Source organism: Hemiscyllium ocellatum, chromosome 13 (assembly GCF_020745735.1).
Source record: "Hemiscyllium ocellatum isolate sHemOce1 chromosome 13, sHemOce1.pat.X.cur, whole genome shotgun sequence".
Classification (NCBI taxonomy): Eukaryota; Metazoa; Chordata; class Chondrichthyes; order Orectolobiformes; family Hemiscylliidae; genus Hemiscyllium; species Hemiscyllium ocellatum.
This window is the reverse complement of record NC_083413.1, coordinates 73,905,479-73,955,987: the sequence shown is the minus strand read 5'-3', so window position 1 is coordinate 73,955,987 and position 50,509 is coordinate 73,905,479. Positions and strand designations below refer to the sequence as shown.

At 41.5% G+C, this 50,509-nt stretch overlaps 1 protein-coding gene across 1 annotated transcript; it reads left to right on the top strand.

Annotated features, from left to right (window-relative positions):
• The first annotated feature begins 5,429 nt into the window (after positions 1 to 5,429).
• LOC132821362 (beta-arrestin-1-like) lies at positions 5,430 to 40,181 on the top strand. The gene is made up of 14 exons (XM_060833945.1): positions 5,430 to 5,546; positions 13,846 to 13,906; positions 16,250 to 16,294; positions 21,066 to 21,265; positions 22,469 to 22,528; positions 26,650 to 26,723; positions 27,532 to 27,667; positions 29,396 to 29,480; positions 29,924 to 29,996; positions 33,651 to 33,788; positions 34,046 to 34,123; positions 35,073 to 35,096; positions 37,406 to 37,458; positions 40,129 to 40,181. Exons 1-14 carry the CDS (start codon positions 5,430 to 5,432, stop codon positions 40,179 to 40,181), a joined length of 1,197 nt encoding a protein of 398 aa, XP_060689928.1.
• The last annotated feature ends 10,328 nt before the right edge of the window (positions 40,182 to 50,509 follow it).

Genomic DNA, 50,509 nt, shown 5'->3' with positions numbered 1-50,509 from the left:
AGTGCAGAAAATGCAATTTTACCATAATTTATATTCCAAAGTTAATCAAATCGGAAAAGAGGTCTAACCAACATTTTCAAGATTATTAAAGGAATTAAAAAACTTGATTTAGGAAAACTGTTCCCAGGAGCAAGGGGTTGAGATTCTAGGAAAAGTGAAGTTCAGATTATGCAGAAGATTCAAAGAAACATCATCACCCAAAAGGGTAATTGAATTATAAAATAAGTTTCCAGGGAAGAATATCAAAATAATTAGGTGGGATCAAAAGAGATATATTTGCATTCCTTTAGCAAGAGAAGACTGTACGAGTAGGTAAGAAGGTGAACTGGTGAGGCTACATAAACCGCAGAGAATGTAGGATTGATGGACCTGATGCAGTAGTAGGCTGAGGGTTGCAAAAATAATGGCATAGTGGCTCAGTGGTTAACACTGCTGCCTCACAGCACCAGGGACCTGGGTTCAATTCCAGCCTTGGGTGACTGTCTCTGCAGAGTTTGTACATTCTCCCTGTGTCTGTGTGGATTTCCTCCCACCGTCCAAGGATGTGCAGGCTAGGTGGTTTAGCCATGATAAATGTGGGCTAAGGGGTAGGAAGGTGAGTCTGAGTGAAATGCTGTTTGGAGACTTCATGTAGACTCGATGGGCTAAATGACCCGTTTCTACACTGTAGGGGTTCGAATGCATGCTAGCAATAAGGTTGGTTAATTAGGTGACCTATTTTAAAAATTGGTTTGCTAGATGCAATAAACTTACTCTTAAAATCTCCCGTGCTGTACAATGCTGTGCCAATTTTAGAATGCTTTGATTTGTAGTGTTGAATGCTATGCTACCTTCTAGAACTCTGTACCATGTTCTAGAGTGTTGTGATTCTGTGAATGAAGAGGTTTTACACAGTTATGAACATCTCAGGATTTGCCAGTCAGTCTGAGAAAGTGATTATAGTAGCTGAAGTTACACTATCGATATCTAAAAAAGATCCTGTTCAACATTAATATTATAATCATATCCTTGTGTAGGTGCAGCACCACATCATAACACTGCTACAACAGCATAATAATACCCCACCGTGAACACTAACACACTTTATTGAATCATTTTCCTATATCCTTTGAAATTCAAAACTGTGATATGTGGTTGTGGTTGTTGGAGGTCAGTCATCTCAGCCCAGGACATCTCTGCAGGAGTTCCTCAGGGTTGTGTACTCGGCCCAACAATCTTCAGCTGCTTCATCAGTGACCCTTTCTCCATCATAAAGTCAGAAGTGGGGATGTTCGTTAATGATTATAAATGTTCAGCACTACAAACAACTCTTCAGATACTGAAGCAGTCCATGTTCAAATGTAACAGTATCCATGTTTGGGCTGACAAATGGCGAGTAATATCAGAAATGCCAGGCAATGGCCATCTCCAATAACAGACAATCTAACAACCACCCCATGACCTTCAACAGCATTATCATCTATGAAATCCAACACTCTCCCATCAACATCCTGGGGGTTACCGCTGGACCAGAAATTAAAGTGGATTTGCCCTATAAATATAATAGTTACAAAGGCAAGTCAGAGGCTAGGAGTATTGCAACAATTAAATCAACTCTTGACTCCCCAAAGCCTGTCCACCAGCTACAAGGCACAAGTCAGGAAGGGAGTGAAATACTCCCCACTTCTCTGGATGGGTGCAGCACTAACAACACTCAAGAAGCTTGACACCATCTAGCCCTCTTGACAGGTACTACATTCACAAGCATCTATTCCCTCCACTACTGACATTCAGTAACAGCAATATGTATTATCAACAAGATGAATTGCAAACATTGGCAATTATCCTTAGCCAGAACTTTCTAAACCCATGACCACTTAGATCTAGAAGGAGAAAGGCAACAGAAACACTGGGGCAAGTTTCCATCCAAGACAATCACCATCTGCACAGTGGCTCAGTGGTCAGCACTGCTGCCTCACAGCACCAGGGTGCCAGGTTCAATTTCAGTCTCAGGTGACTGTCTGTGTGGAGTTTGCACATTCTCCCTGTGTCTGTGTGGGTTTCCTCCCACAGTCACAAAGATGTGCAGGGCAGGTGAATTGGCCATTCTAAATTGTCCATAGTGTTAGGTGCATCAGCCAGAAGGGAATGGGTCTGTGTGGGTTACTCTTCAGAGGGTCGGTATGGACTTGTTGGGCTGAAAGGCCTGTTTCCATACTGTAGGGAATCTAATCTCACTCAGAAATATATTGCTGTTGTGGTCAAAATCCTGAAATTCCCTCTGTAAGGTACTGTGGGTCTACCTATAGCGCATGGACTGCAACAGTTCAAGAAAGCAGCTCACCACCACCTTCTCAAGGATAGAAGGATCAGGCAATAAATACTGAATCTGCCAGTAAATCCAACATCCCATGAGGGAATAAAAAATTCAAATTCAACTAGTTAAAGCATGTTATTATTGATTTAATGTGACACCATGACTAGGTTCAGGATCTTAACCCCCCCATATCTCCAAGCATATTAGCTTTAGTTGAATACTTTTGCAAAGTCCCAACATTCCACAAGATCTCCCATTTAAAAATAAAATTTATTTGCAGATGTCTTTCATGTTTCATTCTGCTCAGGAATTGCAGAAATATGAGCATACACGTTAGAACATAGAACATAGAAGGATACAGCGCAGTACAGGCCCTTCGGCCCTCGATGTTGCGCCGACCGAATCCTACCTAACCTATACTAGCCCAATAACTTCCAAATGCCTATCCAATGCCCGCTTAAATGACCATAAAGAAGGAGAGTTCACCACTGATACGGGCAGGGCATTCCATGAACTCACAACCCGCTGTGTGAAGAATCTACCCCTAACATCTGTCCTATACCTACCACCCCTTAATTTAAAGCTATGTCCCCTAGTAACACCTGACTCCATTAGCGGTAAGAGGTTCTTAGTATCTACCCTATCTAAACCCCTAATCATCTTATACACTTCTATCAGATCTCCCCTAAACCTTCTCTTCTCCAATGAGAACAGCCCCAAGTGCCTCAGCCTTTCCTCATAAGATTTTCCTACCATTCCAGGCAACATCCTGGTAAACCTCCTCTGCACTCGTTCTAAAGCTTCCACATCCTTCCTATAGTATGGCGACCAAAACTGCACACAATACTCCAGATGAGGCCTCACCAGAGTCTTATACAACTGCAACATGACCTCAGGACTCCAGAACTCAATTCCTCTGCCAATAAAGCCCAGTACACCATATGCCTTCCTCACAGCACTATTTACCTGGGTGGCAACTTTCAGAGATAAAACGTTAGGAGCAGGAGTATGCAATTAAGCCTCCCACACCTGATCTGCCCTTCAATAAAATCACGGCTGATCTGATTATAGTCTCACTAGGGGTGGCATGGTGGCTCAGTGTTTAACGCTGCTGCCTCACAGCGCCTGGGACTCGGATTCGATTCCAGCCTCGGGCGACTGTTTGCGTGGAGTTTGTACATTCTCCCTGTGTCTGCGTGGGTTTCCTCTGGGTGCTCTGGTTTCCTCCCACAAACCAAAGATGTGCAGATCAGGTGAATTGGCCATGCTAAGTTGCCCATAGTGATAGGTGCATTAGTAGGGAATAGGGGAATGGGTATGGGTGATGGGCCGAAGGGCCTATTTCCGCACTGTAAGGAATCTAATCTAATCTACTTTCCCATCTACTCCTGATACTCTGTCACACCTTGGTCAAGAATGCAGGGTGAAACTTTTACAGGAGGATCTCAGTTCATTGTGAAATCCCCAAGGGTTAAAACTCCTGGAGATAATCACTGACTACAGTAACAATAGCTTTTATTCTATAGTCTGAGGTGCCTCACAAGAACATTAGCAAACAAAATTTGGCACTAACCTACAAAAGGCAATATTAGGTTAGGACCAAAATCTTGTTTGGAGAGGTAGGTTTTAAGGAATGCCTTAAAGAGGTATTTATTCCCAGAATTTTGTCAGACTGACTGAAGAATCCTACAGTGCTTTACAAGATAGCCAAATGGCTGCAATAAACAGAAACTGGACAGTAAGGTGAAGGTTATTTAGAGTGACAGTAGGAGGATCCTAGAAGGATCAGGACTAGGAGCACCACTGTTCACAGTTTATAGCATCAATTTAGACTCTGGAATCAAAATTATGATTTCTAAATTTGAAAATGATACCAAATTAGTGATTGGGAAGTCAGTGCTGGAAAGGACTGCAACAATTTGCAAGAAAATATAAATAAACTTGGATAATAGGCATGTATTTGGCAAATGAATTTCAGTACAGATGACTGTAATGTATAACATCTTGGCAAATAGTACATCACACAGAGTTTAGAAAATAGGGATGTCATTGGAGAGCGTGGCAGAGGGATCTGGGGGTGTGAAGGCACAAGCCTTTTAAAGGAGTGGCACTGGCTCGGTCATTAAATAAAAGTAAATCAGGAACTAGGATCTAGAACTAAAGGGATAGAATTGGAAAGTAGAGTAGTCATGTGAAACAGGTCAGGCAGCATCCAAGGAATAGGAAATTCAACGTTTCGGGCATAAGCCCTTCATCAGGATAAAGGGCTTATGCCCGAAACGTCGAATTTCCTATTCCTTGGATGCTGCCTGACCTGCTGTGCTTTAACCAGCAACACATTTTCAACTGTGATCTCCAGCATCTGCAGACCTCATTTTTCACCCCTAGTCATGTGAAACTTTTATTAAATGGATAACACTCGAAATATTGTGTTCAGTCTGGTCACCACATCAGAAAGATGATTGCACTGGAGTGAGTGTAAAAAAGATTCGCAAGCAAGAGACAACAAATAGATTGCATCTTCTCTTTCTTAAAAAGAGAAGGCTGATTAATCACCTAATGGAGATCTTTTGCAATATTTAAGAGGTAGAGTAGAACCATACAGAATGTTTTACACCAATGGATGTAATGGGCACTGTTGTGACTGATGCCAAACTTTAACCAGGGCAGTGATGGAGGCCAGAGAAGTGGGTTGGTGAGACAAGCTAATTGGATTAGTCAGCAATCAGGACACTGGCAGGTTAACTAAACCAGGCAAGTCCTTTCCATTGGGGAATGGGTTCCTTCATGGGTGCAGAGTGTCTGACCAACAGAAACATTTCCCTCTAAGACTGCTGTCTGGCTGCCAGGGTTTCCCATTGGTAGAGTACAAGTGGTGGCACAAGGAGGCCTTTCATTACCATTAACTAGCCACTTAAAAATCTCCAACCAACCAATGGCTTCAGTCATTTCCCAAATTACCTCTCCATCATTTCAGCAGCAGTTATATTTTGATGTGGGAATTAGCATTGCTACTAGCTCACCTTTAATCTGTTTAACAGGATTATATTATGTTGAGAAGATGCCACTATTTAATTACATTTACTTACTTGTTTGTTTCTCATCCTCATTGCATTATCACACACCTGAGAAGATGAGTGCTCCCCAGATTCAGAAGACACCTGCTCCCAGCGTCGTTGTTGCCAAGATGAACCCACCACCTCCAGCTCCCAAAAACATTGTCTTCAAAAAGACAACCTCTGATAAATCGGTATGTGAACCCTGTCTCCACTTAGCTTTCACGCTTCCTCTCTTACTTTCCCTGATTTCTACTGAAGATTCCAATGCCACAGTAGCAACTTTGAGATGTGGTGGCAATTCAGGCTGTGTGAGCAGGTTGATGTTAGGGAAAGGACACAGCCAGGAAAACGAAACCACAATCCTAACATTTAACCAACTGTGCCGAGTTATTTAATTAATTAATCAATAACTTAGAAACAAAAATCATTCTAGTGTAACCAATTCCTAAGTGTGGTATGAGATGCATGTAGATCATGATGCTGTAATTGATCATGTCTCGAACATCAATAGGAGAGAAGATTCCAGTCTAATGTGAGCTTATGAAGGCCTTAGACCATCCACTAGAATTCTGCACTTGATATTTGTTGTACAAATGTGAATAAAAGAGTGGTGGTATAATGGCTCAATGGTTAGCACTGCTCCCTCACAGAGTCAGAGACCCCTGTTCAATTCCAGCCTCGGCGACTGTCTGTGTGGAGTTTGCACATTCTCCCCGTGTCTGCGTAGGTTTCCTCCGACATTCCAAAGACGTGCAGGTCAGGTGAATTGACCATGCTAAATTGTCCATCATGCTCAGGGCTGTTTAGGCTAAGTGCATTGGTTAGGGGAAATGTACAGTATTAGGGTAGAGGAATGAGTCTGGGTGGGATACTGTTTGGAGGGTCAGTGTGGACTTGTTGGGCCAACTGGCCTGTTTCCACTCTGTAGGGATTCTATGATAAACCTCACTAAAGGATTTAAGTACATAGTCCAAATGGTCTCTTAAATGTAAAGCACCTTGGCCATGAATGAATTATGCAATATTAGACGTCCAGATTTGCATTTAAAAGATGATTCTTTTCAACTTTTTGAAGATGTTAAATATTTCATGATATCATTCAAAGAAGTGGAAAAGTGAGTTCTCCTAGCCAATGTCTTTCTCTTAATCAATGAGAAGTTAGTAATTTTGCTTTAGTGGAACTTTATTTTGGTGAAAATTGGTTGTCATTAAAACCACTTTTAAAAAAAACTTTATTGGCCGTGAAATACTTTGTGATATCTTGAAATTCTGTAAGCATTTTTTTATATATAATATATTTTTATTAAGAAAAAATAGATTTTTAAATATGACAACAAGTACAAAGATTGTACAAAAATAACCAAATAATTTTTACAAATTCCCCAACCCACCCTCCTATACGAATGTATAAACATATATAGAGAAATGTAAAATTTTAAAACGAGCTATTTAACTAAATAAATAAATACCCAACAACAAACAAATAAATAGTAATAACTCAGCCCAGCCAAACAAAACACTCATACATTCACAGTTCCTCCTCCCTGGATATTGGACTCATGAAACACAATCGTTACAGCTATATAAAAGCCCTTGTTAGTGTAGCAGATAAATCTGTGTCCAGGTATTTCAAAAAGAGTTGCAATGTCTTGTAAAAATTCTCAGTTTTGTGGTGTACCATATTTGTGAGAAAACCCAGGGGAATTTGCTCCATAACAATCTTTCACCAACCCGACAGGCCTGGGGGTTTTCTGATATCCAACCTAGCAAGATTCTTCCTTGCACAGAACGTAAGAATATTGAAAAGTTTTTTCTTATGCACGTCTGCAGGAAATACAATGGGTAGACCCAAAAGAAGCGAAATAGGGTCCTTCTCCGCCCCTACACCTAAAATCCTCTCCATTGCACCCACTACAGCGCTCTAATATGTTTGAAGCCTGTCAGAAAACCAAAGACTATGGGTGCCTGTGCAGAACTTGCACTTGCGACATGCTGAAGATACCCCTGGCTTAAATTTTGACAAACGGTCTGGGGCTAAATGGACCCTGTGGAGAATCTTCAACTGTAAAGCATGGGTCCTATTGCAAATTGATAGCTTCCTTGCATTCTCCCAAATATCCTCCCATGTCTCTGAAGAAACTTTAACACCCAGCTCTCTTTCCCAAATCTTGCAGAGTCGATCAGACTCACCTGGGTGGCACCCCCCAATTGGTGATGTAGAGTACTGACAGAGAGTGTACTCTTAGCCCTTGGTACCCCTCTTTCTATGTCAGATTTGTAGGGATCAGTCAAAAGTGTGGTCCTTTTTTGAATAAAATCCCTAACTTGAAAAAAACGAAAGAGGTCTCTATTAGGTAACTCATACTTCCGTACCAACTGATCGAAGGACATCATTACATCTCCCTCAAATAAATCACCCATCACCCATGCAAGATGTACCCCTAGCTCCCCAACGTTTAAATCCTGAATCTATCATACCTGGTTGAAAACCCGGCATACCCACTAAAAGATGTAAACAAAGATGTTTTGCCAATATTACCTTCCCTCTGCCGAATTGCCCTCCATGCATTAACAGTATTGATGACTATTGGGTTATGGTAATATTCCCTAACTGCCCTCACCTTGTCCAAAATCAGCAAACTGGTAAGGGGGCACTTTGCCTGGGAGGCTTCGATATCTAGCCATATTGAAAGAGGGTCCCCACTAACCCAATCACTCACGTAGGTCAAAAGCGAGCTTAATTGGTAATTTTTAATGCCCGGAAGGTTTACTCCACCCAATCTGAGAGGCAACTGCAGTTTGGCTAATTTAATGAGGGGCCGTTTACGGTGCCAGATAAAGGAGCTGAACCAACTGTTCAGTCTCCTGAGAGTTTGTTTATTGAAAATCAGGGGGAGCATCCGTATAGGGTATAGCAAACAAGGGAGAACATTCACCTTAATAAGTGCTATCCGACCCAACCATGAGACTGGAAGTGCCTCCCATCTTTGGAAATTTTGTTTAATTTTTTCAAATAATTGAGTAAAATTGGCTTTGAACAGCCAATCCAGAACTGGAGTAATAAATATGCCCAAATACACAAAACCCCCCTGTGATAACCTAAATGGGAATCTATAGTCACTCTCAAGAGCCAACGCTTTCTAAGACCATCCATAGGCATAGCCTCTGATTTAGCAAAATTAATTTTATACCCTGAAAAAGTGCCAAACGCGTGAATGTATTGTATCAGGCAAGGCACTGAGACTGCTGGATTTGTCAAGAAAATTAGAACATCGTCTGCATACAGTGAAATCTTACGTAATTTTGACCCCACTTCTGGAGCTGATATATTGAGATCCCCACGAATGGCCTCTGCCAACGGTTCAATGACCAACATAAAAAGTAATGGTGAAAGGGGACAGCCATATGCCGGCTGTCCCTAGAAATATTAAAATTGCTTGATCGTACCCCATTGGTAATGACCATCGCAAGAGGTACACTGTAGAGAACCTTTACCCATCTTATGAAAACTTCACCCAGACCAAACCGGTCTAGAGTATAGAAAAGATAAGGCCACTCAACTCGATCAAATGCCTTCTCTGCATCTAAAGAAATCACCAATCCCTGTATTGACTGCTGTTGGCATGCTTGAATTACGTTAAGGAGCCTCCTAACATTATTGGAGGATCTACAATCCTTTATGAAGCCCGTCTGATCCTCCTTAATAATAGAGGGTAACACAGTCTCCAGCCTTAACGAGAGAGCCTGAGAGAGGATTTTAAAGTCCACATTTCAGAGCGAGATGGGCCTGTATGAAGCACAGTCTTCCGGATCCTTCCCTTTTTTAAGGATAAGTGAAATATTGGCCTCTCTCAGAGATGGTGGTAGACAATCGTGACTGTATGAATCATTAAACATATTCAGCATTGGGCCTGACAGTATACTTATAAATTCCATATAGAATTCACTGGGAAGTCCATCAGGACCGGGCGCCTTTCCACTCTGAAGCTGCCTCACAGCTTCCTGCACTTCTTGCTCTGATAATGGGGCATTGAGAAAGGACTGTTGTTCGGGAGTCACACCCGGGAGCTTCAGATCTCTAGAAAAGGATTCCATTTTGGCCTGCCCCTCCTCACAATTCTCAGACTGATATAACTTAAGACCAAAAGACCATAAGACATAGGAGTGGAAGTAAGGCCATTCGACCGATCGAGTCCACTCCGCCATTCAATCATGGCTGATGGACATTTCAACTCCACTTACCCGCATTCTCCCCGTAGCCCTTAATTCCTGGAGACAACAAGAATCTATCAATCTCTGCCTTGAAGACATTTAGCATCCCGGCCTCCACTGCACTCCGTGGCAATGAATTCCACAGGCCCACCACCCTCTGGCTGAAGAAATGTCTCCGCATTTCTGTTCTGAATTGACCCGCTCTAATTCTAAGGCTGTGTCCACGGGTCCTAGTCTCCTCACCTAATGGAAACAATTTCCTAGCATCCACCCTTTCCAAGCCATGTATTATCTTGTACATCTCTATTAAGTCTCCCCTTAATCTTCTAAACTCCAATGAATACAATCCTTGGATCCTCAGCCGTTCCTCATATGTTAGACCTACCATTCCAGGGATCATCCACGTCAATCTACGCTGGACACGTTCTAGTGCCAGTATGTCCTTCCTGAGGTGTGGGGACCAAAACTGGACACAGTACTCCAAATGGGGCCTAACCAGAGCTTTATAATGTCTCAGTAGCACATTTTTGCTTTTATATTCCAACCCTCTTGAGATAAGTGACAACATTGCATTCACTTTCTTAATCACGGACTCAAACTGCATGTTTACCTTTAGAGAATCCTTGACTAGCACTCCCAAATCCCTTTGTACTTTGGCTTTACTAATTTTATCACCATTTAGAAAGTAGTCTATGCTTTTATTCTTTTTGCCAAAGTGCAAGACCTCGCATTTGCTCACGTTGAATTCCATCAGCCATTTCCTGGACCACTCTCCCAAACTGTCTAGATCCTTCTGTAGCCTCCCCACTTCCTCAGTACTACCTGCCTGTCCACCTAACTTCGTATCATCTGAACCTGCGGGACACCGCTCGTCACCGGCTGCCATTCCGAAAAAGAACCTTTGATCCCAACTCTCTGCCTTCTGTCAGACAGCCAATCCTCAATCCATCCCAGCAGCTCACCTCGAACACCATGGGCCCTCACCTTGCTCAGCAGCCTCCCGTGTGGCACCTTATCAAAGGCCTTTTGAAAATCTAGATAGACCACATCCACTGGGTTTCCCTGGTCTAACCTACTTGTCACCTCTTCAAAGAGCTTAGAGTAGAATCTCTGGAATACCACATTACTCTTTTTAGAATCACATGTTAGGTTCCCAGACCCTTCCCTAATCGCTGTAATGGTTTGTGGGGCACTTCTCTTTCTGGCAAGGTATGCTATGTATTTGCCTGGTTTGTCACCATGCTCGTATAACCTTTACTTTGCAAAAGCCAGCTCCTTCTTTGTCGCCTGCATGAGCACGGAGTTTAGTGCAGACTGCAGTGCTGTAATCCTCTGTAGTTTGACTAATGTGGGTCTGTCAAAATAGGCCTTCTCAGCTGCCTTCAACCGTGCTTCAATGAGATGTCGCTGCTCACCCTTCTGCCGCTTCCTACTGGTGGAATATGAAAGAACTAACCCTCTGGGCATAAGCTTTGGTAGTTTCCCAGAGAACAAATGAGCTATCAACCAAGCCTATGTTGATGTCTAGGAATGCCTGAAATTCCCTAGAGAAATACTCCACAAACTGACTGTCCATGAGAGTAAAGGGGTCCATTCGCCAGTACCTTGAATCCACTGTGACATCCTTAATCTCAACCATGTGGTACACTGGAGCATGATCAGACATGGCAATGTTACCATTCATACAGGATGCCACCAGATCCAGGGTTACCACAGGGGTCAGAAAAAAAAATCAATCCTCGTGTGACATCTGTGTGGATTGGAAAAAAACATGAAATCCCTACCTGTAGGGTGGAGACACCTCCAGACGTCCACCAACCCTAATTCCCCACACAAACCCAATAACTGTTTAGTTTGTGCAGAGGGTATCGAGGGACCTTTAGGTAACCTGTCTACTGTGGGGTCCATGAGGCAATTAAAACCTCCCTCTGTAATGATGTGCCGAGACTCGAGAATTATCAACTTAGAAAAAGCATCTACTAAGAATTTAAGAGGATGAGCTGGGGGACAATAAACATTTAAAATACCATATTCTTCCCCATTTATCAAGGCTTTTAAGAATTACAAACCTCCCGCATGTGTCTTTAACACATTCCAACAATTTAAATGAGAGATTTTTCCTAACCAATATAGCCATTCCCCTACTTCTGGTATTAAATGATGAAAAATAAACTCGGTCAAAGCCATTTTGCTGTAATTTCATATGCTCCTTGTCATCCAAATGTGTCTCCTGTAACAAAGCAATATCCACCTTTTCCTTTCTAAGACTCAATTCTTCTTAATTGGTGAGTGACTTCCCTTGATATTCCAGGTACACCATTTAATCAAATCATTAGCCATAATCTTCTGCAATTACATTTAAATTCCAGAGAAGAGGAACCCGAACCACAAATTGCTGAGCCTTAGTATCACATGGTCCACCAAATATAAAAACTACATAAACTAAAACCACTACATTTAACAAACATACAAAATTATTAAAAACAAAAAACAACACAAAACAGAAAACAAACCAACATGTAAAGCACCAATAGTGCTGAGTAGGGGAACTCACCCCCTGCCCAGAGGGGGCAACTACCCATCCTGAACTGCCCATAAATAGGCAACTAACCATCTCAACCATCTTCACTTCTCCCAGCTAAAGCCATATTGCAAGCACAAGCTAAAAAGAATAAACACCCCATAGAATATCAATATGAATAAAAAGAATTCTTTTATAAAAGAAAAGGGAATAAATACCCCACCCATCCTTTGGTATGTCCTAACTTAGAAATTTAAAATGTACATCTTAACCACCACCAGACATAGTTTGAACCAAATTATTATCAATAGAGGAAAAAAAAGGGGGAAAAGCAAAGGTCCAACCGGATTTCCTCCATTTCTTTTACAGAATGAGAAATGCATACCAAAGCAACAATACTTATGCATACTACAATTGTTTAACTTAGGTTAGTTTGTCCACAAAGTCTCTTGCCTTCTCCAGTGTGTCAAAGAGATGCATGGATCCATCAAAGGTGATCCAAAGCACTGCCGGATATCTCAGGGAGTACTGAATCCCAAGTCCTTCAATCTTATCTTGATACCATCATACAATTTTCGTTTCTGGATCACCGCTGCTGAAAAGTCCTGAAAAAACATGATTTTAGACCCCTCGTAAATTAGAGCCTTTGGATCCTTCCCCTGGAATCTGGAGGCCTCCATGACTGTCCTTATTCCCGTAATAATGGAACCGCACCAGGAAAGGACGAGGGCATTGACCCAGACCCGACCTCTGTGCTGCGACCCGGTGAGCCCTCTCTATCTTCAATCCTCTCATGCCAGTCTCCAAGTCAAGGAATTTCAGAAGTCAATCTTCAACAAATTCCGCACGCTGCTCACCTTCAGGCAGACCGATGATCCGAATGTTTTTTCTCCTGCCTCTGTTTTCAAAATCATCCACTTGGTCACACAAATTACAAACCTGCGTCTTCAGGGCTTGGATCTCATCCTTGAATGAACTGGCATCAGCTTCCACCACTGTGATCCTGTGCTCCACCTCATCTTCTCCAGGTCTCCCAGCTGCTGCTCATGTTTCTACAGCATGAGAGAGACTGGAGCCAGCTTCTCTTTAATCTATTTCCCCAACATCTTGCAAGATTTCTAGAGCTGGTTCACCAGGTCCTGGAGAGTAATCAGCTCCGAGGCTCATGCAGGCTGAGCTGCAGGCCCGGCCTCAGATGCTCCTCCTCCCTTTTTAGGCATTTCTGGACAGCTTAAAATACAGATAAGTCAATTTTTAAATGTTTCTTGAGGCTCCACAATCTTTCCAACGCTCCAAGAAATCCTGATGACCTGTGTTGGGTGGGTTAAAAGGACCATCCTGCTCCTGCTGCAATGCAAAGCTCTGCACTGTGATCTTCTCAGATCACCGCCACCTTAGATCCCCCATGTAAATATTATTTAATTGTTTTCTCTTTCTCTCTTTCTTTCGCTGTTCTGTCTTTCCCTTTTTATAAATTGCAAGGACATTATTCTCAAACGAAGTCTGTTTTAACCTTAAGTCATGATTCCTGAAGAAGGGCTCATGCCCAAAATGTCGATTCTCCTGCTCCTTGGATGCTGCCTGACCTGCTGCGCTTTTCCAGCAACACATTTTCGGCTTAAGTCATTAATAACCAACAAAAGCAAAGTTATGTTACATGGAAGCAGAGGTTATTGTTGTGACGGGCAGAGGATGTAATTCATAATGACCGTCTCAGTCTCAGATTGACCTAACACTGTTTTATCACTGCTTTCACAGATTGCTGTCTACTTGGGCAAGAGAGACTTTGTGGATCATGTCACCCACACTGATCCTGTTGGTAAGTATATGTTCTGAAAGAAAACTTGTTTTGCAAGACCAAGAGATTCTACACTTTGTATCCATTAAAATCGCAAGTCTTTTTGCCACTGTAAAGAAAATTGACCGGGCGCTTAACAGATAATTTATTCACATAAAATTGACAGGCCTGCATCGTATGTTTCCAGTTAAGTGTTTGTTAGCTGGCATTAGAAAGAACTTACGCCAACTTCTTCCATCTTGATCACTAAAGTAAACACTGTATGTAACGATATTTAGAAATGTCACTATAGCCATGAGAAGAAAAGCTGATAGGATCAGCATAGAGTGGACAGCAAAATGCAAAAAACTATGGTCTGTTTCAGAGTACAAACAGGGTATCTGGAGCATCAGTCAAATCAACATTGCTGTCAAATTCATCAGTTTTATTATGGAGATTCTACAGTGAAACAAAAGTTTGGGGGCAGAGCCACGAAGCGCTGCTGAGCCATGAGATTTACATTGTGAATGTTTGTGAGCTGAGTGTTACAAACAGAGCATTTACATCTGCTCAAAAAGTCAACCTGATGTTTCCACTAAAATAACAGACTTTCCTAAATGGACACTGAGAAAACAAAACGGTTGTGCAGTACACCTTCTAAACAAAGCTCAGGAAAAAGCTGCTGCTATTGACAGTTCAGCAATGCAATTTTATAAAAACAATGTACAACAACAGTAAATTCCAAATACAATATAATTCAATATATTTCTAATTATTACCATTCCTCAACACAATCCCCCACAATATTATTCTTCCTTAATATAATACATTCTTCCTTAATACAATATAACTCCTTTGCAGACTCTTTAATATAGCCTGAGAGACTTCCCAAGCCTAGTCACACATGAGGTGAACAGTATCCCCAGTAACTCTCTCCACAGCTAGATTTTCCTGGAACAGTCTGCTAGCCTATTGCCAGAAGCTCTAGCTTGAAGCAACCAATCCAAATCAAGCATGGCTGACCTGAATACTCCCCTACTCTTATTACTTGCCATGGGGGTATCAGGAGGATTTTGGTCATACAAAGAACAAAGAGCAAAGAAAATTACAGCACAGGAACAAGCCCTTTGGCCCTCCAAACCTGTGCTGATCCAGATCCTCTATCTAAACCTGTTGCCTATTTTCCAAGGATCTATATCCCTCTGCTCCCTGCCCATTCGTGTATCTGTCTCAATACATCTTAAATGACGCTATCACGCCTGCCTCTATCACCTCCGCTGACACCGCATTCCAGGCACCCACCACCCTCTGCACGAAGAGCCCTCCACACATGCTTCCCTTAAGCTTTTCTCCGCTCACCTTGGACTCGTGATCCCTAGTAATTGAGTTCCCTACTCTGGGAAAAGGCTTCTTATTATCCACCCTATCTATAATTTCTCATGATTTTATAAACCTCAATTAGGCCCCCTTCAACATCCATCTTTCTAATAGATGAAATGAATGTACCTTCTCTGAGCTCAAACCTGGAGCTCCTAGCTCTGAGCCTGTGATACTACTCATTGTGCCACAAGACTTCCCTCCCAATAAAACCCAACCTAAAAATATCAAAATACCATAATTCTAACACAATAGATCTATATAATGCAACCAATATCATGTGGTTCCTTTAGAATCCAATCCCAATGCAATTCAACTCCAAAGAAACCTCTCTCCAAAGTAATCAACGCATATTACAGATCTTTATTGCTATATTTCCCACATCTCCCAAATAAGACATCTATAAGATTAATCAGGGGAGAAACCTGTTTTATTTAGCCCTACTTTTACCAATACTCCGTAGACTTTGTTAATTCCTGATGGGTTTATGCCACTAACTGTGACCTCTGCCACCCAAACTGGGTTCTTCATTGATTTGATCAAGGAAACCTGAACAGGCTACTTAGGTAACAGCCTGTGCCTCAGCAAATCAATGAAGTCTTTACATTGCTGCCAGAAGCAACACTGCATGGACATCACACTCCCTAAAATACACCCCCCAAAAAAATCCAGCTCATGTAATCCAACTCCAATAATAGTGTACCCCTGATACCACACAACAACCAGGACAGTTTGTTGGCAGTATTGGCAGTTAGTACCATAACACATAACATTTCAAGATTGGTGAATGGGAAGGTTGGCGCTGATTCTGCCTAGAATCATAGAGCTAAAGAGAAGCCCCAGGGCTGGTGCAGAATGATCTACAGAGTATCTCTGATAGAGGATCTTGTACTGAACTGGATGAACCATAGTGTCCTGAGCTAGTTCATGGGAAAGCTGTTGTTGGAAGAACCAAACAGCATGATCAAGCCTGGTTGCAGTAACTGATCTTATCTGATTTATTTGCAGATGGTGTGCTTGTATTGGACACTGGTTACATTAAGGATAGAAAAGGTGAGAAATCCCACTGTAAATGTTGAAAAAAAATGATTGTCTTGACCATTTGCTCAGATTCTTGCTTTTCTGTAAAAGTTTTGTGTCCTGAGAAATAAGATCAACTGATGTTTATTACTTGAGGGGTTAACATAATATTTTTGATCAAAAATAAAACACCTTGCACTTTCAGGTACAGATTATGCTTCATAAACACAGGACCTCTCAGACACAAAACTTCACAAACGCTCAGAGTCCTGACACCAAAACCAAACTTAACGCAGAGAGTGGTAAGGGCGTGGAATGCCCTACCTGCTAATGTAGTCAACTCAGCCACATTAGGGAGATTTAAACAATCCTTAGATAAGCACATGGATGATTTTGGGATAGTGTAGGGGGACGAGCTGAGAATAGTTCACAGGACGGCACAACATCAAGGGCCGAAGGGCCTGTTCTGCGGTGTATTATTCTATGTTCTATGTTCTAAACCCTTATTACATTCACTGAAACCTGTACAAATTGGTCCTCATGTATACAGAATCCTCACACACACACACTGAACTTCACACACACTGTAACCTGACATTCACTGAATCCTCAAACACTGTACTTATATTGGTCGATTAAACATGATCAAGCTGTGTTTAAAATAAATTGCTGAAGAACTCTAGCTCATTTCATTTGACTTCCAATAACACATTGATAGCCTTTTGTAACCTGCTCAGATGTACACATAATGACCCATGCATGTGCATTTAAAGACCATATCTCCTGCATGTGCAAGTGAAAATGGACAGCATTGAATTGAATAAAACAAAGAACTACAGATGTTGAAGATCTGAAACAAAAACAGAAATAATTGGAGAAACTCTGAAGAAGGTTCACTGGACATGAAATGTTAACACTGTTTTTTACCCACAGATGTTCTGTTGAGTTTCTCTACCAATCTCTCTTTTTGTTTAACACCATTGAAGTGTTGGGACAGACACTAGCAGCTATATTGTGCAGTCATTTCAAAGTTTCAAAGCTTCAAAGTACCAACCATGTCAATTTTTCTATGGAACATTCTGCACCCTACTCTCACAATTATTTTTAACACAGCTAAATTCCTGAGGTCCAGTTTTTACAAACCAGGATGGATATTTTCAACAAGTTTAAGACTCCTGGAAAATATGAACTCAGGGCCTGTTGAAGAAGACATTGCAGAAAGCAGAATGGACGGACATTTCAGCAACTTGTAATACGTCAATGTTTAAAAAGTCATTCAGTGGAACTAGGAGGACCACGACACTTTCTAATCATATTTGTAATCATACTCTGCTCTATATAGTTTATTCTAAGCTTCTCCTGTGTTTCACTGTGGACCACTGCTTGTGTGGTGGTCATTCTGCTATAACGCAACAGTTGCGTTCCTCTGAAACCTCAAGCTATAGAAAGTCACGCGCTCTGGAAAATCGGACTGTAGATGATCGCTATACCCGTTCATTAGAAAGTTTGTGTTATCCAAGCGGCATCCACAGTTTGTCAATCACATTATAGCTAATTCACATTGACAAAACACACATTATACCAGAACAACCTGTAATTGTCTGCAAATTTCCATTTCTCATCAGATGAACTATCTGTCACAGTGAATGTCTGGCTCACCCTAGGTGTGTACATGAAACCTTGGCCAGGTTGTACTGATCCTTTGGGTATCTTCAATTGAGTGTGCACTGGCTAGGCCCGATCACAGAGCTGGTTGAGTTTAGACCCCTTGGGAATCTTCAGGCTTGGGCTAGCCTAGTTCTGATAGACTGAAGGAAGGTGTCCTGCATTCCAAACCACCAGCTCAACTGTTTGGCTGACAGTTTTTTGAAGCTTTTATCTGAGGCAAATCTTGTTCCATCCATAGCTGCAACCAGATAACTGACCATTTCCATTTCCAAAAGCTGCACATTCAAGCCACATCTGCTAAAGCCTTCACAGAACATATCCCCAGTAGGAGTGGATGAAGGGATAACCATACTATCATGACTCTTTTTTTATTACTCCTTCACAGGATGTGGGTATTTCTGGCAGGGTCAACATTTACTGCCATCCCTAATTGCCCTGAGAAGATGGCTCTGAGCTGCCTTCTTCAACCAATGTAGACTTTGGGGTATAGGATTAACTACTACAGGTCAGGTGAATTGGCCATGCTAAATTGCCCGTAGTGTTAGGTAAGGGGAAAATGTAGGGGTATGGGTGGGTTACGTTTCGGTGGGTCGGTGTGGACTTGTTGGGCCGAAGGGCCTGTTTCCATACTGTAATGTAATCTAATCTACTAGAAAGGAAGTTCTATGATTCTGAGCCAACGATAATGAAGGAATGCTGATATAGTTCCAAATCAGGATGGTGTGTAGCTTGGAGGGGAACTTACAGGTTGTGATGACCTCATATATCTTCTTGCTGGCAGTGTTCATGGAATTAATATTGCTATCTCAAGAGCACTGGTGAATTTTTAAAAATGCATCTTGTTGATGTTACACACTGCTGCTTCTGAGCAGCAGTGGTGAGGAGAGTGAATGTTTAAAGTGTTAGTTGGGGTACTAATCAAAAGACTGTTTTGTTCTAATGGTGTGAAGCGTCTCGAGCGTTATAGGGGCTAACCCTTTCGAGACTAATAGGGAGTGAGGACTGTCCGTAGTAATGTTCTGGGGCTGAGAAATTGGCCTTCAACAACCACAAGAATCTTCCTTTATGCTAGGAATAACTCCAACGGGTGAAGATGTTTCCTGTTGATTCTCATTGACCCATTTGCTGGGGCTTCTTGATGCCATACTTTGTTATATGTGGACACACACTGTAATGAGGTCAGGAGCTGAATGATCCTGTCAAAACACAAACTGAGCATCAGTGAGCAAGTTATTGTTGAGTAAGTTCTGCTAAATAACACTGTTAATGATCATTTCCATCACTTTACTTAGGGTCGAGAGTAGACTGATAGGGTTGTAATCGGCCAGGTTGGTTTGGGCAATTTACAGCATGGTTGGGTATATGCCAGTTATAGCTGTACCAGGGTCACAAGTCTTCAGTACTATTGCTTGAAAGTTGCCAGGTCCCATAGTCTTTGCAATGTACAGTGCTTCCAACTGTTTCTTGATATCACTTGGAGTGAATCTAATTGGCAGAATTATAACAATTCCATAATGGTGGGGATCTTTAGAGGAAGCCGAGATGGACCATTCACTCAGCACTTCTAGCTGAAGATAGGTGAAAATACTTCAGCCTTATGTTTTGCATGATGTTCTGTGCTCCCCCATCATTGAGGATGGGGTTTTTTGAGTGTCATCTGACGGTGAGTTTTCAATTGTCCATCACCATTCACAACTGAATGAGGCAGGACTGCGGCTCTTTAATGACTGTTGGATCGCTTAGCTCTATCTACTGTGTGCTGCTGTGCTGCTTTGCACACAAGTAGTCCTGTGTGACAGCTTCTCTAGGTTGACACCTCATATTTAGGTTTTCCTGATGCTGCTTGTAGTATGCCTACTTGTACTCCCTATTGAAGAAGGCCTGATCTCCCACCATAATGGTAATGGTAGTCAGAGGGGGATACAGTGCACTACAATTCTGCCGCTGATGGCCTATAGTGCATCATTGATATCCAGTTTTACCTTGCTAGATCTGTGCCAGGAATTGTTGAAAGATGTACAAGATGTTGATCCTCAAGCAGAAAGAATTAATGGGAGTGCTGAAATGAAGAAGTGGAAGCAATAGGTCTGAAACCGTGATCTATCTTCCATGAGCCAAATAACAAATAGTAACTAATTGAGCTGAATACATGTCTCCTGTGAGAAATCCTTCCAAAGAGTAGGGTTAATGAAATGTTATGTAAAACAAATTGCAGAACTATATGGAACATTATTCACTGCTGACCGTTAGTGACAATTATTTCATACAAACATATGAATTAGGAGCAGTGTAGGATATTTGGCCCTTTGGCTGTTCTGCCACTCAATAAGATTGTGACTGATCTGATTATTCCTCATTCCTGCATACTCTCAATACCCTTTATCTCCACTTGCTTATTAAAGAAAACTGATATTTTCTGCCTTAAAAATATTCAGAGCCTGCTCCTACCACAATTGAGGAAGAGAGTGCAAAAGATTCAAAACCCTCTGTGAGAAAAAGTTTCTCCTCATCTCTGTCTTAAATGGGTAACCCCTTAATGTGAAACAGTGATTCCTAGTTCTAGATTCTCCCAGTAGATAAAATATCCTTTCTATATTCACCTTATCAAGATGCCTATATCTTTTTCTCAATCAAATCCCTCCTACACTTCTATGCTCCAGCAGATGCTGGTCTAACCTGTATCTGTCCTCTCAGACAGTCCACCTAATTCATTCATATATAAAACGTCTCTGAACTGCTTCCAATTCATTTACATTCTTCCTTCAATAGGAAACTTAATATTTTACACAGTACTCCAGATATAGTATCTACAATGCCTGTATATTTCATTCTCCCTACAATAAAATAACAATGGTGTATTGGATTTCCAGCTTACTTGCTGCACCTGCATACTTATCTTTTGTGATTCATGTACTAGGGCACTCAGATCCCTCTGCACCTTAAGGCTCTGCAATTTCTCACCCTTTAGATAATATTCTTCATTTTTATCCATCAAGTCAAAATGAATCATTTCACTTTTTCCAACATTATGCTCCATTTGCCAACTTTGCCATTCAGTTGACCTATCTATGTTACTTTGTAATCCCCAAGTTCTTAAAATAACTTTACGATCTCTGTGTCATTTCTGGATATTCAGTGTTTTGCAGACTACTCTGTGCATTCCGCTATGGGCGTGAGGATATAGATGTTTGTGGATTGAAGTTCAGAAGAGATTTATATGAGTCCACTGTGCAAGTCTATCCACCTCCATCAGGAGAAAAAGCTAAAGCCCAAACCAAGTTGCAGGAGCGTTTGGAAAGAAAGTTTGGAGATAAAGCTTATCCATTCTACTTTCAGGTACTTACATTGAACCACTGCTGTATTTGTAACCGGGGAGGAGCTAGCAAGTTATCTGATTATTTGTGAAGCTCGTAATAATTTGATATCACTACTTTTCAATTACACAATCTTCAATGGCTCCTATGGTCATTCAAAGTTGTGATTTTGTTATAATGAATTGAGCTGTTGCTGGAGCCATATACAACTCCTGCCTGCCAATAAACTGGCGATATGGTGAGAGAATTATTTTGTTACTGGACTGACAATCCAGTGGCTTGATGTATGGTTAGACACGATTCAGTCCAAAGATGTGCAAGTTAGGTCGATTACCATAGGAAATGCAGGGTTACAGGGATAGCGTAGGGGGTGGGTCTATGTAGGATGCTGTATGGAGGGTTGGTGTGAACTCGATGGGCTAAATAGCCTACTTCCACTACTTGCAGTACAAGTTGAAATCATGACAACTGGGGAACTTATATTCAAGTGAACAAAGTCTCTGGCATAAATTGTTACCATCTGCAATGGTAACTATGATACAACCACAGTGTGATATAAATCTGTTTGATTCAGTAATTCCTTCAGGAAATGAAGACTTTACACAGTCTGTGCTACAGGTGACCTCCAATCCCTGGACTATGGTTTACTGTTGAACTCTGCTATGGCACAGACACAGTGTGCTGAATGGCCTTCTTCACCCTGCAAAATCTTGTTATATAAATCTTTCCACATTTAAAGAATTGCCGCTATGCACTGAAGGAAAATTAGCTAGTGTGGAATGGGATGATTACACCATGCCACTCACTTGAAGCAGGGCTATATCGACAGCAAGCATACATGAGTAAGACGATAGTAGTGGAAATGTTTCTTTACAGAGAGACTTTTGTATTTGAATCACCCATTTCATTGTCAGTTACAATCAACAGGAGATATAGGATTATTAATGGGGCTACCCTAGGCAATGTAAGATATTGAGATACTCCCTGAATTGTAAAGTAGGCAACAGACTTGTCCAGTGCGATCATGTGATCATTTATAATCCATGGGAGAGTTAAATTGGAGTGATATCCCCTTCTTCTTTATTATCCACGGAAAATCTGTGCCCCTATCCACTAAGGATAATGAGTAGTTGGTGTATTGCAGCTTATTTTTCTTAGGTTTGTGTTGAATCAAAATGAGGTCTCAACCCAAAAGTGTTCATGATTTCTATCTCTCCTTTGACAGTTCCCGGACTATCTACCCTGTTCCGTAACCTTGCAGCTGGGTGCCAATGAGATTGACAAGGTGAGAGCTTTCAGGTGCTGCGTGGGCTCAAGGGGTGTCTAACAAGAATGGATGTCTTAAGGATCTGGAACACTGGCTCAGTATATTAAGGCCAAGCCCAAACGTTGCTACCCTCTGCCCATAAGACTAACCTAGAAGATGTTGAAAAAGTTTATGGTTTTCAGACAGTGACAAATGACCACTTTGGCAGAACCTAAACCTATGTTTGCAGTCAAACTCAGCAACACTATTTTGGTAAGACAGTAAGTAAAATTGTAAAGTCTCTCTCAAGAAGAGCCATGAAAGGGTATACAGTAGTCAGATGAGGAGTCACCTTGAACTGCTTACCAGTGGGCATTATGGGCTGGTGTCAGGGCAGCCCTTGTTTTAGTAGAGGTTCTTCTGCTCCTCAGATAAGCTCATTGCCAAACCTCAGAATTTTCTTAAATAGTATTTATTCAAAACATTTGACATGTGTCCTGTATGATCAGCACCCAAGTAAGGGGATCTAATTTGTTATGGTACTGCATGGAATACCCCAAATCATTAAGTTCCTGCATGAGCAAGGTGAGAACTGGCTCCCCTTGCTTATTCACCCACTTCCCTAGTTGGTCACAACAATGTTCATTTAATAAGGATCCTTTCAATTCAGAATCACTTTCTCCCTGACCCAAGTGAATTTTGGGTTCAAAAGGAGCCAATTTAACCAGGTTTTCTTAAATTAACAAAAAGACAGTTCATTAATTCCCAATTTATTTTATTGACTCATGGGCATTATTATCTGGCCAGCATTTATTGCCTGTTCTGAGTTGCCCTTGAGAAGGTGGTGGTCAGCTGCCTACTTGAACCGTTATAGCTCATGTGCTGTGGACCCATACTGTCATTTAGGGTGGAAATTGCCGGATTTTGACCCAGTGACAGCGATGGAATACTGATGTATTTCAGGGTCAGGATGGAAAGGGAGTTGGGTGGAGAGGTTTGAGGTTGTAATTTTCCCTGTATCTGCTGCCTTTGCCCTTCTTGATGGAAGTGGTTGTAGGTTTGTAAGGTGCTGTCTAAGGTGTTTTGGTGAATTTCTGCAGCGCATCTTGTCAATGATACACATTGATGCTACTGAGCGTCAGTGGTGTTGAGATACAGGCAGAGAAAATAGCATTTCACACAAACAGTACATGTTATATACATTAGAAGACACTGTGTATATACAAAGTTCAAGTCCACAGTTTAAGTGAGACCTCTATTGAAGTTAACCTTATTCCATAAAGCTCACACACCACTGATCGCTAAATCCCCATATTTATCCAATTGACTGACATCCAATTAACTCTGAATTAATATATCCCATCATTTGTTTCCTGATTTTATTTGGCCACAGACATTCCTTCAGATCATGTTAGATTCTAATGATACACCCAGAGTATAAATAAAAGGTGAGGCTAAAATGATAAGGTATGTAAAAATGGCTCAGTTTCTGAATTGTTCATGAAGAGCAAAAAGAAGTTGTGGTCATTATTGAATGGTACTGGGAGGGTGATGTTGGCATTTGATTTGTTAGTTTTGACATTCTTCGTTTTGCAATTCTGACTACTATTGACAGTGATAAAATTGCAGCACTCAGAATGTCTTTTCTTTTACCTGCAACACAGTGTGTTTAAAATAGTTACTCTTAAATCTATGGCCCTAACAACATTTCAGTCCCCATACTGGAATATGCAGCTAAAGCTTACATGCAGAAGTTAGGCTTTCAGTCAGTTTTTAACAATTTTTGTATATTCCTGGAGGGTAAGGAGGTGACTTTCTGCTGAGAGGGGGAGTAGTCAGCCCCTTGTTATCTACTCTTATTAAGCCTCTCCCTATTTGAAGCTTCTCTGATTGTTTTACAGGTGCAACGTTTCATGAGCTTCATAAAGGATTTTGTCAGTCTGTCAATGAATTTATATCCACAGATTGGCTCTCTTTTTTGTAACTGTCCCCTTTTTAAAAATACCCCTTTTTGGAAATAAAAGTTAAAAATGTCTATAAATACTTTGAGTTCTAATATAGGATCATAACACTAGAGTTGCACTGGTTTCAACCTGCTAGCATATGTCTGCTGAGGTCAAAGTGCATTTCCAGAGATGATTCTGCATATTATTAGACCCCTAACTCCACAGCACTGATAAAGCTTGGAAGGAGGCTATGTTAATCCATGCTGCCATGTTGATGCATTGGGTCAGAAGCAGCCCATGTGCTATTCAGCTATCAGCATGTAATCATAACGTTGAAAAAGATTGGATGGTGCTAACTTATGAACAGCCTTGTATCTGAAACAGCTCCACCCAACATGACACTGAATATTCAAAACCAACTAAAGTGACTCACAACATCTCTTAAGGCAATCTCACTTTGCACCTCAACACTACACAATATAGAAATATTGTTGAACGTGTCTGTGCTGACTCAAGTGATTAATTGACAAACTAAACACTGTTGATCTCAAGATAATGAATCCTGGCAATTAGGACACTGATTTTCCCCAGTGATGTCATGAGAAAGAAGCACCACATAGAGTAAAACTAATCAGGGCAGGCAAAGATTAACCCCAGATATAGGTCATGATACCACTTGGGCTGTTGAAATTGGTCTCAATGTTAGAAGAAAGGAATAAATTGTCTAGCCCCCTTCCTCAGCAGTGACTTTGATGGAACATTCATTTTAGTGTTTACTGATGAGAAACTTTGCATAGTAACTCTCCCAGTTTGCACAGGGGAGTGACACTTGGTTAAAGTACTAAACGGAAGCTAGCAAGCCTCATTGTTTTATTTTTTTTAAAAATAGTGGCTTTAAAAATAAAAGTGGGATGAAATCAAAATTAATGGTAAATGGGTAAAGACTCTGATACAATTTCTTCAGTTGAAAGTTCTTTGTTTTATACTCAGGATTTTGTTACATCATATAATGTGGTCATCAGTATAAATGTATTTGTCTATTGACAACAACAAAAAAGTTTATGGCTACATTTAGGGGCCCAGTTTCCTTCTTTGCTAATGGGACTCCTATTGTTTCCAGGTAGAGGGGAAAGGTGATTGGAATTGGTGGTTGAGGCAGGTGGTGAATGTAAGACCCGTTACATCGGGGATTCCTCCCTTTTTGTAGCACATGGAGAAGTTGAGGGTAAGTGAGTAGACTATTTAAGTCTCAAAAAGATGGCACTAGTGTTGATAAAACATGGCACTAGAGAAAGCACGGTGGAGAGTGTGTTGCTGGAAAAGCACAGCAGGTCAGGCAGCATCCAAGGAGCAGGAGAATCGACGTTTCGGACCAGAGCTCTTCATCAGGAAGCCTTTCATCATTCGGGCTCTGGCCCAAAACATCGATTCTTCGGCTCTTTGGATACTGCCTGACCTGCTGTGCTTTTCCAGCAACACACTCAATTCTGATCTCCAGCATCTGCAGTCCTCACTTTCTCCCACTCCAGAAAGCACAGCAGGTCAGGCAGCATCCGAGGATCAACCAAGTTGATGTTTCGGGCAGGATCCTTCTTCAGGACTTAAGAAGGGTCCTGCCCAAAAAGTCAATTCTCTTACTCCTCAGATGTTGCCTAACCTGCTGTGCCTTCTCTAGTGCCAAGCTTTATCAACCAACTCTGACTCTACAACATTCACAGCCTTACTTTCTCCTAAAAGATCGCACTATGCAAACTAAATGGTGTAACCAGCCCCCTCTTTAAGTGTAGGACAGTTTGATTTGGCTTAATCTCCAACAGAAGTAGGTTGAAGCATTAGGCCATTATGCTCCATTCTCAGGTTTGTTCAGGAAATTAAAGTGTAGTCAGTCCTGGTCCAATACTGTGTATGCAGTACATGTTTAAAGGTCAGAACATTACCATCAATTGCTTGAATTTGCTCTAGCCACATGTAGGTGGAAATTACAGTTAGCTTGCTCTTGATTCTCCTCCACCCACCATATTTTTCCTTGTTCTTGGAGACTCATCTGTGTTGGGGAAACAAACAAGTCCTGCTTATACTCATTGGTTGAATTCAGTACCATTGCTCGGCTTCAGAATGAGTAGGTTTTGTCCTTTGGAAGTTTTAACAGTAGAATGTTACCTTTCAATCCTACTATATGTGTGACTTGGGAGAGTTTCTCTACTCTTTCCACAGTGTTGTGGAGTGGACTTTCAAATATTGGCATTCTGTGCAAAGACTCTCAGCATCGATGAGAAAATCTCTAAAAGGTAAGTGCACATTTGTCAGAACCTGGAAAGTAATTAACATTGCTGCCTTTCTTGACACATAATCAGGTGGAAAGTAACTGTTCTCCCATTAGTGAGCTGGTATCACTCGCACAGCCCTGTAATGTAACAGTGTGTGATGTGACTTCTTGGGTCAAACACCACTGTCAGTATGATATGGTCAGGATGCTGCCTTACATGTTAGCTGATGTAACATCTACCAAAAAAAAATGGATTCTTGGTGATACAGATGTCTTGAAGTTAATGAGCAACAAGAACTGTTTAAACTGCCACGAAGTCTGAGACTTACACATAGTCTGGCATGTGTACTTACTGATGTTACTGTACATTACATGAAAGCAACGTTGACACGGCTGACAGACTAACTGCAGACTGTACTGACTCTATTGCACTGTAATTAATGAAGGTGAAGTGAGAATCTTTATCTTGGAGCATCACATGTTGTGATGTCATCTAGCTGGCTTGAAGTTGGACCGTCTTTCTGGAATGTACTCTATAATACAACAGTGTGCACCCATTCAGTCTGCTAATGCACCCAGTTTGCTAATCCACTTGAACAGACAAGTAAGGCATAAGCACATGTGTGGGCACAATAAATCTCTACATTAGATCCATTTGCAAATGTATGCCATCTCATCCACTCATAGGGGTACTTCATTGGCTGATATCTGCATAACATGTTGCTTTAAAAGAACAACAGAGAATTGCATTCCAGTTCAAATACAATTACATTGCTCAAATACCTACCTGATCACAATTATTCATATCCTCAATGTTTTCCTTCCCCCAGGAGTTCCGTGTCAATGGTTATCCGTAAAGTACAGTATGGTCCTGATAAACCAATTTTTCAGCCGGTTGCTAAAACGACCCGACAATTCCTCATGTCAGATAAACCTCTCCACCTGGAAGCATCACTGAACAAAGAGGTGAGTGTTTGGCAAACCATGTTCTACCCTCAGAAATGGAGATGGCCAACAGAGATCTATAAATGAATGAGAGGACCTGCTTGACTAACTGACCAGCAGTTCAGAGATAGGCTTCATCTTCCTGCTCACGTAGATGCAAGAGATCACATGATAGTATTCAAAGGAGAACAGAGGGGGATTTTGGTATTCTGAACCCTACTTCTCTCTCAGCTGATTCTGCTGTTTGTGGGAGCCTGCTGTGTGTAATTTGGTTACCTCATTTGTGCACATAACACCAATTGAAAAGTAATGGCTTGCAAATTGCTTTGGAATGAATGTTAGGTGATGTTAGGTGATAGATATAGAGTCATACAGCATGGAAATGGACCCTTCAGCCCAACTCACACAGGCTGATCAAATTGCCTAGTCCCACTTGCCTGTGTTTAACCCATATCCCTCTAAACCTTTCCCATTCACGTACCTTTCCAAACGTTGTAACTGCATCTGCATCAACCACTTCGTACATCTACGAATATGAAAAAGTTTCCCCTCAGGGCTCTTTTAACTCTTTCTCCTCTCACCTTAAAAATACACCCCCTCATTTTGAACTCCCCCATCCAAGGGAAAAGACCTTTGCTATTCACATTATTTATGCTCCACGTGATTTTATAAACTTCTATAAGGTTACCCCTAAACATTTTACACTTCAGTGAATAAAGTCTTAGCCAATCCAGCTTCTCCTTATAACTCAACCCTCCAGTCCCTGCAATATATTTGCTCACTTTTTAAGCCGGTAGGGTCAGATCTATTTCTGGAATGAAATCCATGGCGTCTGCAAAATATTCAAGTTAGCAAGGACTTTATAAGATATTTGAAAGACTAGCTATTTGTTTTAGGTATAGCCAGTTCCTCTGCTTTAACTGCTCAGAAGTAGTTTATAGATCTGATAATGAAGAGGGACAGGATGCTAACAATACTGACTGAATCTAAAACATCTGGCTTAGCTCTCTGAAGCGGTCACCCTGCTTGGGAGCTGCCTGTTAGGGCTCATTCAGTGTTGTTGTTACTAAGATAATGTCCTATCACAAAAATGGTCACGCCTCCATCTGACACAATCAACTCCAAGTTCCCTGACAATTGAACATACAATGATTGTTGTTCATTAAAACCACATCCCAGCCCCTAACTCCTCAAAATGAAGGATTGAGTAACACAGTCACTTTCCGTGCTTCAACATTGGAAGAAGCAGAGGATGAAGCAAAGGAAATGAAAGGCCAATAAGACACCATTTAAAGAAGTGGTGAAGTTAATCCTGAGTTTGTCACTGAAAGTTTACTCATGATTGTAGTAGAAAAACATGCAAAAGTGAGGACTGAAGATGCTGGAGATTAGAGTCAAGAGTGTGGTGCTGGAAAAGCACAACAGGTCAAGCAGCATCCGAAGAGCAGGTGAAGGGCTTTTGCCCAAAACATCAACTCTCCTGCTGTGCTTTTTCAGCACCACGCTCTCAGCAGAAAAACGTGCAACTACAAGCTGGTAATATGTACAATCAGGGTGGATGTCAAGTTCTTCACAGGGAGAAGGATCAGTGGCTGGAATGCACCCTTTCTGAAATAATAGGAACAACATTCTAGCATTACTCATTCTAATGAAGGCAGGATTGCATATTGTGATGGAAGGATAAATTAAATGATCCAAAAAATAGTCTTTGAAAAATATTGTCTTCACTTGAAATGCACTGTTTTATAGATCTATTACCATGGTGAACCAGTTGAAGTCACTGTTGAGGTGATCAACCATTCCACCAAAACTGTGAAGAAGATGAAAATAACAGGTACGAAGATAGGACCAAGGGGTTTCTTTTTTAGGTCTTTCATGGGACATAGACATTGCTGGTAAATCAACAGTTTAAGAGAAGGTGATAGTGAGCCAACGTTTTGAACCAATGTAGTCCGTGCAGCAAAGTTACACCCACAGTGCTACTGGGGCTTTGACCAAGTGGCAATGTGAGAATGGTGATATGATTATGAGTTGGGATGGTGTGGGACTTGGATGGAAGCTTCCAAGTGCTGCTACCTTTATACTTCTAGAAGGTAGAAGTTGAGGGTTCAGGAACTGCTGCTGAAGAAGCGTTGACAAGTTGCTGGAGTACATCTTTTAGATGGTGCACACTATTGTTCATTCTTTCCTCATTGTGTGAAATGTTTTTGTTCCTGAGCAGCATGCTGTATCTTTGAATCATTCAGAGATTTCTAACTGTACTGTCTTTGCCTTCAGCGGATCAGGTTGCATCAGTGGTTCTGTACTCACATGACAAATACAGCCAGACGGTGGCTACTGAGGAAGTGGAGTAAGTCAGACATCCTGTTCATTTTGGAGCCCTGTTCTATTAGTTTCCTAGCAACCAGTACCAGCAAGATAAGCTTCAATTGCTCAGTATGTGACGTCACATTTCTTAGATAAAAGTAACTGGTGAAGATCCCAGTCCAGTTCCCAGCAGTTTAACTGACCAAACACAAAAATAAAAACACACATTACCAAGAGTGACAGAGTTACATTTTGATGAAACCTGCAGGTTTCTGGCCATCAATTGGTGAAGGGTGTTCGGTATAATTCTTAGTAATGACAGACTTGAAAATCTATAGACGATAATATGTCTGCCCATTAACTTCAATTATTCATGTTTCAAAAGTTCATATTAAGATCACATTCTGAGTAGAATACATGATGCTACTTTATTGTCGTTGAGTTTTAGCTTTGTCAGATGCTTTATGACATTTAGTTGTTGGACATATAATTGTGTTCTCATCAAAATCCTCTTCCTATGACATCTCAGTAATATTTGTCTTAGTGCAACTTTTCCCATGCTTATGCCTCTGGAGTCATTGTGATCAGAAAGTGAAAACCTGGAGTTTCCACTAGGGATGCTATTAGGAAAGCATAAATGGATTATTCTAGACATTATACCAGAGTACGGAGGTGAACTAATATCTATGTTTTCACTCCAAATTATTTGCATAAATCCTAAACTAAAATCTCTTCAAATCAGTGCAATTGGGCAGCCTTACCGGTCATAGAGGAAGTTGAGGATTCAAGATTACAAAATTAGACTAATTTAACTGATGATTGCATCAAGTAATTGCTGCAACAGACCTGTTTGTGATTTCAATTAATTGTTGATCACAAATTAATTCAAATTAAATGTGACATTGGTATAAAGAGCAGACCTAGTTATTGAGTCATACAGCACAGAAACAGGCCCTTCAGCCTCCAATGTCTATGCTTATCAATAAACATCAAACTACATTAATCCTATTTATCTGTTCTTTGTTCCATAGCCCACAATGTCCAGCCATTTTAAGCTCTCATCGATATTCTTCTTACATATAGTGAGAATATCTGCCTCAGCCACCCTCCCTCAGGCAGCATATTCCATATTTTTACCACTCTCTGGGTGAAAACAATTTTCTCAGATTTCCATTTACTCCCCACCTTAACCTTATGCCCAAAAGTTTTGGACATGTTCTGCCATGGGGAAGAGATTCTCACAATCTACTCTGTCTATTCTTCTTACAATTTTGTATGTCTCAAACAGATCCTCCTTCACCTTCCTCTGCTCCAGTAAAAACAAACCCAGTCTATATAATCTCTCTTCATAACTGAGACTTGCGTGCAATTCTGGTCTCCTTTCTACAAGATGCTGTGAAACTTGAAATGGTTCAGAAAAGATTTACAAGGATGTTGCCAGGGTTGGAGGATTTGAGCTATAGGGAGAGGCTGAACAAGCTGGTGCTGTTTTCACTGGAGTCTCGGAGGCTGAGGGGTGACCTTATAGAGGTTTACAAAATTATGAGGGGCATGGATAAGATAAATAGACAAAGTCTTTTCCCTGGGGTCAGGGAGTCCAGAACTAGAGGGCATAGGTTTAGTTTGAGAGAGGAAAGATATGAAAGAGACCTAAGGGGCAACTTTTTCATGCAGTAGGTGGTACTTGTATGGAATGAGCTGCAGAGGAAGTGGTGGAGGCTGGTACAATTGCATCATTTAAGAGGCATTTGGATGGGTATATAAATAGGAAGGGTTTGGAGGGAAATGGGCCGGGTGCTGGCAGGTGGGACTAGACTGGGTTGGGATATCTGGTTGGCATGAACAGGTTGGACCAAAGGGTCTGTTTCCATGCTGTACATCTCTGTACAACCATTCTATGATAACATCCTGGTGAATCTCCTCTGTACCTCTCCAGTGCAATCACGTCCTTCCGATATTGTGCCGACCAGAACTGCACACAGTATTCCACCTGTCACCTAACCAATGTTTTATAAAGCTGTAACAAGACTTCCTTACTCCTATATGCTCTGACCCAGCTGCTGAAGGCAAGCATTCCATATGCCTCCTTCACCATCTTGTCTACCTGGGCTGACACCTTCAGGGATCTATGGACTGGTACACCAAAGTCCTTTTGTTTCTCAGTATTGCTTTGGGATCTACCATTCATTGTGTATGTCCCTTTCTGATTAGACATCCCAAAATGCATCACCTTACACTGATCAGGTTTAAATTCAATCATCCAAAGTGCTGCCCAATTTACCAGCTGATCAATATCAGACTGTAGCCTGAGACCACCTTCCTCACTACCAACAATACCATCATTTCTTGTGACATTTGAAAACTTATCACTTATACCTTCTACATTCACATCCAATTTGTTAATGTGCATAACAAACAGCAAGGATCCCAACACCAATCCCTGTGGTACACCACTGATCACAGGCTTCCAATCACAAAATCAACCTTTCAAATCACTCTCTGCCTCCTATTTGTAAGCTAAGTTTGGACTGAGTTTGCCAACTTGCCTTGCATCCCATTCTCTATTATCTTTTGGACCAGCCTTCCATGTGGGACAAGGTCCCACAGTCAAAGGCCTTGTATGTAGATGTCATCAACTGCAAAACCTTCATCAGCTAAATTAGTCATCTGATCAAAAACCTCAGTTAAATTAGTCAGATAGGATCTTCTTTGAACAAGTCTGTGCTGACTAGCCCTGCCTTTCCAAGTGTTGATAATCCTGTCCCTCAGAAATATTCCCAATAACTTCCCTGTCACTGACACCAAGCTAATTGATAATGACTTGGCCTATCCCTGCTGCCCTTCTTGAACAAAGAAACCACATTAACTAGCCTCCTGTCATTTGGTACTTCACCCGTGGGCAGCGAAGTATTAAAAAGCTCCACCAGGGCCTCAGAAAGTTCCTCCCTTGTCTCCTTAATTGAGGTTTCAATTGATTGCTTTAATAAAAGCAAAATACTGTAGATGCTTGAGATCTAAATTAAAGCAGAAAATGTGTTGGAGAAACTCAGCCAATCTTTCAGTATCTAAGGAGAGACACAGAGGGTTGATGTTTACAATCTAATATGTTTCTTCCCTGGGTGATGTTGCTGAGTTTCTCTAGTACATTCTCTTTTTGTTTACATCAACTGCTGGTCACTGCAATTGTAGGTTAGCAACTCTAGATCAAAGTATCCGTGCATCTGGAATACTGTTGGCAATATGGGAAACTGCTGAATGAGAACTATCAGCAGAAACAAACCATACCAACCTGAGCCATGTGCAGTTAAGAGATTACTTTGAATTGACTTTTGAACCACTATAGATATTTTTCAAAACCTTAAAGGACTGATTTAAATTAAGCTTGAAATTTCGCAAGATGTTCCAAACTGATTGGAAGCTCCAGATTGGAATGTTTCACTGTTATTTGCTGATGTACTGCCTGTACTTGAGGTGCATCTGTGTCATATTCCATATGTGTTCATGTGTGTATTGATGATCGGGTTATATTTAGACTGTTCACTGAACACATACATACTGGAGTGCAGATAGAGTATATTTTGTTTGTGCCATGGGGTTGTGTACAGTGGATGGTAGCTCTAAGATTTGGTTGGGGAGGGATTCAGAAGTTTATGCTCATTTGTATTTCACTTTCGTTGATAAGTGTATTCTTACTCAGTGAACAGGTCACTCCAGGTTCCACTCTAAAGAAAATCTACACTCTCTATCCTGTCATTGCTAACAACCGTGAGAAACACGGTGTGGTGCTGGATGGAAAACTCAGACACGAGGACACCAACTTGGCTTCGTCCACAATGTAAGACAGGGCAAGTTTTCTCACATGTTGGATAACTCAAGGGGTGATTTTTTTTTAATAACATTTTCTTTTGAAGACCAATCTTTTACATGTGAAACATGTGTTAAGTTTCAGGCAGTGCACATCATAATTATTTTCCTATTTTAAAAAACAGTGAAAGCAGTTCGCATAAAGAGGCCTTTTTCCTGTTGCTGGAAATATTTGGTCTACCATCTGTCTTTCTCAGTGCGATTAACATTTCTATTCTGTGTTTTCAGCTTAAAAGAAGGAATCGATCGAGAAGTTTGGGGAATTCTTGTTTCGTACAAAGTAAGGGTGAAGTTGATTGTATCTGGGTAAGTATCACACACAGAATAAGCTCTCTTCTCCAATGACTGATCATTGCGGCTTTGGGAAATCCAGTCAGCTGAGTAATACAATTGCACTAACACTCAAACGTAGCTAAAAAGGGATTGAAATGTATACTAAGCTATGTACTCAAGTCAGCTGTGGTGGATGGAGCACTGAATGATGGCTTAGAATCACATGCTAGCACCATCAAAGGACATTTATAAAGAATAACTCTGTCTCAGAGCCTCACTGGGTACATGCAAAATGTTCTGAAGAAGAGTCACCAGACTCAAAAATGTTAACTTTGCTTTCTCTCTGCTGATGCTGCCAGACCTGTTGTGTTTCTCCAATAATTTCTGTTTCTATTCCAGATTTCCAGCATCTGAAGTATTCGGTTTTACTTTTATATGATTGATATGAAGTTTTACCTTAATGCATAATTTATGAAGATCAGAGTCACCAGCAAATCCAACGTTTGTTGCCCAATGTTTATTAACCTTGAACTGATGATTTGCTTGGCCATTTCAGGGGGCAGTTAGGAATCAACCCTATTCCTGTGATTCTGGAGTCGCATGTAGACCAGACCAGGGAATGGATGGTTGATTTCATCTCCTCAAGATCATTAGTGAACCAAACAGTTTCTAAGGACGATTATTCATCATTACTGAGATCAGCTGTCAATGCTACATTAGCTTTTTAAAAATTAATTGAACCGGAATTTCACCAGCTGCTGTGTTAGGATTTAAATACATGGCCCTGGAGAATTAGCTTGGGCCTCTGGGTTAGTACATTGCTGTCTCTCCCATTATTAAGGAGATGTTTTATCACAATGTTTACGTCGGGTTTGACTTCAAGCCCCTGAAATCAACCACTTGTCACTTTTAATTGTATATTTAGAAGTACAGTGATTGCCTTTTTTTTGTTGGTCAAATTGTCTCTTTATTTTCCCTTCAGTATGCTAGGAGATGTTTTGTTCAGGTAAGCTATTATGTTGACTCATCCAAATATGAGGTTGATCAATTTCTTCAATGCAGGATTTCTAAAGATTAGACTCATCAGAGTTTGATTCACTGTTGTCCACTGGAGTGCAATGCTGCTCATTATCGCGAGAGTCCTGTGGAACTAGAGGCACAACTCAGTGAAGCTGGGTCCAAACCATACAGACTAAATGGTTTGTCATCTGCGCTGAATTCACACAGCCCTCAGACCCCTCACTGATGACCAAAGCAAAGTGACTCCTGCTCATAACAGCATGTGTAGAAATCGGGGTGAACTATGTTACAATGTATTCGATCCACAGCTAAATAGCCTGTTGGTATTTATAACCTAAGCCCATTCGTAAAAAGTTCCGGGGGTGCTTTCACTGCATGTGGGGCAATATCTGAAAGTGAGTCATGGAGAATCTTCAGCTTTCACGATGGATTTTTGGGAAAAAAAAGGAAAATTATGCTTCCAGTGCACCATATTAGAACCGCACTGTAGAGCAATACTACTGTCCTGCCAGTGCCCAGATTGACCCACACTGGCACAGCATTGTAAAATATAACCTGAGATTTGAATGTACAGATGGCCCATAGAAGCAAGGATTCTTTATTCCACTGACAAACCTGAAAAGAACTTAAGGTTAAACCTGGGAGACACACTATTTAAATGGCATTAAGCCTATGGTTTATATCTGGTTGAGGAAACCCTTTGTCTGTCTGATTCTTTTTCCCTTGAAACCTCTTTTCCCCAAAGACATCCTTCTCTAACTCCCAGTGCCTAGTATCTTCCCTCACATCACCACCTGCTGCTGGATGTTCCATGAACAACGGCAACACCAGCCTCCTGCCGCTGCCACTCTGAGCCACACTGGCCTCTGGCTATTGGGTAGCACCAGTGTCCTACAGTGCCCAGAGACACTGTGCACCAACACAGTGTCCCTGACAGAGTGCACACTGAGCATGCTGACAAAATATTGAGGAGCAATATTGGCAAGAACTGCCTCACGGTACCACCCGCCATTGCATCTTAACAGGAAAGACAGGTTTCAGTGTGTTCAGGGGTTGACAGGAGGGGCTCATGCAGACCTGTGCCCAGTATACTATTACCAGCCATTACAATATCAAACTCTGTCAGTCCTCAGTATACCACTGTTCCATTCTGACCAATGAGTGCAGTTAGCTACTTGGATACAAGGGCTATTCCTGCATCACCTGGCTCATTACACCCACAACAGCTTCTGACAAAACAAATGGTCTCTTTAGTGCTTCAAATGGCCTAGGAATGAGAAAGTGAACTATGAACCCACTCCAACACTGATCCACCAGCAATGACCTGTGAACCAGTGGTTAGCACTGTGATTTGATGGTTAGCACTGCTGCCTCCCAGCGTCAGGAACCCGGGTTCGATTCCAGCCTCAGGCAACTGTCTGTTTCGAGTTTGCACATTCTCCCTGTGTCTGCACTGGTTTCCTCCAGATACATTGGTTTCCTCCTACAATCCAAAGATGTGCAGGTTGGGTGAATTGATTATGCTAAATTGCCCATAGTGTTCAGGGATGTATGGTTTAGGCATATTAGTCAGCGGTAAACGTAGAGTAATAAGGTAAGAGAGTGGGCCTGGGTGGGTTACTCTTCGGAGGGTCAGTGTGGACTTGTGGGGAATTAGTGGCCTGTTTCCATAATGTAGGGATTCTACAATCTATGAATCCATCCTTACTCTGTTCCCTGAGCAACCGCCTGTGAAACCATCTCTAAACTGTTCCCCAGGCAATGACCTGTGTACCTATTCCCACTCTGTTTCCTGACCAATGGCCTGTATACCCTTCCCCATTCTGTTCCTAAAGGAACAACCCGTGAATCCATCTTCATACTTTTCTCTTGCAATAGCCTGCCAACACATCCCCACTCTGTTCTCCTCGCAACAGCCTGTGACTTAGTTGAGGGAGCTGGGAAAGCAAAATGCTCTCACACCAAACCCCGTGCTCCAGCAATAGTTATCCAAGCCATCCAGCCCAACCCAAGGCGGCAAAAATATTCTCACCCTTCCTAAGGTTCACCTCAACCATTCTCACTGGTTGGTGTTGGGCACGTCCCTTTCATATAGGATCAGCGTTGTAGCTCTTCCGTACAAAATAAAGTTGGGCAATGTATTGGAGTGTGTAACCACTGTAGCTCACACAACAAGGGAAAAGGTCCGAGGGGAACTGAAAGATGAATTGAAGAAAATTGAAATGGCACCATTCAAGCGTGGAGCTGATGCATTACAAGCACTTGTCAGTTTCTTGTTTTTCTCTTCCTTTGCAGTGATGTTGCTGTGGAGTTACCATTCTTGCTCATGCACCCCAAACCCCAAACTGGTGAGTTCCAAATGCACTGTAAACTCGAGTGAAAAACACCTGCAAATGGGATTTAGTGGGGAAATGGTTATTCATTTAAATCCTACGTAATAGCTGCAGACTGGGAAGAGACTGGTCCACAGGAATGTTATGTAATGGTAGAGAGTGGAAAGGAACCCGGTCATTAGAATTGTCTCTGATGGAAGTAAATAACAAAATGCATTGGTCCGTTGTAATCCCATATAATGGGACTAATTAGGAAGTAATGTGATGCACTCATATTCAAATGAATAGGAGAGAGTAAAAAGAGTGGAGTTAAATATGATTTTAGATTGATTTTCATTGAACCTACATGTGCCTATGTATGTTAGTGTTTTATAATTAACTTTCAATGTTGAGTAGATACACCTTCAAATTTTCCTCTATTTCTTTTCCCTCAAATCCACAATTCACAGGAAGCCTGTAAGTACTTGTTTTATTTCTTGCACATTCATCTGATACCTAGTCCTGAAATCCAGAGCTTTCCAGCAATTATTTTATTCCAGCTAATTATTCTCCCCACAGTTCAAGCTTAACCTTAGAAGATTTCTTGCGTCTAGTTTCACGTGAGGCAGACAAAACATATACCCACTTCTATTTCCCTCAGCTTTTCTTTCTGGGAGACAGATTGCTAGCCTGAATCCAGATGTTGTATCTTGATGGATGACACTATGCAGCAAGTGTGACTGACCAGAAGCTTCTCTCCTATCTACTGACTACCATAAGTGTTTTGGAAGGATTTCCATGCTGATAATCAAGCTAATGGGCCGTGTTATGAATGCGTATTTCTTGGTCATCAAGTCCTGGGATGGGACTTGAACCAGGAGCATTTGGCAGCAAAAACTGCACCACAATTCCTAACACTGTTCAGGGTCCAATGAGTGAAAATTTGCAACCTATGCAGCTGTCAGATTAGATGGACACAGTAATGTCCCTTCAGTATTGGACCATTACACAAAGTCACTTCCCTGATTATATAGCATAGTGTAAGACTCCAAATTCCACTCCTTTCACTGGTCCAGCATTTACTGCAGTAGGAGATTGAATGCATTTGTCATCATTTAAACCGACCTTTGCACACTAAGGATCTTAGTGCCAGAAGTATTGATTGTGAGCAATTGACATTGTTAAAGGAGTACTTAGACTAGAAAGGCAAAGTTCAGTTTTCTGTGGTGTGTATAGTTTACATTGGTGCACGTGCCCAATCATTTGCATGTGCACCATTTGATCCATTCAATAAGACAGTGAGTTGCTGTATTCATGAAATGCAAGACAGTGAATGGTACAACTTTGACGTCAACTTTTTGACATTCACACTTATTTGTGAAACTCATAATGGGGACCACCATTAGCCCCACTATTATTTTGGCAGCAAACTCCAACTCATTTATAAGATGCTCCCATATGTACAACACATACTATTTTGTGGATTACCTCATTCAGTAACCAGTTATCCAGGTAATTATTAGATGACTGTCTATGATTTTGTATGTGCAGGCTGGGAGAGACTATGCTTTTGACAGACATTTCCTCCTCTTTGTTCTCAGTGTTGATCAAGATGACATTGAGTTTGAAGACTTTGATCGGGGTGGTCCTATGGCAGTGACAGAAGATCTCAAGGAAGGTGCTGAGACTGTCTATAGAACTTCAGTTGCCTCTTCATAGAATCCAGCTATTTGTGTGTAGGGAATTCAGCAAAAAAAATGCATTCTTAATTTACTGTGATTTTTATAGTTCCTGAGCTTTGAAGAGACTCCCAGGTTTGTTACAACATGGGTTTTAAGTTTTTGATTGTGGGATAGAGCCTTGTCCATATACATCCAAGTTATGCTCAAACATTGGCCAGAGCAGGATAAAGTTCCGGCATTGAGAGGCCAAGCAATGCAAAGTGGATTCCACTGGCTGGAACCATGTCTGCAACTCCTGCTCTCAAACTGTAGAAATGCACATTAACATAGAGCTGAAACAATTTGTAAAGAATAGTGAGTTTCATAATGGTGAGTGATTAGGAATTGCAGTGAACCAGCGGACCTAGGTGTCCATATTCGCAAAGCACGATAAAGCTAAGGCACGTGTACAAAATGCTATCAAAATGGCTAATGCACCTGTTCGTCATTATCTCAAAGAGATTGAATACAAAGATATCATTCATTTGTACAATTCCTTGATCAGACAGTGGCTGGAGTACTGTGTTCAGTTTGGACACAGGACCTGAAGAAGGAAATATGTTTTGGGGAAAAAAACAGTGTGGTGCAGATTGATACAAGGCCTTATTAGAATAATAGTTTGGTTATTTATGAATGAGATACAAACAATAAACATAAAACATAAAACATATTGGAAATCCAGATCTCTCTTCACCAAGGATTGTGCATTCTGGGATGGTTTCAAGATTGACGTCAATAGATTTAGGAGGTGAAGATTTCAAAAGATATGGAGCAATGGTAGGGGAGTGGAGTTAAGCTATACTTCTAACTGAGTAACAGAGCAAGTCAGAGAGTTTGAACAACCTATTTCTGTGAATAAGAGAAGCCTTCTTCATTCTAACTAAATGCATTTTTGTCACTTCATTGGCTATTCAGTTGGTTTTGGATGGCAAAGATCCCTCTAAACTCATTTCCCTTTCTTGATCTTGATTTTGCTTATTTGCAGGCTATGCCCCTGGAGGTTTGACTCCTTCTCCACAGAGTTACATTAGCCTGTAATCTTGTTTGCTAATTCCCTTCACAATCGTTACAACTTCGTCATTTCAACTCAAAGTGTCTTCCAAATTTGTCCCCTTTCTCCCCATAGTAAAAGCTTTGATATCCTATGCGCTTTGTGATGGAGCTAAGTATTTTTTTATTGATTGCGTTCTCTAAATTGTATTGCTTATTGGTGTAACGACAATCCGTGCACCCAGTCACTAATTTGGACTTTGTTGGTTGTTCTCTTCCAACCCTTTAATGTAGAAACTGCTGGCTCTCACTAACTAACTGAATATGTGCTAACAAAAAAAAATTGTTGTTTATTTCAGGTTCCTTTGGTAGAGATGTAAATGAAATAAAATCGATCAAATAATTAGCCTGTTCTGTGCAGTAGTTACTGTTTGTTATAATCGAACGTCCAGGCTTTAAAGGGAAGCCCATGAATAAATACAGAGGTTGGAAACTGCATAAAATGACTGTGTGTGCATCTTTTTCGGTACACCTCAAAGTGATGGAGTGATATTGAATAAGACATCACTGCTATGCAAAAGCAGTTCCAGGTACCAGAAATTCAAACCATGGAAGGGTAAAGCAGCTTTTGTTTAGAAAGATATCAAGAACAGGAGCTCATAATTATAAATAAAAATGCAACAACTTTATTCGTTTTTTACTGAGAAGTCTGGATGGGAATTCATAATCGAATCAAAAAACAAAATTCTGAATGGTTTTTGAAAGGCTGGATATGTTTCAAGAATTGTTGAACAGATAGAGCAGGAGTTTTCTAAAGAGATTTGCTTAAACGTTAGTTTTAAAATTTCTGAAACAAATCCTTGCAATGCGCCAATTAGAATGTGCGGCACAGTGGCACAGTGGTTAGCACTGCTGTCTCACAGCGCCAGAGACCCAGGTTCAATTCCCGCCTCAGGTGACTGACTGTGTGGAGTTTGCAGATTCTCCCCGTGTCTGCGTGGGTTTCCTCCGGGTGCTCTAGTTTCCTCCCACAGTCCAAAAATGTGCAAGTTAGGTGAATTGACCATGGTAAATTGCCTGTAATGTTAGGTGAAGGGCTAAATGTATGGGAATGGGTATGGGTGGGTTGCGCTTCCGCAGGTCGGTGTGGACTTGTTGGGCCGAAGGGCCTATTTCCACACTGTAAGTAATCTAATCTAGATTTTAATGTTAAAATTGTTCAAAAGTTCTTCAAGTCATTTAGACTCTCTTTTAAAACAAAAAGTGGAAGTCTGGATCTCTCCTCACCAAAGATGTTGAATGCTGGGTAGATTGACAGTTTCAAGATTGAGGTCAATAGATTTGTGTTTAGTGAGGATATCAGAAGAAATGCACATGGAGGAAGGTCGAGTCAAACTACAGGTCAGCCATGATCTACCTGAATAATGGAGAAAGCTAAAAGATTTGAACAACCTCTTTCTGCGAATCAGGAAAAGCCATTTTCATTCCAACTAAACACATGTTTTAGTAAATCGTAACTTTGTGAAAAAAGAACCAATGATCAATGAAGAAGGTGCAAAGTTTTGACTGCACACTATTCTGACTGCACACTATTTTGACTGCACACTATTTTGACTGCACACTATTTTGCTCTGGGATGTTTTGATCAGTTTACGGTGACATGGCTTCAGTTTCAGGAGAAGGGACCAATGTATAACTGGGCAATTGACACTCAGTTGCTCTTCGTTATTTTTGTCCACCTTAACCTCAGCAAAACCTTTGCAACACAAATTAGACTCATTGTGTTTGGCATCTACAGAGAATTGGGCATGTTCATTTAAAGTTGATTATAAAAATATAACCCCAAAAGTGCAAACAAATCTTAGAATGTATAATAATCCATTTAAACTGACTGTCTAGTGTTCACTTCAGTTTTAGGGGAACCGCACATAAGCCAGGCTGCACTACTGATTTATATGTTCATAAATCCCTACAGTCTGAAAAGAGGCGTTTTGGCCCACTGAGTCTTGCAGCAACCCTCTGAAGGGTATCCCACCCAGACCCTACCCTATCCCCATAACCCCAGATTTACTACGGTTAACCCACCTAGCCTACATATGGGATGGCTTATCAAGAGTGTGGTGCTGGAAAAGCACAGCAGGTCAGGCAGCATCTGAGGAACAGGAGAATCAACATTTCAGACAAAAGCCCTTCACCTGGGGTGGCACGTGGCTCAATGGCTAGCACTACTGCCTCACAGCTCCAGGGACCCAGGTTCAATTCCAGCCTCGGGTGGCTGTCTGTGTGGAGTTTGCACATTCTCCCTGTGTCTGCGTGGGTTTCTTCCAGGTGCTCCAGTTTCCTCCCACAGTTCAAAGATGTGCAGGTCAGGTGAATTGGCTATGCCAAATTGCCCTTAGTGTTAGGTGTATTAGTCAGAGGGAAATGGGTCTGGGTGGGTTACTCTTCAGAGGGTCAGTGTGGACTTGTTGGGCTGAAGGGCCTGGTTCCACACTGTAGGGAATCTAATCAGGAAATAGGCTTAGCATGGCCAGTCCACCTAACCTGCACATCTTTGGATTATGTGAAGAAATAGGAGCTCCCAGAGGAAACCCATGCAGACATTGGGATATTTGGATTCCGAGGATGGAATCAAAACCAGGTCCCTGGCACTGTGATGTAGCAGTGCAACTATTGTCCCACTGTGCTGCCCTTTGTCAGACAATAATTACTGAAATCTAAATTTACAGATGAACATAGATAAATTATTCATAAATGATTGGATTTAAATGCCTTATGAAAATGTTACCAATTTTCACATCCCAGCAGTACATATATACTTTAGTTGTAAATTCACAAGAATAGTGAATGAATTTATCTGGAAACTGCACAGAAAAAGTAAAGTGAATTATAAAATGCTTAAAGAGGTTTAGAGCTTGCAGCTGCTTAATAATAGATACTGATTGTCTTAGTTCAGATGGACATTTGTTTTTCAAATTGCTGTCTGCTCCACCCAGTGAATTCTCAAAGCTTGGTTTTGGTACTGGGATTTATCTATTTTTAAAAAATTGCATTGGCTTTGCAGTTTATCAGGTCCTACGCTGGTCCTCTAAATGTTATTCTCCAACCCCACACATCCCAATGTGCTTTAGGGTGTACTTTCCAAATGGCAGTTGTTGCAACTGTTAGCATTCACTTTTCATACAGCGACATCCAATAAATAACCAATATGATCACCACAATGTCACATCATTGCTACAGTGTAGAAGGAGGCCATTGGGATGATTGTGGCTATGCCATCTCTCCAAAATGAGCAATTCATTGAGAGCTACTCCCTTGCCTTCTCCCTGTAACTCAACACCCTTTTCCTTCTCAGATAAAAGGCTAACTCCCTTCTGAATGTTTCAACTGAACCTGTTCTCACCACAGACTCAGGCAGTGCAATCCAGACCCTAACCACACACTGTGTGAAAAAAAGATTTCTTTGTGTTCCTTTTGCTTCTTTAATCAATTACTTTAAATCTGTGCCCTCTCATTCTCGATCCCTTCGCAAGTGGAAACACTTTCTCCCATCTACTCTGTACGTGCCCTGCATGATTTTGAATAGCTGTATACCTCTCAGCCTTTACATTCTTTACAAGGAAAACTCTTAACATCTCCAAGCTATCTTCATAACTGAATTCTTCATCGCTGGATCTATTCTTGTAAATTTTCTCTGAAATCTCTCCAATGCTTTCATATCCTTCTCATAGTGTGGTCCAGAATTGGACACAGTGCTCTATCTGAGGCCAAACTAGTGTCCTATACAAATTTAATAAAACTTTCTTGCTCTATGCCCCTTGATAAAAACCAAGGATACCATTAGCTTTATTAACCATTATCCGAACTTGTCTTTCTATGTTCAATTACTTATGTACGTACAGCAACCAGCCCTGTGCTCCTGTGAAGAATGCCTTTAGAATTGTATCCTTGTGTTTTATATTGTCTATTTATTTTCTCATTACCAAAACATATCATTTCACATTTCTCCACACTGTACTTCATCTAATCCTTGTCAATGACCAACTACCCTGTTTTCCCCAAATTTGGTCAAAGGATAGATATTTACCAAGACATCAGGGAGTTGCGGCTGTACAGGACATTGGTTAGGCCACTGTTGGAATATTGTGTGCAATTCTGGTCTCCTTCCTATCAGAAAGGTGTTGTGAAACTTGAAATGGTTCAGAAAAGATTTACAAGGATGTTGCCGGGATTGGAGAATTTGAGCTATAAGGAGAGGCTGAACAGGCTGGGGCTGTTTTCCCTGGAGCGTTGGAGGCTGAGGGGTGACCTTATAGAGGTTTACAAAATGATGAGGGGCGTGGATAGGGTAAATAGGCAACGTCTTCTCCCTGGGGTCGGGGAGTCCAGAACTAGAGGGCATAGGTTTAGGGTGAGGGGGAAAGATATAAAAGAGACCTACGGGACAACTTTTTCACACAGAGGGTGGTGCAGGTATGGAATGAGCTGCCAGAGGAAGTGGAGGAATCTGGTACAATTGCAACATTTAAGAGGAATTTGGATAGGTGTATGAATAGGAAGGGTTTGGAGGGATATGGGCCGGGTGCTGGCAGGTGGGACTAGATTGGGTTGGGATATCTGGTTGGCACGGATAGGTTGGACCAAAGGGTCTGTTTCCATGCTGTACATCTCTATGACTCTATGACTAACACAACTGAACTTTGAAGTGATGTCATGGCATTGGTGTCCGTTTAAGATATGTCATCCAGAAAGCAGCCCCTGTAATAGCATAGCACAGCCTTCATACTCTACTAGAGTATTAGCATTCCATACTTAGGTCTCAGCCTGAAATAGGACTTGAACACACAAATAGCCCATTCCAGAGGCAATACTACTGCTTTAGAACAACAATCATCGACATACTACTAGAGATCACAAAGACAGAAAATAGCAATCATATGGAATGGGAATGGGAGCCTACATAGAATTAGAAACAGATTTCAAGTGGCGACTGTTATGTGAGAGCTTCAGGGCCCTGAAGCAACATTGTGCCGATGTTACTGTGCTGCACGTCACTGAGTATAAATACCACAGTGTGGGTGGAGTTAGAACATTCTAAAATGAGAGACTTGAGAATATATGGACATGAGCACATGAAGAATATAGCTTCACCCTTACCTAATGTAACCATAAGCCAGTACATAGTATTACCGTGCATAGTTGTGTTTAATATTAATATAATAATTGATGTTACTTTGACGTATGATCCCTCAGCCCCTTTACTGCGCTTCTGCCCTTCCCCTCCCTTCCAGAACAATTATAGCATTCTCCTTGGCCTCATTTTCCATGCTGCCAGCCTCTGCATTCAAAGAACCATTCTTCAGCTTTCCTGCTACATCCACCAGATGTCATCACCAAAGACATATTTCCTTGCCCTCTTCTGTCAGCATTCTACTGTGATTCTCTGGTCTGCTTTTTCATTATTCCCAGCAACTCTTAACTTCCCATTGGAACCTTCCAACTTTCTCCCTCTTTGTTGGCCAAGGCACCAAAAATAATTCTGAGGTGAAGCAGCAATTTACTTATCCTTCTGTCAATCTAGTCTGCTGTATGACTGCTTACAATGCAGTCATCTCTCCATTAGCAAGATAAAATGCAGACTGGGTGACCAGTTTTGCAGAACACCTCCACTCTGATTGCAAGAATGGCCCCCAACCTACCGGTTGCTTGCCAATTTAATAACCTCTCTTCTTCCCATGCTCACATTTCTGTTCTAGAACTGCTAAAATTTTCCAGGCAACATCAAAGGAAGCTGGAGCATCTCATTTTCCACTCAGGCACTTTACAGCCTTCAGGGCACAACATCGAGCTCAATAACACTAGAGCATAACTGTGTACAACATATTTATTGTCTCCAGTCCCCTCATACACTCTCTTCCAGTGCCTTGTGTGCATGGGTTAGCTCCTAATGGAGCTGATCCATTTTCTGTTATTAGCACCTACCATTAACACATTTAAATCAGTCTCTATGACCATTTGACGTTCCTTTGCCTGTTCACTCCAACCGTTTTTGTCATCTGCTCCATTTGCTCCTCCTACGCCCATTTCTACAATACTTTTTCATCATGTTTCCAGCTCCCCTTAAGCTCCAAAAACTGATAATGGACTCGAATCATTAATTTGGAGATGCCAGTGTTGGACTGGGGTGTACAAAGTTAAAGGTCACACAACACCAGGTCATAGTCCAACAGGTTTATTTGGAAGCACTAACTTTCGGACCACTGCTCCTTCATCAGGCGGTTGTGGAGTATAAGATCGTAGGACACAGAATCTACAGCAACAGGTTATAGTGTGATGTAACTGAAATTATATATTGACAAAGACCTGGATTGTTTGTTAAGTCTCTCATTTTTTAGAATGGGCATCTTGGTTTCAGTTCTTAAATTCCAGAATTTTCTTAAAGTTACATTTTCAAGTAAGCTTTAACAATAGTTGTCATGTTGGCCCAGATAATACAACAAAGCTGTGGGGTACCCTGTGTGAGGCTGTCTGTACCCCTATGTTCAGACTGATTCTAATGTAAAAGAGGGATTTACAGAATCTTACATGGATTCATGCAGGTTTTGAGCAAAATAAGATGTAATTCTGCAAGTACAAATTCACCCCACAAACTTATATGTGTGCGTGTGCAATTGGGTGTGGGTGTGCGGAGGGTATGAGTGTCTGTGAGACAGTAGGTGTATTTGAATGCATGGGAGTGTGAGTGTAAAGAGGTATAAGTCTGTGAGAGGGTGTGTGTGAGTGTATGAGAGAGGGTCTGCGTGGGTGTATGGGTCTGTAGAAGTGTGTGTGTGGTGCAGTGGGGTCACCTGTAGTGTGACATGAACCCAAGGTCCTAATTGAGGCCATCCCCATGGGTACCGAACTTGGCTATCAGCCTCTGCTCGGCCACGTTTCGTTGTTGCCTGTCCTGAAGTCCACCTTGGAGGGCGGTCACCTGAAGGTCTGAGGTTGAATGTCCCAGACCGCTGAAGTGTTCTCCAACCGGGAGGGAACATTCCTGTCTGTTAATTATTGTGCGGTGCCCATTCATCCGTTGTCATAGTCTCACCAATGTGCCATGCCTCAGGGCATCCTTGTTTGCAGTGTATGAGATACACAACATTGGCCAAGTCACGTGAGTACCTGCCATGTACATGGTGGAAGGAGCACCCACATGTAATGGTGGTATCCGTGTCAACACTATCATTCTATCTGTTTGAGGTTTGGTGGCTGTTTAAAGGTGAGAAGTAGAGGTGTGGGGAAGGTCTTGGTAAGGTGTTCATCCACATTGAGAATGTGTTGTGGGCTACGAAGAAGATGGCATAGCTTTTTGGCTCCTGAGAAGTACTGGGCAACGAAGGGCACCCTGTTGGTTGTAGCTCATGTCTATCTCCTGAGGAGGTCATTACAGTTTCTTGCTGTGGCACGTCAGAACATTGTTGAATCATTAACTTTGTTTGTCTCTCCACAGACTCTCAAAGTCTCGGCTGACAGGAGCCGGGACACCCCTCCCCCACACCCCCCCCCCCACCTCCCCTCCCCCCGGTGGCTATTTCTGGCCAGAAAGCAAGTTGATGCTGTCCCTTGCAGTTCACCCAAGTGATCATGGTTTGTGGAGAGTGACATCAAAGCAGAGCGGCAGTCCTATCCTCAATGCAGTTCACTGGGTTACTTATATTCTACATGGGGTGATGACTTACAGCATTCAAAAGGCTGGATGAGTATATGAATAGAAAGGATTTACAGGGGTATGAGCCAAGTGCTGACAAACTGACCATGCTAAATTGCCCATAGTGTTAGGTAAGGGGTAAATGTAGGGGTATGGGTGGGTTGCGCTTCGGCGGGTCGGTGTGGACTTGTTGGGCCGAAGGGCCTGTTTCCACACTGTAAGTAATCTAATCTAAAAATGGGACTAGATTAGGTTAGGATATCTGGTTGGCATGGACGAATTGGACCGAAGGATCTGTTTCTGTGCTGTACATCTCTATGACTGGCTCCTCCTCTATGCTGCCATTGCTGACTTGCTGTGTTCCTCCAGTACTTTTTGTTTTAAACTCAAAGGTGGCCTTAGCTGTAATTGACACATTCGTAACAAGGCCATAAGAGATATAGTGAAATATTTAGAAATAATTATGATCTGGTTGCCATTTTCTCATTGCACTCTTTAACATTGTCTTTAAAAACAGATTGTGTTGATGCATTTTCTTCTGATTTAGTTCAGGGGAAATTCAATTTGTCATACGCATTTTCATGGCAACAAATAAACTGTATAATTTATAGTGGGAAGGCTGATAAAGTCCCTGACTCTGTGTGTGTGGTACAGTACAAAATGCTTGGCAGATCCCTAGAGCTCATATAGTACAGTACACCTGGTTACCTAGAACTGATACAATAATCTCGCTTACTCGGAATATGGAAATGTAAATTACTTTAAACCATGAATATTCCATTTTATGCAAAAGGATTGCAATCGTTCCAAATATGTTACAATTCTGGAAAGAAGGAAACAAATGTTTTGAATGCATTTTTATTTCAAACTAATTGCCACAAATAAGTAAAATCACAACCAGATTATCCAAATGCTTCCTCACTCCTGCCAGAATGATCAGAGTGTCACCATCATATCTTGAGGATTAATTCGAGAGAGAGTAGCTGCACCTCCAAAAGAGGTAGTAACACATTTGATACAATTATTGTTTCAGAGGTAGAGTGTTGCATATCCAGTAACAAATGGCAGACTATATGTAGACACACTAACCATTATATGTATGTGTCTATATATAGAAGAAGAGATGTCTAGGAGTGAGTTCTAGATGGGAGCCTAATTAATGAGTCCAGAAGGTACAGAATAACAGATACCTGGGAACAAGCAGCCTGGATCTGATTGGGGGATTAGGATATTTTTATGAAGAATAGCAAATGTTCAACTCAAACCAAACAACATTAGAACCAGTGAAAATCAGATAACTCCCCATGCCTCTTAAAAGTTTACTCTTGTTATGTTTTCTTATTCAGAATAAATACATTGTAGTGTTTGTGGGAGTGATTGAATCATTTGCTTTCTCTGTGATGGATTTCAGCACTGATTATAATCTCAGCCCTCTTTGCCATTGTTATTTTGCTGTCATTTACATTGAAGAACGTATGATTGCCACTCAATCTATCAAGTGACACTTCAAAGTTAATTACCATTAAATAGTAACCTTGTATAATCTGCCATTCAAGTTACTAACCCAATTTTTAAAGATTGAATCAAACTTAGTGTAATCCTGATCTTTTTCTGAGATTCCATGATCTAACAACTCCACATTCAGATGCAGAATCTTTCCTGGCTTCTTCCAGAGATAGAGTGTCATAGAGATATACAGCATGGAAACAGATCCTTCGGTCCAACCCATCCATGCCAACCAGATATCCCAAGCTGAAAATGTGTTGCTGGTTAAAGCGCAGCAGGTCAGGCAGCATCCAAGGAACAGGAAATTCGACGTTTTGGGCACAAGCCCTTCTGTGCCCGAAACACCGAATTTCCTGTTCCTTGAATGCTGTCTGACCTGCTGTGCTTTAACCAGCTACACATTTTCAGCTCTGATCTCCAGCATCTGCAGACCTCACTTTTTACTCGAAGATACTAACCAGATATCCCAACCCAATCTAGTTCCACCTGCCAGCACCTGGCCCATATCCCTCCAAACCCTTCCTCTTCATATATCCATTCAAATGCCTCTTAAATGTTGCTATTGTACCAGCCTCCACCACTTCTTCTGGCAGTTCATTCCATACACGTACCACCCTCTGTGTGAAAAAGTTGCCTCTTTGGTCTCCTTTATATCTTTCCCCTCTCACCCTAAACCTATGCCCTCTAGTTCTGGACTCCCCAACCCCAGGAAAAAGACTTTGCCTATTTACCCTATCCACGCACCTCATAATTTTGTAAACCTCTACAAGGTCACCCCTCAGTCTCCGACGCTCCAGGGAAAACGGCCCCAGCCTGTTCAGCCTCTCCCTATAGCTCAAATGTGAAGGAATTGGAAGCCCTATCCCGCTAAACAATTAAACAGATTTCAGTCGTACATCATTGAGCTACAAACAAGTGAACTCTACATGGTCAGTAAGGTACGGCAGCTGTCATTCATCATCTTCATCATCGGCTGGTGAAACATCTCCATCGTCCTCGATTGCAATGTCTTCCTCCTCTGGATTTCTGAAGAGAATGTCAGCAGAGTTTCCAATTAGAAAAGTAACAAACACAAACTCGACCAATGTAACTACTAAACAGGTTATACAGCCTCTTCCAAATAAATAATGAATCCTGATCCATGCAGATTAAACCAACCCCACTGAAGAGTTAAAGCCAG

What these genes read in the sequence shown, in the direction of transcription:
- LOC132821362 (XM_060833945.1), top strand. Translation starts at nt 5,430, where the DNA reads ATGAGTGCTCCCCAGATTCAGAAGACACCTGCTCCCAGCGTCGTTGTT. An exon ending in CACCCACACTGATCCTGTTG is followed by an intron (nt 13,907 to 16,249) that starts GTAAGTATATGT and finishes ATTTATTTGCAG; the next exon opens with ATGGTGTGCTTGTATTGGAC. An exon ending in GTGCCAATGAGATTGACAAG is followed by an intron (nt 22,529 to 26,649) that starts GTGAGAGCTTTC and finishes CTCTTTCCACAG; the next exon opens with TGTTGTGGAGTGGACTTTCA.